The following is a 67,031-nucleotide window of genomic DNA, read 5'->3' as shown; positions in this document are numbered from 1 at the left end:
CTTTCCTTACTTAATAGGCCTCAGTAGGTTGGGTAATTTACCCCTGTTTTCATGTCCTTCGAGGACAACTTGAAAGTGGAATTTGGTGTGGCCTTTGACAGGCTTAAATTTTGAGAGCGAGTTGCTCTTTCTTGAAAATTTTGTTTTCTGCGCGCCTCAAGGAGGCTTTACTGTGTAATTTGGAGCAAGTGCTCCTGGGCATGAATGGGGTTTTCTGCCCCTCTGTTGAAACTTGTTTAGGGGTAAAATTGGGCTAATTGCTCAAGAATTGTGAGTTCGGGGCTCGAAGCCCAAATCCTGTAAATACTGTAATTGTACTTTGTTGCCTTGCTACTCTGTACCTGCCATGCTTATTATTTCTTGATTTTGAAAAGAAAATATAACATTGTTAAATTTTATCTTAACGTTAATTTCGTATTTTGAGGCCCGTTTACCCCCGCACCTTCTTTCACCTCTGCTGTCCCACAGATACCTCGGAACAGGATCGCTTAAAGTTACACACCAAATGGAAGAAGAAACCAGTGATTGATGGGAAATTAATTAAAGAAATTCTTGGTTGGCTAAATTCAAGACAGGAGGAAGGAAAAGATAAATATTGCCAACCCACAAAAGAATGAACGAAATTTAGTAAAGACAAAATAACTTCGAATCACTCCGGTGATTAGTAACATTCTTATTACTTTACTTCAACTATCGGTGATATTTGTCTTATTGTTGTATACTTACACATTTCATCTACTTTAATCACCTGTTGATAGCGCACACCTCGTGGCGCCGTGGCTTGGTTGGTGGAAGCGCCTGACTGGTGAACGGGAGATCAATGGTTCGAATCCTTCCTGTGCCTAGTAACATAATTATTACTTTACTTCATCTATCGTCGATATCTGTGCTGTTGTTGTTTAATTACACATCACCTTAAGTTACTTTGCCCGATTAAGCCACAGACCGATTGCGCCGTGGCTTAGTTAGTTAAAGAGCCTGTGCAGTAAACAGGAGATCGATGTTTCGAATCTGTCCGGTGCCTAGTAACATTCTTATTATTTAACTTCAACTATCGGTGATATCTGTGCTGTTGTTGTATACTTACACCTTACCACTTACGTTAATTCGCCCGATGAAACCACAGACTGCGTAGCGGCGGGGCATAGTTGGTTAAAGATCCTGTCTAGTGAACAGGAGATTGGAGGTTGGAATCCCTCCGGTGCCTAATAACATTTTTATTACTTTACTTCAACTATCGGTGATATCTGTGTTATTGTTGAATACTTACTGTTACCGTGGTTTGGTGGATCAGCAGAGGTGAACGAAGGTGCCAGGGGAGAATGGGTCTAACTATCAAATCAAAGTTAATATAAAACTTTAACAAGGTTATATTTTCCGAATTTTAACAAGTAATAACAACAAAAACTAATAGCTTTTCACAAGGGAAATTTTAAAGACATGGCAATCTAAAATGCAAAGTTAGAGGGATACAAGAAATTTAACTTTCTTGGACTACAAGCCCCTAGTTTACAATTCCAAACGCCCAAACTTTGCTCAAGGTCAGAAAGCCCCTAATACCAGGAGCACCAGCTCCATAACTAACCAGGTCAAACCTCGTACGGGTAATTTCTTCTTTTTAATCTGTTTATCCTCCAGGTTCGGTTTTTCCCTCGGACTCAGCGAGGGATCCCACCTCTACCGCCTCAAGGGCAGTGTCCTGGAGCTTCAGACTTTGGGTCGGGGGTACAACTGGGGAGAATGACCAGTACCTCGCCCAGGCGGCCTCATCTGCTATGCTGAACAGGGGCCTTGTGCAGGGATGGGAAGATTGGATGGGATAGGCAAGGAAGAGGGAAGGAAGCGGCCGTGGCCTCAAGTTACGTACCATCCAGGCATTTGGCTGGAGGAGAAGTGGTAAACGACTTCTCACGGAAAGCACTTCCAGGATGGCTGAGAAGGGAATCGAAGCACCTGTACTCAGTTGAGCTCCCGAGGCTGAGTGGACCCCGTTCCAGCCCTCGTACCACTTTTCATATTTCGTGGCAGAACCGGTAATCGAACCCGGACCTCCGGGCGTGGCAGCTAATCACGCTAACCACTACTCCACAGAGGCGGACACAGGTAATTTTACAACGCATAAAGGAGCTGACCCGCTCTCAATTTTCCAAGCCTATTATGGTTCATGGTTGTGGATTACTGTAGTCACGTCCTAGTTCGTGTACCATGGGCAACGGCTGAGTGGCCTAGTAAGTGGTCCTGAGAGTCGGGATGCCAGTTGCTATATAATGGGAGTGCGCATCTCGGACATATTCTGAGTCGTGGCCCTCCTTGTGCTCAGGCGGCTAGGACTATACAATTCACCGGTGGTCCATAACCCGTTAGAGGAGAGATCCTCACTTGGACTATGTGTAAGTAGGGCAGCATCCTGCTTTATGAATTTACCGAGCTCAGAACACTTTAAGCAAACCTCGGACCTATGGGAGTAATGGAGTACCACTCCCATATGACAGGCGAGGGACTCCTTGGAAACAACTTGGCGAACGAAATGGAATTCGATGGGGAGCTATCAATATTAATGGGGCTTATGGAAGAAAGAAGATAGAACTGGCTGAGTCAGCAAAGAGGATGCATCTGGATGTGCTAGGAGTAAGTGATATTCGGGTAAATGGAGATAATGAGGAAGAGATAGGAGATTATAAAGTGTACTTGACGGGTGTTAGAAAGGGAAGGGCAGAGTCTGGGGTAGGGCTCTTTATCAGGAATACCATTGCACGCAACATAGTTTCTGTTAGGCACGTAAATGAGCGAATGATGTGGGTAGATTTGTCAGTGGGAGGAATCACGACAAGAATTGTGTCCGTTTATTCACCATGTGAGGGTGCAGATGACGATGAAGTTCACAAGTTTTATGAAGCATTGAGTGACATCGTGGTCAGGGTCAACAGAAAGGATAGAATAGTGCTAGTGGGCGATTTCAATGCGAGAGTTGGGAATAGAGCTGAAGGATACGAAAGGGTGATTGGTAAATGTGGGGAAGACATGGAAGCTAATAGGAATGGGAAGCGTTTGCTGGACTTCTGTGCTAGTATGGGTTTAGCTGTTACGAATACATTCTTCAAGCATAAGGCTATTCACCGCTACACATGGGAGGCTAGGGGTACCAGAATAGACTATATCTTAACAGACTTTGAATTCAGGAAATCTGTTAGGAATGTACGAGTTTTTCGCGGATTTTTCGATGGTACAGACCAATATCCATGGGCGCCTCAAGGGGGGGCAAGGGGGGCGCTTGCCCCCCCCTGGAATTCTAATAAGGTTGATGTTCAATTGTTTAATATCATACCAGATTATACAGACAGTCATCTAAACATCTGTTATAACCGGAAATTCCTGTAAACAATTTAATGTTGCTGACATTATATTGGTTTTTATATTCAAGAAAAATATTCTAACAATTTCATACAATAGGCTACTAATGGAAATATTGCTTCAGTTTCCAATGTGGTTACGTCTACCCTACTTTTAGTTACCGTATGTTTCCATTACACTAATCATCATCATGAATGCCGACTAACTACTTTTGCCGCCCCCCCCCCCCGTACGGTACCTTAGGAATTTGTCCTCGGCAGTAACCATAAGGGAAAGCACGTTCTGGAGATATTTTTATACATTACCACACCTCTAGCGAAGTTCAACCCCCTAAACCAAGGTCGTGTTTGCTGACTGGTAAGACATTAGTCCAGTAAGGTCGTGCTTACAAAGCGGATTATTTATTGTGCTCTCGCCTAATTTTACGCCGTTTCATCTTACCGCAATCTTTGTTCGTGCTGCGAAATTCTGTATATTGTTATTTTTAAGGCGTGCAATAATACGGTGGCTACTTTCTTGTGAACAAAGTGACGATTGCTATAAGAGAATGGCAGCCTGTCATTGTTGTTGTACAGTATGTTCTTAACTTGTAGTGTTAAATCATCTACAATCGAATCATTGTATAATAGTTCAGTGATTCTGGGATGTTTGTGTTGTTATCAAAGCGGCTATTAGAGTGAGAAGTGATTTAGTAATTTTTATCTATTTAACTTAACGGTTATAAGTTATTGCTAATACAATCAAAGGATTTAGCGACTTTTATGCAAAGAAATGGATATAAGACGGTTTTTCAAAAAGGCTAAACTTAGTAACTTAAGTGAAGGGGCTGGAAGTTCTGAGGAAATAAGTGCATCAAGTGACAGTGTTGAACAGAACAAAGAGTGCAGTGTTCGCGAACTGGAATCTTCACAAGATATTATAGAACAATGGTGTGATAAAGCGGAACTTCAAGGGGGGATTATTAACGAAGTATTTCTGAAAGATGAAAGTGACAGAAAAGACATTGGCATGTTCTTAATGCAGCAAAATATATATGTGACACTCTTAAGTATGAATTATTGTTAAAACCATGGGTCCCACAAGTAACCAACGATTTTAAAGGTGATTTGCGAGCTAGAACCAGCCGCGCTTTCAGACACCAGTGGTTGAAGGATTATTCTACGTGGCTATGTTATTCTCGTGAACTGAAGGGTGCTCTATGCCGAACGTGTGTTCTGTTTAAGCCGAGCGTTAAAAGAGGTCTTCAAGGTTCATTCATCACGAAACCTTTCACAAAATATAAGGACTTCAATGCCAGCGCCAAAGACCATATAAAATCAAACTGGCATAGAGAATCATCAGAAAAGGCGAAAAACTTTGTGGACATCTACGAAGGAAGGCAACTCACGGTAGCTGAACAAAATAAAAAGAAGCTGGAACCAATTTTGTCAACTATCATTTTCTGTGGCACCCATGATATCTCACTTCGAGGGAAAACGTCAGACAGCGGAATTTTCCATGATTTATTGGAATTCCGCCTGGAGGCGGGAGATGCTCAACTGCAAGAACACCTCTCAAATTCTGCAAAAAATGCCAAGTACACTTCTCATCGAATTCAAAACGAAATGATAAGATTTTGTGAACAGGAATTACGAGAGATACTGGTTACGGAAGCAAATTCATGCAATGCTTTCTCTGTTATTGCTGATGAGACAGCTGACATATCTGGAACCGAGCAGCTGTCTATTGGAATTCTGTTTGTCAAGAATACATCTAGTTATGATTTGAAAGTATGTGAAGAATTCCTTGGGTTTCAGCCTTTGGAAGAAATGAATGCCAAGTCAATCGCAAATTCAATTTTGAAATTATAACAAGCTCTGGTCTGGATTTAACCAAACTATGTGGTCAAGGATACGACGGTTGTGCTACTATGGCAGGACGTGAAGGTGGAGTTGCAAAATTAATACAAGATAGGTATCAAAAGGCTATTTTCTGTCACTGTGCTAGTCATAAACTTAACCTGGTAATAAACGACCTCAATGAACTCTCTGTTGTGAATAATGCGGCAGGTACCATCAAGGAAATAATTCACTTTTTTTCGTGAAAGTCCACTCCGAAGAGACCATATCTGTAACTTGCCTCTTTTCTATGAAACAAGATGGTCCTCAAAGTACAAAAGCATTAGGCTCTTTTCAGAAAACTTTTCCAGTATCATGAAGGCTCTTGAAAATATTTCTAACTGCCGAAGTTTCAATTCCAAGACTCGACAACGTGCACATAATCTTCATTGTTCAGCATCGAACTCGGCCTTTATTGTTGCAATTCACGTAATGGCAAAATACAGTGGCATTTTAGAACCCGTAACAAACTCCCTTCAAGCGGAAGGACGTGTTGTTACTGGAGCTTTTTTAAAAGCAACGATCAGACGCAATTACCCACTTTCAAAAAATATTGATAGATGCTGAGGACACAGCTTCTAATAGTGGATTTGAAATAACGATCCCTTGCCTTGCTGCCAAGCAGCGCCACAGGGCGAACCACAATGAAACTATGGCTCAGGACTATTACAGAGTTTCAATCTACATTCCCTACATGGACTCACTGATACAGTCTCTAGAGTCGCGTTTTGGAGAACAAAACAAAACCATACTGATGCTGTATTCTCTCCATCCTTGTGTTATGAAGACATTAAGAAAGGAAGATTTTTTGCATTCCATGAAAGTTGTTTCTAATATCTACAAAATAGACAGGTTAATGGTGGACGCAGAGTTGTGGTATGACGTGTGGCAAACCAAGGACTGTAAACCAGATATGAATTTCCTGGAACTTTTAAAAGAAAGTAACGATTTTTACCCAAGCGTAGGTGTTGTTTTAGAAATTTGTGTTTCCCTGCCCGCGACAACGTGCACAGCGGAGAGAAGTTTCAGCACACTTCGTAGGGTGAAATCTTGGCTTAGATCAACAATGACAAACGATCGACTTAGTGGGCTTTGCATGCTGTCTTTGCACCGTGAAAGAGTGGCAGAGGACAAGCAGAGGTTTATTAAAAACGTTCTTACACGATTTTCCAGAGAAGCTCCTAGAAGAATGCAACTTCTCTTACCCGATTCTGTTGTTTAAGGACATATTACTTAAAAAAAGTAATTTAAACTATTAATCAGATTTAAGCGTGGTTTACGTCCATTTAAATAAAATGATGGATAATATTTGTCATGTGATAGATATGTTTTGATTGAATGAATGTGTATGCTGGAAATCGTATTACGAAACTAAGCCTTCATATTCCTAATGCTGCTAAATCAGTACAGATATTTTGATTCGTACTTTTTTCTTCTCATTTAAAGTAGACAGAACATTTACGTAGCTAGTGCTTTTTATCACTGCCGTGAAACTAAGTGTGTGAGGAAATAAAATGAACATTATAAAGTTTGTCATTCCGTGCAATTGTTTCATTATTCTAACAAGAGCACTGCAAGATATTCATGATTGGCTGTGAAGAAGAGGAAAAACGTGACGATCCACTGTAACGGTGAGTACAAAACTAGATTTTTTTAAAAACGTTTGGGAATATTATTTTTAAGTAACTGACAAATTATCCCATTATGTGTGCTATTCGCATTGTTCCCAGGTATCTGTGGAACAGCAGAGGTGAAAGAAGGTGCTGGGTGGAATAGGTCTCAACTACGAAATTAAAGTTAATTTAAAATTTAACAAAGGTTATATTTTCTTTTCAAGATCAAGAAATATCAAGTATAACAGGTACTCAGTAGCATATCAACAAATTAAGAATGTACAATTGCAATTTGTTAATGGATTTGGGCTTCGAGCCCCCAGACACGCAATCCTTGAGCAATGTGCCCAACTTTACCTATGTACAAAGTTCAACAAAGGGGCAGAAAACCCCAATCATGCCAAGGAGCACCAGCTCCCAATTACACAGTAAAGCCTGCTCGAGGCACACAGAAAATACATTTTTAAGAAAGAGCAGTCCGCCTCTGTGGTGTAGTGGTTAGCGTGATTAGCTGCCACCCCCGGAGGCCCGGGTTCGATTCCCGGCTCTGCCACGAAAATTTGAAAAGTGGTACGAGGGCTGGAACGGGGTCCACTCAGCCTCGGGAGGTCAACTGAGTAGAGGTGGGTTCGATTCCCACCTCAGCCATCCTGGAAGTGGTTTTCCGTGGTTTCCCACTTCTCCTCCAGGCGAATGCCGGGATGGTACCAAACTTAAGGCCACGGCCGCTTCCTTCCCTCTTCCTTGCCTATCCCTTCCAATCTTCCCATCCCTCCACAAGGCCCCTGTTCAGCATAGCAGGTGAGGCCGCCTGGGCGAGGTACTGGTCATACTCCCCAGTTGTATCCCCGACCAAGAGTCTGAAGCTCCAGGACACTGCCCTTGAGGCGGTAGAGGTGGGATCCCTCGCTAAGTCCGAGGGAAAAACCGAACCTGGAGGGTAAACAGATGATGATGATGATGAAGAAAGAGCAACGTGCTCTCAAAGTTCAAGCCTATTCAAAGGCCACACCAAACTCCACCTTCAAGCTGCCCTCCGGGCACACAAGAACAGGGGTAATGATACCCAACCTACTGAGACCTATTCAGTAAAAAAAAAAAAAAAAAGGTTAATTATATGGCCCAAAATTCCAACTTGACTGGAGGCGTAACTTGCACTCCTAATACACTTTTACCTATTTGGCACTAGGCCGTAAACACAAGGGCTAATCCCATACTAAAGAGGTGACTTGTATAAGAAGACTTTATTACATTTAAAAAAGAAGAAACGGTTGTGAAAACAAAGTCACCTCAAAACAATAGGAGTGGGAGCTCGAGAGGGTTAGCACTCTCTATCCCAATTTATAGTTAAAAAGCCAAAATTTTACCAAATGTCTATTACATTTTAAGGATAGGTTACCTGAGAAAAGTTTCGAACCTGCCCCGAGGGTTAAACTGCTGAGCTAGCAAGAAATAAAGTTATTAAACGGCCATTACCTTATGGATGAACTGCTCCCCGAAGAAAGAGGCGCTTCCCGCCCCCTGCTACATAATCACACTAGGAGAGATGTTACTGAAGTGGCGAGGAGACCAGAAAATCAGCAGTTTATATACCCTCGCGGAAAATTCGAGACGTTTCATGATTGATTACAACCCGCCCACAAAATTTTATTGGTCGGCTAAAGATTACAAGTCAAAACTGAAGAAGACATCTAGGATTGGTGGAAAATTAATTACAGAAATTCCTCATTGGTCAAGTTCAAAACTGGCGGAAAGAGAAGAGTTATACGTCCAACCCAAACAATGACTGAAATAAATTTAACAAAGAACAAACTTATGAATACCAAATTTCTTCAAAAAAGAGTTCCTTCACTTCGCACTAGGGTGCACAATTGTAGTTCTTAAGTAGTGCCATCTAGAAGAGAATGTTCACACTTCTTGCTATAGAGAAAACAAAAACAAATCGAAATCGACATAGTTCAGAACACTTCAAAATTTACAGTAAAGACATCTTCTGAGAAACCTTAGAATTAATGTGGTTGTTAAAGTTCAGGCTTTCTCCAGTAGAGGAGTATCAACTGGCGCAATGTTTGAATTAGCGGCGTGGAGGTGTACCGCCCGGTACACGCATAATTAGTCAGGTTGAGTTTTAGAGATATTTCTACAGTTGAATTTAACATAGTGACTTGGTATTATGTCAAAATATATCCATTTGTTTAGAAAATCCGCCAACTTAGTTAACATTACCATTTTAAGAATTGCTTGATTTCTAATTTTTGGAAATACGAACTGATCATTATATCATTTGTAACCATTTTAAGAACTCAACCTTTTGATAATGAATCACAGAAGAGGAAACACAAAATTTTGTAGTCAAAATCTCTGAACTAAAGGCTAAATATCCATTCATTTCGGCCATAAAGTAGCCGACGGTTTCAGAGCAGCAAAGTACTGCAACGAAAATGGGTGGGGGGTGGGGATACTTGCTCATCATCGTCATCTAGGTAAGTAATGAAACGAAATAATTTATCTTCTTTATAACAGGAAAGTTGATCTAGAAAAGTGTTAATGTGCGCCCCCCCCCCCCTGGAAAAGATCTTGCTGGCGCCCATGCCACTATCTGATCTGTTGTGAACTAAGTATCTCTAGGCCAAGGGTAGAGAAAGTGAAATCTGTCTGCAAACGAATAAGGGTAGAAAGTCTCCAGGACGAGGAAATTAGACAGAAGTACATGGATACGATTAGTGAGAAGTTTCGAACAGTAGACAGTAAGCAGGTTCAGGATATAGAAAGTGAATGGGTGGCATACAGGGATGCTGTAATAGAAAGAGCAAGGGAATGCCTAGGAACAACTGTGTGTAAAGATGGGAAAAGGCGAACATCTTGGTGGAATGATGAAGTGAGAGCAGCCTGTAAACGTAAAAATTAGGCTTATCAGAAATGGCTCCAAACAAGGGCCAAGGCAGACAGGGATTGGTACGTAGATGAAAGAATCAGAGCGAAACAAATAGTTGTTGAATCCAAAAAGAAGTCATGGGAAGATTTTGGTAATAACCTGGAAAGGCTAGGTCAAGCAGCAGGGAAACCTTTCTGGACAGTAATAAAGAATCTTAGGAAGGGAGGGAAAAAGGAAATGAACAGTGTTTTGAGTAATTCAGGTGAACTCATAATAGATCCCAGGGAATCACTGGAGAGGTGAAAGGAATATTTTGAACATCTTCTCAATGTAAAAGGAAATCATCATGGTGGTGTTGCAAACAGCCAAGCTCATGGGGAGGAGGAAAAGGATGTTGGTGAAATTATGCTTGAGGAAGTGGAAAGGATAGTAAATAAACTCCATTGTCATAAGGCAGCAGGAATAGATGAAATTAGACCTGAAATGGTGAAGTACAGTGGGAAGGCAGGGATGAAATGGCTTCATAGAGTAGTAAAATTAGCGTGGAGTGTTGGTAAGGTACCTTCAGATTGGACAAAAGCAGTAATTGCACCTATTTATAAGCAAGGGAACAGGAAGGATTGCAACAACTATCGAGGTATCTCATTGATTAGTATACCAGGCAAAGTATTCACTGGCATCCTGGAAGGGAGGGTGCGATCAGTCGTTGAGAGGAAGTTGGATGAAAACCAGTGTGGTTTCAGACCACAGAGAGGCTGTCAGGATCAGATTTTCAGTATGCGCCAGGTAATTGAAAAATGCGAAGAGAGGAAAAGGCAGTTGTGTTTATGTTTCGTAGATCTAGAGAAAGCATATGACAGGGTACCGAGGGAAAATATGTTCGCCGTACTGGGGGATATGGAATTAAAGGTAGATTATTAAAATCAATCAAAGGCATTTATGTTGACAATTGGGCTTCAGGTCCGCCTCTGTGGTGTAGTGGTTAGCGTGATTAGCTGCCACCCCCGGAGGTCCGGGTTCGATTCCCGGCTCTGCCACGAAATTTGAAAAGTGGTACGAGGGCTGGAACGGGGTACACTCAGCCTCGGGAGGTCAACTGAGTAGAGGTGGGTTCGATTCGCATCTCAGCCATCCTCGAAGTGGTTTTCCGTGGTTTCCCACTTCTCTTCCAGGCAAATGCCGGGATGGTACCTAACTTAAGGCCACGGCCGCTTCCTTCCCTCTTCCTTGTCTATCCCTTCCAATCTTCCCCATCCCCGCAAGGCCCCTGTTCAGCATAGCAGGTGAGGCCGCCTGGGCGAGGTACTGGTCATTCTCCCCAGTTGTATCCCCACCGAGAGTCTGAAGCTCCAGGATACTGCCCTCGAGGCGGTAGAGATGGGATCCCTCGCTGAGTCCGAGGGAAACCGAAACTGGAGGGTAAACAGATGATGACATTGGGCTTCAGTGAGAATTGATGGTAGAATGAGTTCTTGGTTCAGGGTACTTACAGGAGTTAGACAAGGCTGTAATCTTTCACCTTTGCTGTTCGTAGTTTACATGGATCATCTGCTGAAAGGTATAAAATGGCAGGGAGGGATTCAGTTAGGTGGAAATGTAGTAAGCAGTTTGGCCTATGCTGACGACTTGGTGTTAATGGCAGACTGTGCCGAAAGCCTGCAGTCTAATATCTTGGAACTTGAAAATAGGTGCAATGAGTATGGTATGAAAATTAGCCTCTCGAAGACTAAATTGATGTCAGTAGGTAAGAAATTCAACAGAATCGAATGTCAGATTGGTGATACAAAGCTAGAACAGGTCGATAATTTCAAGTATTTAGGTTGTGTGTTCTCACAGGATGGTAATATAGTGAGATTGAATCAAGGTGTAGTCAAGCTAATGCAGTGAGCTCACAGTTGCGATCAGCAGTATTCTGTAAGAAGGAAGTCAGCTCCCAGACGAAACTATCTTTACATCGGTCTGTTTTCAGACCAACTTTGCTTTACGGGAGCGAAAGCTGGGTGGACTCAGGATATCTTATTCATAAGTTAGAAGTAACAGACGCGAAAGTAGCGAGAATGATTGCAGGTACAAACAGGTGGGAACAATGGCAGGTGGGTACTCGGAATGAGGAGATAAAGGCTAGTTTAGGAATGAACTCTATGGATGTATTTGTACGCATAAAACGGCTTCGGTGGTGGGGTCATGTGAGGCGAATGGAGGAGGATAGGTTACCTAGGAGAATAATGGACTCTGTTATAGAGGGTAAGAGAAGTAGAGGGAGACCAAGACGACGATGGTTAGACTCGGTTTATAACGATTTAAAGATAAGAGGTATAGAACTAAATGAGGCCACAACACTAGTTACAAATCGAGGATTTTGGCGACGTTTAGTAAATTCTCAGAGGCTTGCAGACTGAACGCTGAAAGGCATAAGAGTCTGTAATGATAATGTATGTATGTATGTATGTATGTATGTATGTATGTATGTATGTATGTATGTACGTATGTATGTATGTATGTATGTTAAAAGGCCCTACCAGACTTTACAATTAATTGCCATCTAGGCACAACTTACACAAATGAAAGGGGGATATCTCGTACCCAACCTACTGGGCCTTAGCAGAAAATAACAAGTTTAGTTAATGGCCCGCAAGACCAAGTTTTATGGAGTCGTTTACTTGCACTCGTAAATATGCATCCTTAAAACCTAAAAGGCATTAGGCCGAAGAAACATGGGCTGTTCCCAAACTATGGAGCTGACTAGTATAAGAAATATTAAGGCATTACGAAAAGGAAGAAAATCAGTTACAAAACGTAGTCACCTCAAACCAATATGAAGTGTAGCTCGAAGGGTAAATCACTCTCTATCCCCAAATGCCAGTTACAGATTTACTTATGTTAATATATAAGCTGGTCGAAATTTACATATTTATAGAGATAGGTTACATGGTAAAGATTTCGGACCTTTCCCGCCGGTTATACAGCTGTGCTAGCGAGAAATAAAGATGTTAAGTGGCCATTACCTTGCCGAAGAGCTGCTGCCTGATGAATGAGGCACCTCAAGCCTCCTGCTACACGTCCGTACACTAGGTTAGATGTTGATCAAGTGGCCGCGAGAAAAGAAAATCAGCAGTTTATATACCCTCGGAGAACGTTCGAGACAATTCATGAATTAAAAAAAACCCACCAATTAACTTTTACTGGATCGCTTAAATTTACATACCAAATAGAAGAAGAAACCAGTGATTGATGGGAAATTAATTACAGAAATTCTTGATTGGCTAAATTCAAGACAGGAGGAAGGAAAAGATGAATACTGCTAACCCACAAAAGAATGAACGATTTTTAGTAAAGACAAAAAAACTTCGAATCCCCCCGGTGCCTAGTAACATTCTTATTACTTTACTTCAAGTATCGGTGATATTTGTCTTATTATTGTATACTTACACATTTCATCTACTTTAAATCATCTGTCGAAAGAGCACACCTCGTTTCGCCGTGCCTTAGTTGGTGGAAGCGCCTGTGTAGTGAACGGGAGATCGATGGTCGAATCCCTCCGGTGTCTAGTAACATTCTCGTTATTTTACTTCATGCATCGTCGATATCTGTTATGTTATTTTTTACTTACACATTACCTTAAGTTACTTCGCCCGATGCAAATACACACCGCGTGACGCCGTGGCTTAGTTGGTTAAAGCGCCTGTCTAGTAAACAGGAGATCGATGTTTCGAATCTGTCCGATGCCCAGTAGCTTCCTTATTACTTTACCTCAACAATCGTCGGTCTGTTTTTCTTTGTATACTTGCACTTTACCACCTACGTTACTTCGCCCAATGAAATCGCGCACCGCGAGGCGCCGTGGCTTAGTTGGATAAAGCACCTGTCTTGTAAACAGAAGATCGAGGGTTCCAAACCCTCCGGTGCCTAGTAGCACTCTTATTACTTTACTTCAACTATCGGTGATATCTATGTTATTGTTGTATAAATACACTTGTCCGCCTCTGTGGTGTAGTGGTTAGCGTGATTAGCTGCCACCCCCGGAGGTCCGGGTTCGATTCCCGGCTCTGCCACGAAAATTTGAAAATGGTATAAGGCCTGGAACGGGGTCCACTCAGCCACTCAGCCTCGGGGGGTCAACTGAGTAGAGGTGGGTTCGATTCCTTCTCAGCCTTCCTGGAAGTGGTTTCCCACTTCTTCTCCAGGCGAATGCCGGGATGGTACCTAACTTAAGGCCACGGCCGCTTCCTTCCCTCTTCCTTGCCTATCACTTCCAATCTTCCCATCCCTCTTCAAGGCCCCTGTTCAGCATAGCAGGTGAGGCCGCCTGGGCGAGGTACTGGTCATACTCCCAAGTTGTATCCCCCGACCAAGAGTCTGAAGCTCCAGGACACTGTACTTGAGGCGGTAGAGGTGGGATCCCTAGCTGTGTCCGAGGGAAAAACCGAACCTGCAGGGTAAAGAGATGATGATGATGATGATGATGATTTACACTTTACCACCTACATTAATTCTCCCGTCGCAAGCGCACTCCGCGTGACGCCGTGGATTAGTTGGTGAAAGCCCCTCTCTAGTAAACTTTACTTCATCTACCGTCGATATCTGTGCTGTTGTTGTTTACTTGCACATTATCTTATGTTACTTCGCCGGATGAAACAACACACCGCGTGTCGCCGTGGCTAGGTTGGCTAAAGCGCCTGTCTAGTAAACAGGAGTTCGATGTTTCGAATCTGTCCGGTGCGCAGTAGCATCCTTATTACTTTACTTCAACAACCGTCGGTCTGTTTTTTTAAATATATATACACGTACTATTTACCACCTACGTTACTTCGCCCAATGAAACAGAGCACAGCGTGGCGCCGTGGCTTAGTTGATTAAAGCGCCTGTCTTGTAAACAGGAGATCGAGAGTCGGATCCCTCCGGTGCCTAGCAGCATTCTTATTACTTTACTTCAACTATCGGTGATATCTGTGGTGTTGTAGTATACTTAAACTTTACCACCTACATTAATTCTCCCGTCGCAAGCGCACACCGCGTGACGCCGCGGCTTAGTTGGTGAAAGCCCCTGTCTAGTAAACGGGAGATCGGTGGTTGGAATCCCTCCGGGGCCTAGTAACAGTCCTGTTACTTTACTTCATCTACCGTCGGTATCTGTGCTGTTGTTTACATACACATTACCTTAAGTTACTTCACCCGATTAACTGACAAACCGCGTTGCGCCGTGCCTTAGTTGATTAAAGCGCCTGTCTAGTAAACAAGAGATCGAGGGTTCGAATCCCCCCCCCCCGGTGCCTAGTAACGTTCTTATTACTTTACTTCAACTATTATCGTACTGTGTGTTCTTTGTGTATACTTGCACTTTACCACGTACGTTAAGTCGCGTGTTCAAAGCGCACACAGCGTGGCGCCGTGGCTGTGTTGGTTAAAGCGCCTGTCTAGTAAACAGGAGATCGAGGGTTCGAATCCTTCCGGTGCCTAGTAACATTATTGTTACGATGTTTTGTGGACCGGCAGTGGTGAAGGAAGGTGCTGGGATGAATAGGTCTCAACTTACGAAATTAAAGTTAATTTAAAATTTACCAAAGTTTATATTTTCTTTTCAAGATCAAGAAATAACAAGTATAACAGGTACTCAGTAGCATATCAACAAATGAAGAATGTACAATTCTTCTTCTTCTTAATCTGTTTACCCTCCAGGGTCGGCTTTTCCCTCGGACTCAGCGAGGGATCCCACCTCTACCGCCGCAAGGGCAGTGTCCTGGAGTTTCAGACTTTGGGTCGGGGGAGACAACTGGGGAGAATGACCAGTACCTCGCCCAGGCGGCCTCACCTGCTATGCTGAACAGGGGCCTTGTGGAGGGATGGGGCGACTGGATGGGACAGGCAAGGAAGAGGGAAGGAAGCGGCCGTGGCCTTAAGTTAGGTACCATCCCGGCATTTGCCTGGAGGAGAAGGGGGAAACCACGGAAAACCACTTCCAGGATGGCTGAGGTGGGAATCGAACCCACCTCTACTCAGTTGACCTCCCGAGGCTGAGTGGACCCCGTTCCAGCCCTCGTACCACTTTTCAAATTTCGTGGCAGAGCCGGGAATCGAACCCGGACCTCCGGGGGTGGCAGCTAATCACGCTAACCACTACACCACAGAGGTGGACTAAGAATGTACAATTGCAATTTGTTAATGGATTTGGACTCCGAGCCCCCAGACACGCAATCCTTGAGCAATGAGTCCAACTTTACCTATGTACAAAGTTCAACAAAGGGGCAGAAAACCCCAATCATGCCAAGGAGCACTAGCTCCCAATTACCCAGCTAAGCCTGCTCGAGGCACACAGAAACCAAATTTAAGAAAGAGCAACCCGCTCTCAAAGTTCAAGCCTATTCAAAGGCCACACCAAACTCCACCTTCAAGCTGTTCCAGGCACATAAGAACAGGGGTAAAAATACCCAACACTGAGGCCTATTCAGTAAAGAAACAGGACAATTACATGGCCCCAAAATACCAACTTGAGTGGAGGCGTAACTTGCACTCCTAATATACTTTTTAAAACCTATTTGGCACTAGGCCGCTTATGCAAGGGCTAATCCCATACTACCGAAGTGACACGATAGGAAAACTTTATTACATTACGAAGAGAAGGGAAACTGTTATGAAAACGTAGTCACCTCAAAACAATATGAGTAAAAGAGTAGTTAGTGGGACGTAAAACAAATAACATGATTATTATTATTATTAAACAATATGAGTGGGAGCTCGAGAGGGTTAGGCACTCTCTATCCCAATTTGTAGTTAAAGAGACAGAATTTATACCAAGTGTCTTTTACATTTTAAAGGAATGTTACATGATAAAAGTTTCGAACCCGCCCCGAGGGTTAAACTGCTGAGCTAGCGAGAAAAGAAGTTATTAAAATGCCATTACCTTATGGATGAACTGCTGCCCGAAGGAAGAGGCGCTTCCCGCCCCCTGCTACATAATCACACACGGATAGATGTTACAGAAGTGGCCCGGAGACCAGAAAATCAGCAGTTTAAATACCCTCGTGGAACATTCGAGATCTTCCAAGAATGAGAACCTACACCCCTTCAATTTTATTGGGTAGCATAAAGCAACATCTCCATATCAAAGAAGACACACGTTATTGGTCAAAAATTAATTAGAGAAATTCGGGTTTGGCTAAATTCAAAACAAGCGGAAAGAGAAGGGTTACACTGCCAACCCACAAAATAACTGAAAGAAATTTAACAAAGAACAAACTTAAGACTACAAAATTTCTTCAAAAAAGTTCCTTCACTTCGCACTAGGGTGCACAATTGTAGTTCTTAAGTAGTGCCATCTAGAAGAGAATGTTCACACTTCTTACCACAGAGAAAACAAAAACGAATCGAAACTGACATAGTTCAGAACACTTCAAAATTTACAGTAGGGACATCTTCTGAGAAATCTTAGAATTAATGTGGTTGTTAAAGTTCAGGCTTCCCCCAGTAGAGGAGTTTCAACTGGCGCAATGTTTGAATTAGCGGCGTGGAAGTGTACCGCCCGGTACAGACCTCCCCCCCCCCCTAAAGTCCTTCCAAGGGGTGACACAGAAGAACACCAAATTGTGTTTTAAAACAAGGTCCAAGTTATAATGTTGATATAGAAATTAATTGCAGAAGGATTCACAAAAATACTTTCTTAAGGTGTTTTTATCCAGTTTCAAAATTCTGTGTAGTAGCTTTTGATTAAATGTCTTTATGCTGTAGTAGTTGAATTCAGAAAGGAAAACTTTTAATTCTCGAAAGGAAAAAACAAATTCTAAGTCCACCAGATGTTGCAGTTGAATCCAAAAATGTAGTAATTGTAGATATGGAATGTCCATGTAGCTGGTTAAGTACATTAGTTGCCTATTACTTGATGGAAAGACCAGCCGCAGCAGCTTGTGTCCAGATGAGGCCGCTCGGACCCCTCATGTACCCTGAGATACCGCTCTCCTGCACTATGAGAGTGGTGGTGAAGCACGTCGCACACGCGACGATTTTTTACAGTCCGCGGGCAGTTGCTGGAGGAGCGCCGCACATCAGCCTTGGCCGGGAGGAGGGCTCCGGCTCGCCGTACACTGGTTGTCCTCACTGGAGTAGATCGGGCCCGTTCTCTACTATAGAAGCGGTACGGCGCCGCACGGCTGCGGGGGCACTGAAACATTAAGATCTCGGCGGCAGAATTTTGTTGGACCATAATGATTTTAGGGTACAGTCTTTGTGGTGAGGCTGAGGGGCCAGCGGCGTGGAGATATTTATTTCATTTAAATAGCCACTGTGTGTTGTTGAGCAGGAGACGGGAGCGTAGTAATGGCCATGGTAAGGACAGGATGGCAGTTTAACTGGTCGGGGAAGGTTTTACAATAAATGCTTAACTACAAAGAACTTGATTCCAAGGGCAGAAGGCCTCACAATGAAACCCCCCCAAAAAATATATCCTTCCGAATACCTTCAAAATGTTAAAGCAAATATAAAATCAGCTACGTTAGCGCGGAAGCTACACAGGTTTCACCTGCGACAGGTGAACCCTAAATATCCTCTCGGTGGCTGGATTGCTTAATAATAAAGTAATGGGTGTAAGGAAATCAAGAATAATACATGGCCAATGAAATCTGGGGGCAAGCTTGCCCGCGGGAACAAAATTCTTGGCCATAACCTGGTCGCCTACCTTCAAATGGGTGGGTCTCCGTCCACGATCATATCTTTCCCTAACCTTTTTATGAGACACTTTAAGATTGGCCCTGGCCTTCTTCCAAAGATCTTTAATATTATCTGGATCTATTTTCTCAGGTAGAATGTCACTCAGAGACCAAAGGTTAGAGAGCGGCGTGTTTGGAACAAACTTGAATATCAAAGAAGCTGGAGTAAATTTATGGGATTCATGAACCGCCGAATTCAAAGCAAAAGCTAACCAATGCAGGGATGTATCCCACCTAGAATGATCGTCGTGATGATAGGCAATAAGGGCCGATCTCAGATTACGATTGACCCGTTCCGCTAGAGATGGTTGAGGATAATAAGCAGAAGTAGTCACATGAGATATGGACAGATCAAAACAGAATTTACGAAAGAGATTGGATGTGAAAGCTTTAGCATTATCAGACACAATATATTGACACGGAACGAAAGAAGCAAAAATGGAATTTAAACAAGTAATGGTGGACTGGGCGGTAGCCAGCTTAGTTGGAAATAACCAAGAAAATCTTGTAAAACCATCTACACATACAAGGATGAACTTGTTGGCATTCCCCTTTGACTGGGGGAAGGGTCCTACGTAATCGATGTAGAAACGTTCCATGGGGCGCGACGCTTGATGAGAAGACAAACGCCCTTGCTTAGTTGACATGGTAGGTTTACTAAGCCAACATGATTTACAAGATTTTACCAATTCACGGATTTCTAAGACCATACCCTTCCAGATGAACATTTCACGAATCTTTTCTCGGGTTTTGAAGATGCCTAAATGCCCCCTTAATGGGGTCTCATGATAGTACTTGAAGATCATTGGTACAAGAACAGTTGAAACTACAACTTTCATTTTTTGATCATTTCTCGATGGGCAACATAAAACACCATTCCTCAATATATAAGGGATGACATGTTCCCCAGAAGAAAGGGTTTCCATAATGGGAGCCAGCACTGGATCTTCACGTTGATATTTTTCAATATCCCTAAACAACATGGGAGCATCAGTCAGAATGGCATAAACCTCAGGTAGTATGGACTCGGGAGGTGAAGAACTATGAACCTGTTCAAGGGGCTCTACATCATTCGAAAACATACGGCTTAGTCCGTCTGCCACAACATTTTCAGTACCTCTGATATGCCTGACATCAGATTGGAAGGCAGAAATTCGGATGGCCCAACGGGCTATACGACCAGTACGACGCGGCCTACCTAAGACCCAGCTTAAGGCTTGATTATCAGTCTCCAGGTCGAATTTGACATGTTCCAGATAGAGACGGAACTTTTCTAAGGCAAATAAGACTGCCAAACCTTCGAGCTCATAGATGGAATACTTGGCTTCTTGAGCCGATAGAGTCCTAGATGCATAGGCGATGGGTCGCCTCCCTAGTTCAGTCTCTTGAAGAAGGACTGCAGCTACCGCCGACGACGACGCGTCGGTTTGGACGATGAATTTCTTTGAGAAATCTGGCATAGCAAGGACAGGGGCATTACAGAGAGCTAATTTCAGGTCTTCAAAAGCGGCTTGTTGAGAAGGCACCCACTCGAATTTTATGCCTTTCCTACGAAGGAGGTTCAAGGGCGCCGCTCTATTAGCGAAGTTAGGAATAAATTTCCTGAAGAAATTCACCATACCAATGAATCTGGCAATACCTTTGATGTCCTTGGGAGGCTTGAAATCACGGATGACCTGTGTTCTAGAGTGATCGACAGCAACACCATCGGGTGACACAATATGCCCTAGGAATGACATGGAAGGCTTAGTAAAGGCGACCTTGGACAACTTCACAGTTAACCCCGCCTTACGAAGGCGATTGAGAACTTCTTTCAGATGATCTAGATGTTCTTCGAAAGTCTCCGAAAATACGACGACATCATCAAGATGGTGGTACAAGTACTCAAATTTGATGTCGGAGAAGACCCTATCTAACAGTCTCGTAAGTACACATGCTCCCGTGGAGAGCACGAAAGGTACGCGGTTGTATTCATACAAATTCCAATCCGTGGCAAACGCTGTATGATGTTTAGATTCTTCAGCCAGAGGAATTTTATTATAGGCCTGATTCAGATCCAAGATGGTAAAGAACTTAGCCTTCCGAAACCATGAAAAACAAGAGTGAAGGTCTGGACGGGGCACAGAATGTAACACCACCTTCCGATTGAGAGCCCTATAATCAATCACAGGCCTGAAACCACCTTGGGGTTTCGGGACTAGAAAAATTGGCGAAGAATACGTCGACTTAGAGGGCCGAATAATACCAACCTCCAACATTTGATCGATGATTTCTTTCAATGCCTTCATTTCAGGTGGAGATAGCCTATAAGGTGGAAAACGGACAGGGATCGAATCCGTGACCTCAATTTTGTATTCAATAAGGTCAGTAAGACCAAGAGTATCCAAGAACACCTCTGGAAGCGACTGACACAGCTTACGAATACTATCAGCCTGCTCCTCAGGTAGATGTCTAAGATCGAACAACATCTCATCCTGGGTAGGCGAAATAGATGAACATGATACAGAACTACACTTTAACAAAGGGATTTTACCATTAGAAGCAAATTTGAATGTGCACGACCTACTCTGAAGATCGAGCACCAGACCAGTGTGGGACATGAAATCTGCTCCCAATATAATGGGGCAGGACAAGTGCTTTGCCACAAACAATTTAACTTTCCAAGTAAATTTAGAAATCCGAATTTTGGCATATAAAAAACCTAAAATTTCTAATGGAGAAGAATTAGCCGAAACATATTGAACTGAAGAAGAGCAATAGTCAGGAAGTTTACAAACAGTTTTCAATTTGGGGCACCATTCACCCGAAATAATAGAACACACACTGCCTGAATCTAATAAAGCTGTTACAGGTTCATTATTTAATTCAATTATGAGAAAAGGAACAGGTGCGGGGGTATCCGCCGCAATCCTAAGACATTCTTTGGGACCTTCAAAAGATAAATTTGAAGACACAGTTTTCCCTGAAATTTCGACATGATTACTTGGGGCTGAGCGCCGGGAAGAAGGGTTCGCCGACTCAGCCGAAGCCCCTAGTCACTTATTATTATTGGCCTTGGTGGAAGTTGCACCAGAAGTTGAGCAGGAGGGAGTGCTGTTAGCATTAGGGCAGTTCTTGGCAATATGTGAAAACGCGCCGCATTTAAAGCAACCTTGGGATGAACTTGCTCCAATATTTGTCCTACTAGATTTGATCAATGGACATTTATTGCGAAGATGGTCAGGCGACCCGCAAGCGTAACATTTACGGGGTGTGATGGGTCGGCGAGGTGGAGGCCGAAAACTACTAGAAGATGGAGGGGGTTCTTTCACAACACGCAAGGTATCGGCGTATCTGACTCCTTCGGCTGAGACAACCATAGCCTCTAACTCAGCGAAAGTTTGCGGACACGACGCAAAACACAAGTATGATCTGTAAGGTGGTGAAATACCTTCTACAATACCCTGAACAATTTGATCTTCAGGGAAATGTAGGGCAAACACTCTAGTGTAAAACTTGATGTCTTGGATGAAATCTGCCAAATTCTCATCCAACCGTTGTACTCGGTAGTAGTACTTTGGATGAGCGATGACCTAGCTCGAGCGGGGATAAACTTTGCCAACAGATGGGCATGGAAGTCTTCTATGTATGACTGTTCAGCGATTGCCCTAACTATCTTGTCGGAGAGAACACCAATGGAATAAGGGTAAATTATCTGAAAGATTTGACACGGAGACAGAGAAGAAACAAGGGCATGATCTTGGAATTCAACTAAAAACCTTAAGAAAGCACTGACATCGGTTGTGGAGTTAACAGAAAATTTGGAAAAACCTCTAAGTAACATAGCTATTGGATGGGGTAAACTGCTGAAACCAGGTGACATAGTAGAAAGGGGCCTAAGTGGCGGAGAAGCCGATTCCGTAGTTGCCCTATTTAACACAAAGGGTGGGATGGACGTGCGACGATTGGACTCAGTTTCTAATGGGGGAGTGGTTTTTTGAGTAACTGTTGATGTTCCATTTTCTTCCCCTTTGGAAGAAGTTTCCTCGCTAACAGTGTTTACCGCCAGGGGCGGGTCAGTTTTGGGAGGCGTTACCCCCGATAACAAGTGACCAACAGTACTGGACAATTTAGAAATGTTTTCAATGAGGGCACTAGCCTCCTTTCCCTGAATGTCACTCAACTTGAGAGACAATAGATCATTAAGCCTATTATAAAAATGAAATAGTCGAGCTTGCACACGTTTAAGTTGGTTAGGGGATGGGTTCCCTTCTTCAAACAAACTAACTACAGATGCTAGCTCAGTAGTATTGTCATTGATCGTGGAGAGAGCATCGTCAATTTCTTTTTCTCCCAACGTTGGGGTGGTAATAGGCAACTCAAGGGAAGCTTTGCGTTTATTAGCATCCAACGCAACCGTGCCACCAGATTGAACGTTTCGGAGAGATAGTTCATAAATTAATTCTTCTTTACGCAAATAGAAATGATGGAGAAACTCGCGAGGGCCGGACATGATGACAGAAATCTTTTTGAAAAAATAAAAAAAAATCCAGCAACTGAGAAAATTGTTAGAGTTCGAATTAAAAACAAGGTTTAGCCGTCAAAGGGGGCAAAATTGAGACCCATTCAACCATGCTCTGCTACCACTTGTTACGATGTTTTGTGGACCGGCAGAGGTGAAAGAAGGTGCTGGGATGAATAGGTCTCAATTTACCTAATTAAAGTTAATTTAAAATTTAACAAAGGTTATATTTTCTTTTCAAGATCAAGAAATAACAAGTATAACAGGTACTCAGTAGCATATCAACAAATTAAGAATGTACAATTGCAATTTGTTAATGGATTTGGGCTTCGAGCCCCCAGACACACAATCTTTGAGCAATGAGCCCAACTTTACCTAAGTACAAAGTTCAACAAAGGGGCAGAAAACCCCAATCATGCCAAGGAGCACTAGCTCCCAATTACCCAATTAAGCCTGCTCGAGGCACACAGTAAACAAATTAATGAAAGAGCAACCCGCTCTCAAAGTTCAAGCCTATTCAAAGGCCACACCAAACTCCACCTTCAAGCTGCCCTCCAGGCACACAAGAACAGGGGTAAAAATACCCAACACTGAGGTCTATTCAGTAAAGAAACAGGACAATTACATGGCCCCAAAATACCAACTTGAGTGGAGGCGTAATTTGCACTCCTAATACACTTTTTTAAAACCTATTTGGCACTAGGCGCTTATGCAAGGGCTAATCCAACCTACGGAGGTGACACGATAGGAAAACTTTATTACATTACGAAGAGAAGGGAAACTGTTATGAAAACGTAGTCACCTCAAAACAATATGAGTAAAAGAGTAGTTAGTGGGACGTAAAACAAATAACATTATTATTATTATTATTATTAAACAATATGAGTGGGAGCTCGAGAGGGTTAGGCACTCTCTATCCCAATTTGTAGTTAAAGAGACAGAATTTATACCAAGTATCTTTTACATTTTAAAGGAAAGTTACATGATAAAAGTTTCGAACCTGCCCCGAGGGTTAAACTGCTGAGCTAGCGAGAAAAGAAGTTATTAAAAGGCCATTACCTTATGGATGAACTGCTGCCCGAAGGAAGAGGCGCTTCCGCCCCCTGCTACATAATCACACACGGATAGATGTTACAGAAGTGACCCGGAGACTTGAAAATCAGCAGTTTAAATACCCTCGTGGAACATTCGAGACCTTTCAAGAATGAGAACCCACACCCCCCTCAATTTTATTGGGTAGCATAAAGCAAAATCTCCATATCGGAGAAGACATACGTTATTGGTCAAAAATTAATTAGAGAAATTCGGGATTGGCTAAATTCAAAACATGCGGAAAGAGAAGGGCTATACTGCCAACCCAAAAAATAACTGAAAGAAATTCAACAAAGAAAAAACTTCATCATCATCTGTTTACCCTCCAGATTCGGCTTTTCCCTCGGACTCAGCTAGGGATCCCACCTCTACCGCCTCAAGAGCAGTGTCCTGGAGCTTCAGACTCTTGGTAGGGGGATACAACTGGGGAGTATGACCAGTACCTCTCCCAGGCGGCCTCACCTGCTATGCTGAACAGGGGCCTTATAGGGGGATGGGAAGATTGGAAGGGATAGGCAAGGATGAGGGAAGGAAGCGGACGTGGCCTTAAGTTAGGGACCATACCGGCATTCGCCTGGAGGTGAAGTGGGAAACCACGGAAAACCACTTCGAGGATGGCTGAGGTGGGAATCGAACCCACCTCTACTCAGTTGACCTCCCGAGGCTGAGTGGACCCCGTTCCAGCCCTCGTACCACTTTTCAAATTTCGTGGCAGAGCCGGGAATCGAACCCGGACCTCCGGGGGTGGCAGCTAATCACGCTAACCACTACACCACGGAGGCGGACTAAGAAAAAGGAAAAAAAAAAGAAAAACAACTTATGACTACAAAATTTCTTCAAAAAAAGTTCCTTCACTTCGCACTAGGGTGCACAATTGTAGTTCTTAAGTAGTGCCATCTAGAAGAGAATGTTCACACTTCTTACCACAGATAAAACAAGAACGAATCGAAACTGACATCATTCAGAACACTTCAAAATTTACAGTAGGGACATCTTCTGAGAAATCTTACAATTAATGTGGTTGTTAAAGTTCAGGCTTCCCCCAGTAGAGGAGTTTCAACTGGCGCAATGTTTGAATTAGCGGCGTGGAGGTGTACCGCCCGGTACAATTAGGCCTACTTTACTTCATCTATCGTCGATGTCTGTGCTGTTGTTGTTTACCTACACATTACCTTATGTTAGTTCGCCGGATGAAACCACACACAGCGTGGCGCCGTGACTTAGTTGGTTAAAGCGCCTGTCTAGTAAACAGGAGATCGATGTTTCGAAACTGTCCGGTGCCCAGTAGCATCCTTATTACTTTACTTCAACAATCGTTGGACTGTTTTTTTTAATACTTAGTCTACACTTTACCACCTACGTTACTTCGACCATTAAAATTACGCACAGCGGGGCGCCGTGCCTTAGTTGGTAAAAGTGCCTGTCTAGTAAACAGGAGATCGAGTGTTCGAATCGCTCCGGGGCCTAGTAACATTCTTATTACTTTACTTCAACCATCGGTGATATCTGTCTTATTGTTGTATACTTACACTTTACTTACATTCGACCGTCGACATAGCTTACCGCGTGGCACCGTGGCTTGCTTGGTGAAAGCGCCTTTCTAGTAAACGAGAGATCGAGTGTTCGAATTCCTCCGGGGTCTAGTAACATTCTTGTAACTTTACTTCATCTATTGTCGATATCTGTGATGTTGTTGTTTACTTCCACATTACCTTAAGTTACTTCGCCCGATAATAATAATTTCGTGTGGCTATTTCTAGCCGAGTGCAGCCCTTGTAAGGCAGACCCTCCGATGAGGGTGGGCGGCATCTGCCATGTGTAGGTAACTCCGTGTTATTGTGGTGGAGGATAGTGTTATGTGTGGTGTGTCAGTTGCAGGGATGTTGGGGACAGCACAAACACCCAGACCCGGGCCACTGGAATTAACCAATGAAGGTTAAAATCCCGACCCGGCCGGGAATCGAACCCGGGACCCTCTGAACCGAAGGCCAGTACGCTGACCATTCAGTCAACGAGTCGTCTTCGCCCGATGAAACCACACAACGCGTCGCTCCGTGGATAAGATGGTTAACGCGCCTGTCTAGTAAACAGGAGATCGAGTGTTCGAATCCCTCCGGTGCCTAGTAACATTCTTATTACTTTACATCAACTATAGGTGATATCTGTCATATTGTTGGTTACTTACACTTTACCACCTACTTACATTCGCCCGTAGAAGCGGCTTACCGCGTGGCGCAGTGGCTTGGTTGGAGAAAGCGCCCGTCTAGCAAACGGGAAATCGAGTGTTCGAATCCCTTCGGTAGCTAGTAACATTCTTATTACAATCAACAATACAATACTGATCTGCGTTTAGGGCAGTCGTCCAGGTGGCAGATTCCCTATCTGTTGTTTTCCAAGCCTTTTGTTAAATGATTTCAAAGAAACTGGAAAATAATTGAACATCTCCCTTTGTAAATTATTCCAATCCCTAACTCCCCTTCCTCATCATCATCATCATCATCTGTTTACTCTCCAGGGTCGGCTTTTCCCTCGGACACTGCGAGGGATCCCACCTCTACCGCCTCAAGGGCAGTGTCCTGGAGCTACAGACTCTTGGTCGGGAGTACAACTGGGGAGAATGACCAGTACCTCGCCCAGGCAGCCTCCCCTGCTGTGCTGAACAGGGGCCTTGTGGAGGGATGGGATGATTAGAAGGGATAGACAAGGAAGAGGGAAGGAAGCGGCCGTGGCCTTCAGTTAGGTACCAACCCGGCATTCGCCTGGAGGAAAAGTGGGAAACCACGGAAAGCCACTTCCAGGATGGCTGAGGTGGGAATCGAACCAACCTCTACTCAGTTTACCTCCCGAGGCTGAGTGGACCCCGTTCCAGCGCTCGTACCACTTTTCAAATTTTCGTGGTAGAGCCGGGAATCGAACCCGGACCTCCGGGGGTGGCAGCAAATCACGCTAACCACTGCACCACAGAGGCGGACGTTAAGTTACTTCGCCGGATGAAACACCAAACCGCGTGGCGCCGTGGCTTGGTTAAAGCGCCTGTCTCGTAAACAGGAGATCGGTGTTTCGAATCTGTCCGGTGCCCAGCAGCATCCTTATTACTTTACTTCAACAATCGTTCGTCTGGTGTTTTTTTAAATACTTAGTCTACACTTTACCACCTACGTTACTTCGACCATTGAAATTGCGCACAGCGGGGCGCCGTGGCTTAGTTGGTTAAAGCGCCTGTCTTGTAAACAGGAGATCGAGGGTTCGAATCCCTCCGGTGCCTAGTAAAATTCTTATTACTTTACTTCAACTATTATCGATCTGTGTGTTCTTTGTGTATACTTACACTCTACCACGTACGTTAAGTCGCCCGTTCAAAACGCATACAGCGTGGCGCCGTGGATAGGTTGGTGAAAGCGCCTGTCTAGTAAACAGGAGATCGATGCTTCGAATCTGTCCGGTGCCCAGTAGCATCCTTATTAGTTTACTTCAACAATAGCTGGCATGGTTTTTTTAAAATACTTAGTCTACACTTTACCACCTACGTTACTTCGACCATTGAAATCGCGCACTGCGGGGCGCCGTGGCTAAGGTGGTGAAAGCGCCTGTCTAGTAAACAGGAGATCGAGGGTTCGAATCCCTCCGGTGCCTAGTAACATTCTTATTACTTTACTTCAACTATTATCGATCTGTGTGTTCTTTGTGTACACTTACACTGTACCACGTACGTTAAGTCGCCCGTTCAAAGCGCTCACAGCGTGGCGCCGTGGCTAGGTTGGTTAAAGTGCCTGTCTAGTAAACAGGTGATCGATGCTTCGAATCTGTCCGGTGCCCTGTAGCATCCTTATTACTTACTTCAACAATCGCTGGTGTGGGTTTTTTTAATACTTAGTCTGCACTTTACCAGCTACGTTACTTCCACCATTGAAATCGCGCAGAGCGGGGCGCCGTGGCATAGTTGGTTAAAGCGCCTGTCTAGTAAACAGGAGATTGAGGGTTCGAATCCCTCCGGTGCCTAGTAACATTCCTATAACTTTACTTCAACTATTATCGATCTGTGTGTTCTTTGTGTATACTTAAACTATACCACGTACGTTAAGTCGCCCGTTCAAAGCGCACGCAGCGTGGCGCCGTGGCTAGGATGGTTAAAGCGCCTATCTAGTAAACAGGAGATCGATGCTTCGAATCTGTCCGGTGCCCAGTAGCATCCTTATTACTTCAACAATCGTTGGTCTGGTTTTTTTTGTTAATACTTAGTCTACACTTTACCACCTACGTTACTTCGACCATTGAAATCGCGCACAGCGGGGCGCCGTGGCTTAGTTGGTGAAAGCTCCTGTCTAGTGAACAGGAGATTGAGGGTTCGAATCCTTCCGGTGCCTAGTAACATTCCTATTACTTTACTTCAACTATTATCGATCTGTGTGTTCTTTGTGTATACTTAAACTATACCACGTACGTTAAGTCGCCCGTTCAAAGCGCACACAGCGTGGCGCCGTGGCTAGGTTGGTTAAAGCGCCTATCTAGTAAACAGGAGATCGATGCTTCGAATCTGTCCGGTGCCCAGTAGCATCCTTATTACTTCAACAATCGTTGGTCTGGTTTTTTTTGTTAATACTTAGTCTACACTTTACCACCTACGTTACTTCGACCATTGAAATCGCGCGCAGCGGGGCGCCGTGGCTTAGTTGGTGAAAGCTCCTGTCTAGTGAACAGGAGATTGGTGGTTCAAATCCCTCCGGGGCCTAGTGACATTCCTTTTACTTTACTTCATCTACCGTCGATATCTGTGCTGTTGTTGTTTACATACACATTACGTTAAGTTACTTCGCCCGATGAACCGACAAAACGCGTGGCGCCGTTCCTTAGTTTGTTAAAGCGCCTGTCTAGTAGACAAGAGATCGAGGGTTCGACCACCCCCTCCGGTGCCTAGTAACATTCTTATTACTTTACTTCAACTATTATCGATCTGTGTGTTCTTTGTGTATACTTACACTGTACCACGTACGTTAAGTCGCCCGTTCAAAGCGCACACACCGTGGCGCCGTGGATAGGTTGGTTAAAGCGCCTGTCTAGTAAACAGGAGATCGATGCTTCGAATCTGTCCGGTGCCCAGTAGCATCCTTATTACTTTACTTCAACAATCGCTGGTATGGTTTTTTCAAATACTTAGTATACGCTTTACCACATACGTTACTTCGACCATTGAAACGCAGCACAGCGGGGCGCCGTGGCTTAGATGGTTAAAGCGCCTGTCTAGTAAACAGGAGATCGAGGGTTCGAATCCCTCCGGTGCCTAGTAAAATTGTTATTACTTTACTTCAACTATTATCGATCTGTGTGTTCTTTGTGTATACTTACACTGTACCACGTACGTTAAGTCGCCCGTTCAAAGCGCATACAGCGTGGCGCCGTGGATAGGTTGGTAAAAGCGCCTGTCTAGTAAACAGGAGATCGATGCATCGAATCTGTCCGGTGCCCAGAAGCATCCTTATTAGTTTACTTCAACAATCTCTGCCATGGTTTTTTTAAAATACTTAGTCTACACTTTACCACCTACGTTACTTCGACCATTGAAACCGCGCACTGCGGGGCACCGTGGCTAAGTTGGTGAAAGCGCCTGTTTAGTAAACAGGAGATCGAGGGTTCGAATCCCTCCGGTGCCTAGTAACATTCTTATTACTTTCCTTCAACTATTATCGATCTGTGTGTTCCTTGTGTATAGTTACACTGTACCACGTACGTTAAGTCGCCCGTTCAAAGCGCTCACAGCGTGGCGCCGTGGCTAGGTTGGTTCAAGCGCCTGTCTAGTAAACAGGTGATCGTTGCTTCGAATCTGTCCGGTGCCCTGTAGCATCCTTATTACTTTACTTCAACAATCGCTGGTATGGGTTTTTTTAATACTTAGTCTACACTTCCACCATTGAAATCGCGCACAGCGGGGCGCCGTGGCATAGTTGGTTAAAGCGCCTGTGTAGCAATCAGGAGATTGAGGGTTCGAATCCCTCCGGTGCCTAGTAACATTCTTATTACTTTCCTTCAACTATTATCGATCTGTGTGTTCCTTGTGTATAGTTACACTGTACCACGTACGTTAAGTCGCCCGTTCAAAGCGCTCACAGCGTGGCGCCGTGGCTAGGTTGGTTCAAGCGCCTGTCTAGTAAACAGGTGATCGTTGCTTCGAATCTGTCCGGTGCCCTGTAGCATCCTTATTACTTTACTTCAACAATCGCTGGTATGGGTTTTTTTAATACTTAGTCTACACTTCCACCATTGAAATCGCGCACAGCGGGGCGCCGTGGCATAGTTGGTTAAAGCGCCTGTGTAGTAAACAGGAGATTGAGGGTTCGAATCCCTCCGGTGCCTAGTAACATTCTTATTGCTTTGCTTCAACTATTATCGATCTGTGTGTTCTTTGTGTATAGTTACACTGTACCACGTACGTTAAGTCGCCCGTTGAAAGCGCTCACAGCGTGGCGCCGTGGCTAGGTTGGTTAAAGCGCCTGTCTAGTAAACAGGTGATCGATGCTTCGAATCTGTCCGGTACCCAGTAGCATCCTTATTAGCTTACATCAACAATCGCTGGTATGGTTTTTTTAAAATACTTAGTCTACACTTTACCACCTACGTTACTTTGACCATTGACATCGCGCACAGCGGGGCGCCGTGGCTAGGATGGTTAAAAGGCCTGGCTAGTAAACAGGAGATCGAGGGTTCGAATCCCTCCGGTGCCTAGTAAAATTGTTATTACTTTACTTCAACTATTATCGATCTGTGTGTTCTTTGTGTATACTTACACTGTACCACGTACGTTAAGTCGCCCGTTCAAAGCGCATACAGCGTGGCGCCGTGGATAGGTTGGTAAAAGCGCCTGTCTAGTAAACACGAGATCGATGCATCGAATCTGTCCGGTGCCCTGTAGCATCCTTATTAGCTTACATCAACAATCGCTGGTATGGTTTTTTTCAAATACTTAGTCTACGCTTTACCAACTACGTTACTTCGACCATTGAAACGCCGCACAGCGGGGCGCCGTGGCTTAGTGGGTTAAAGCGCCTGTCTAGCAAACAGGAATCGAGGGTTCGAATCCCTCCGGTGCCTAGTAAAATTGTTATTACTTTACTTCAACTATTATCGATCTGTGTGTTCTTTGTGTATACTTACACTGTACCACGTACGTTAAGTCGCCCGTTCAAAGCGCACACAGCGTGGCGCCGTGGCTATGTTGGTTAAAGCGCCTATCTAGTAAACAGGAGATCGATGCTTCGAATCTGTCCGGTGCCCAGTAGCATCCTTATTAGTTTACTTCAACAATCGTTCGTCTGGTGTTTTTTTTAAATACTTAGTCTACACTTTACCACCTACGTTACTTCGACCATTGAAATTGCGCACAGCGGGGCGCCGTGGCTTAGTTGGTTAAAGCGCCTGTCTTGTAAACAGGAGATCGAGGGTTCGAATCCCTCCGGTGCCTAGTAAAATTCTTATTACTTTACTTCAACTATTATCGATCTGTGTGTTCTTTGTGTATACTTACACTCTACCACGTACGTTAAGTCGCCTGTTCAAAGCGCATACAGCGTGGCGCCGTGGATAGGTTGGTAAAAGCGCCTGTCTAGTAAACAGGAGATCGATGCTTCGAATCTGTCCGGTGCCCAGTAGCATCCTTATTAGTTTACTTCAACAATTGCTGGCATGGTTTTTTTAAAATACTTAGTCTACACTTTACCACCTACGTTACTTCGACCATTGAAATCGCGCACTGAGGGGCGCCCTGGCTAAGTTGGTGAAAGCGCCTTTCTAGTAAACAGGAGATCGAGGGTTCCAATCCCTCCGGTGCCTAGTAACATTCTTATTACTTTACTTCAACTATTATCGATCTGTGTGTCCTTTGTGTATACTTACACTGTACCACGTACGTTAAGTCGCCCGTTCAAAGCGCTCACAGCGTGGCGCCGTGGCTAGGTTGGTTAAAGCGCCTGTCTAGTAAACAGGTGATCGATGCTTCGAATCTGTCCGGTGCCCTGTAGCGTCCTTATTACTTTACTTCAACAATCGCTGGTATGGGTTTTTTTAATACTTAGTCTACACTTTAACAGCTACGTTACTTCCACCATTGAAATCGCGCAGAGCGGGGCGCCGTGGCATAGCTGGTTAAAGCGCTTGTCTAGTAAACAGGAGATTGAGGGTACGAATCCTTCCGGTGCCTAGAAACATTCCTATTACTTTACTTCAACTATTATCGATCTGTGTGTTCTTTGTGTATACTTACACTGTACCACGTACGTTAAGTCGCCCGTTCAAAGCGCACACAGCGTGGCGCCGTGGCTAGGTTGGTTAAAGCGCCTATCTAGTAAACAGGAGATCGATGCTTCGAATCTGTCCGGTGCCCAGTAGCATCCTTATTACTTTACTTCAACAACCGCTGGTCTGGTTTTTTTTGCTAATACTTTGTCTACACTTTACCACCTACGTTACTTCGACTATTGAAATCGCGAACAGCGGGGCGCCGTGGCTTAGTTGGTGAAAGCTCGTGTCTAGTGAACAGGAGATTGGTGGTTCGAATCCCTCCGGGGCCTAGTGACATTCCTTTTACTTTACTTCATCTACCGTCGATAACTGTGCTGTTGTTGTTTACATACACATTATGTTAAGTTACTTCACCCGATGAACCGACAAAACGCGTTTCTCCGTGCCTTAGTTTGTTAAAGCGCCTGTCTAGTAGACAAGAGAACGAGGGTTCGAATACCCCTCTCCGGTGCCCAGTAACATTCTTATTACTTTACTTCAACTATTATCGATCTGTGTGTTCTTTGTGTATACTTACACTGTACCACGTACGTTAAGTCGCCCGTTCAAAGCGCAAACACCGTGGCGCCGTGGCTAGGTTGGTTAAAGCACCTGTCTAGTAAACAGGAGATCGATGCTTCGAATCTGTCCGGTGCCCAGTAGCATCCTTACTACTTTACTTCAACAATCGCTGGTATGGTTTTTTCAAATACTTAGTCTACGCTTTACCACCTACGTTGCTTCGACCATTGACAAGCCGCACAGCGGGGCGCCGTGGCTTAGTTGGTTAAAGCGCCTGTCTAGTAAACAGGAGATCGAGGGTTCGAATCCCTCCGGTGCCTAGTAAAATTCTTATTACTTTACTTCAACTATTATCGATCTGTGTGTTCTTTGTGTATACTTACACTGTACCACGTACGTTAAGTCGCCCGTTCAAAGCGCACACAGCGTGGCGCCGTGGCTAGGTTGGTTAAAGCGCCTGTCTAGTAAACAGGAGATCGATGCTTCGAATCTGTCCGGTGCCTAGTAGCATCCTTATTACATTATTTCAACAATCGTTCGTCTGTTTTTTTTTTAAATACTTAGTCTACACTTTACCACCTACGTTACTTCGACCATTGAAATCGCGCACTGCGGGGCGCCGTGGCTAAGTTGGTGAAAGCGCCTGTCTAGCAAACAGGAGATCGAGGGTTCGAATCCCTCCGGTGCCTAGTAACATTCTTATTACTTTACTTCAACTGTTATCGATCTGTGTGTTCTTTGTGTATACTTACACTGTACCACGTACGTTAAGTCGCCCGTTCAAAGCGCACACACCGTGGCGCCGTGGCTAGGTTGGTTAAAGCGCCTGTCTAGTAAACAGGAGATCGATGTTTCGAATCTGTCCGGTACCCAGTAGCATCCTTATTACTTTACTTCAACATTCGCTGGTATGGTTTTTTTAATACTTAGTCTGCACATTACCACCTACGTTACTTCGACCATTGAAACCGCGCACAGCGGGCCGCCGTGGCCTAGTTGGTTAAAGCGCCTGTCTAGTAAACAGGAGATCGAGGGTTCGAATCCCTCCGGTGCCTAGTAACATTCTTATTACTTTAATTCAACTATTATCGATCTGTGTGTCCTTTGTGTATACTTACACTGTACCACGTACGTTAAGTAGCCCGTTCAAAGCGCACACAGCGTGGCGCCGTGGCTAGGTTGGTTAAAGCGCCTGTGTAGTAAACAGGAGATCGATGTTTCGAATCCGTCCGGTAACCTGTAGCATCCTTATTAGTTTACTTCAAAAATCGCTGGTATGGTTTTTTTAAAATACTTAGTCTACACTTTACCACCTACGTTACTTCGACCATTGAAATCGCGCACAGCGGGGCTCCGTGGCTTATTTGGTTAAAGTGCCTGTCTAGTAAAGAGGAGATCGGGGGTTCGAATCCCTCCGGTGCCTAGTAACATTCTTATAACTTTACTTCAACTATTATCGATCTGTGTGTTCTTTGTGTATACTTACACTGTACCACGTACGTTAAGTCGCCCGTTCAAAGCGCATACAGTGTGGCGCCGTGGCTAGGTTGGTTAAAGCGCCTGTCTAGTAAACATGAGATCGATTCTTCGAATCTGTCCGGTGCCCAGTAGCATCCTTGTTAGTTTACTTCAACAATCGCTGGTATGGTTTTGTTAAATACTTAGACTACACTTTACCACCTGCGTTACTTTGACAATTGAAATCGCGCACAGCGGGGCGCCGTGGCTCTGTTGGTTAAAGCGCCGGTCTAGTAAACAGGAGATCGAAGTTTCGGGGTGCCTGGTAACATTCTTATTACTTTACTTCAACTATTATCGATCTGTGTGTTGTTCGTGTATACTTACACTGTACCACGTACGTTAAGTCGCCCGTTCAAAGCGCACACAGCGTGGCGCCGTTGCTAGGTTGGTTAAAGCGCCTGTCTAGTAAACAGGAGATCGATGTTTCGAATCCGTCCGGTGCCCTGTAGCATCCTTATTAGTTTACTTCAAAAATCGCTGTTATGGTTTTTTTAAAAATACTTAGTCTACACTTTACCACCTACGTTACTTCGACCATTGAAATCAAGCACAGCGGGGCACCGTGGCTTAGTTGGTTAAAGCGCCTGTCTAGTAAACAGGAGATCGAGGGTTCGAATCCCTCCGGCGCCTAGTAAAATTCTTATTACTTTACTTCAACTATTATCGATCTGTGTGTTCTTTGTGTATACTTACACTGTAGCACGTACGTTAAGTCGCCCGTTCAAACCGCACACAGCGTGGCGCCGTGGCTAGGTTGGTTAAAGCGCCTATCTAGTAAACAGGAGATCGATGCTTCGAATCTGTCCGGTGCCCAGTAGCATCCTTATTACTTTACTTCAACAATCGTTGGTCTGTTTTTTTTTAATACTTAGTTTACACTTTACCACCTACGTTACTTCGACCATTGAAATCGCGCACAGCGGGGCGCCGTGGCTTAGTTGGTTAAAGCGCCTGTCCAGTAAAACGGAGATCGAGGGTTCGAATCCCTCCGGTGCCTAGTAAAATTCTTATTACTTTACTTCAACTATTATCGATCTGTGTGTTGTTCGTGTATACTTACACTGTAGCACGTACGTTAAGTCGCCCGTTCAAAGCGCACACAGCGTGGCGCCGTGGCTAGGTTGGTTAAAGCACGTATCTAGTAAACAGGAGATCGATGCTTCCAATCTGTCCGGTGCCCAGTAGCATCTTTATTACTTTACTTCAACAATCGTTGGTCTGGGGTTTTTTTAATACTTAAACTACACTTTACCACCTACGTTACTTCGACGATTGAAATCGCGCACAGCGGGGCGCCGTGGCTAAGTTGGTTAAAGCGCCTGTCTAGTAGACAGGAGATCGAGGGTTCGACCACCCCCCTCCGGTGCCTAGTAACATTCTTATTACTTTACTTCAACTATTATCGATCTGTGTGTTCTTTGTGTATACATACACTGTACCACGTACGTTAAGTCGCCCGTTCAAAGCGCACACAGCGTGGCGCCGTGGCTAGGTTGGTTAAAGCGCCTGTGTAGTAAACAGGAGATCGATGCTTCGAATCTGTCCGGTGCCCTGTAGCATCCTTATTACTTTACTTCAACAATCGCTGGTATGGGTTTTTTTAATACTTAGTCTACACTTTACCAGCTACGTTACTTCCACCCTTGAAATCGCACAGAGCGGCGCGCCGTGGCATAGTTGGCTAAAGCGCCTGTCTAGTAAACAGGAGATTGAGGGTTCGAATCCTTCCGGTGCCTAGTAACATTCCTATTAATTTACTTCAACTATTATCGATCTGTGTGTTCTTTGTGTATACTTACACTGTACCACGTACGTTAAGTCGCCCGTTCAAAGCGCACACAGCGTGGCGCCGTGGCTAGGTTGGTTAAAGCGCCTATCTAGTAAACAGGAGATCGATGCTTCGAATCTGTCCGGTGCCCAGTAACATCCTTATTACTTTACTTCAACAATCGTTGGTCTGGTTTTTTTTTTAATACTTAGTCTACACTTTACCACCTACGTTACTTCGACGATTGAAATCGCGCACAGCGGGGCGCCGTGGCTAAGTTGGTTAAAGCGCCTGTCTAGTAAACACGAGATCGATGCTTCGAATCTGTCCGGTGCCCTGTAGCATCCTTATTACTTTACTTCAACAACCGTTGGTCTGGTTTTTTTTTGTTAATACTTAGTCTACACTTTACCACCTACGTTACTTCGACCATTGAAATCGCGCACAGCGGGGCGCCGTGGCTTAGTTGGTGAAAGCTCCTGTCTAGTGAACAGGAGATTGGTGGTTCGAATCCCTTCGGGGCCTAGTGACATTCCTTTTACTTTACTTCATCTACCGTCGATATCTGCGCTGTTGTTGTTTACATACACATTACCTTAAGTTACTTCGCCCGATGAACCGACAAAACGCGTGGCGCCGTGTCTTAGTTGGTTAAAGCGCCTGTCTAGTAGACAAGAGAACGAGGGTTCGACCACCCCCCTCCGGTGCCTAGTAACATTCTTATTACTTTACTTCAACTATTATCGATCTGTGTGTTCTTTGTGTATACTTACACTGTACCACGTACGTTAAGTCGCCCGTTCAAAGCGCACACACCGTGGCGCCGTGGCTAGGTTGGTTAAAGCGCCTGTCTAGTAAACAGGAGATCGATGCTTCGAATCTGTCCGGTGCCCAGTAGCATCCTTATTACTTTACTTCAACAATCGCTGGTATGGTTTTTTTAAAATACTTAGTCTACGCTTTACCACCTACGTTACTTCGACAATTGAAACGCCGCACAGCGGGGCGCCGTGGCTTAGTTGGTTAAAGCGCCTGTCTAGTAAACAGGAGATCGAGGGTTCGAATCCCTCCGGTGCCTAGTAAAATTGTTATTACTTTACTTCAACTATTATCGATCTGTGTGTTCTTTGTGTATACTTACACTGTACCACGTACGTTAAGTCGCCCGTTCAAAGCGCACACAGCGGGGCGCCGTTGCTAGGTTGGTTAAACCGCCTGTGTAGTAAACAGGAGATCGATGCTTCGAATCTGTCCGGTGCCCAGTAGCATCCTCATTACATTATTTCAACAATCGTTCGTCTGGTTTTTTTAAAAATACTTAGTCTACACTTTACCACCTACGTTACTTAGACCATTGAAATCGCGCTCGGCGGGGCGCCGTGGCTTAGTTGGTTAAAGCGCCTGTCTAGTAAACAGGAGATCGAGGGTTCGAATCCCTCCGGTGCCTAGTAAAATTCTTATTACTTTACTTCAACTATTATCGATCTGTGTGTTCTTTGTGTATACTTACACTGTACCACGTACGTTAAGTCGCCCGTTCAAAGCGCTCACAGCGTGGCGCCGTGGCTTAGTTGGTTAGAGCGCCTGTCTAGTAAACAGGAGATCGAGGGTTCGAATCCCTCCGGTGCCTAGTAAAATTGTTATTACTTTACTTCAACTATTATCGGTCTGTGTGTTCTTTGTGTATACTTACACTGTACCACGTACGTTAAGTCGCCCGTTCAAAGCGCACACAGCGTGGCGCCGTGGCTAGGTTGGTTAAAGCGCCTGTCTAGTAAACAGGAGATCGATGCTTCGAATCTGTCCGGTGCCTAGTAGCATCCTTATTACATTATTTCAACAATCGTTCGTCTGTTTTTTTTAAAATACTTAGTCTACACTTTACCACCTACGTTACTTCGACCATTGAAATCGCGCACGGCGGGGCGCCGTGGCATAGTTGGTTAAAGCGCCTGTCTAGCAAACAGGAGATCGAGGGTTCGAATCCCTCCGGTGCCTAGTAAAATTCTTATTACTTTACTTCAACTATTATCGATCTGTGTGTTCTTTGTGTATACTTACACTTTACCACGTACGTTAAGTCGCCCGGTCAAAGCGCATACTGTGTGGCGCCGTGGATAGGTTGGTAAAAGCGCCTGTCTTGTAAACATGAGATCGATGCATCGAATCTGTCCGGTGCCCAGTGGCATCCTTATTAGTTTACTTCAACAATCTCTGCCATGGTTTTTTTAAAATACTTAGTCTACACTTTACCACCTACGTTACTTCGACCACTGAAATCGCGCACTGCGGGGCGCCGTGGCTAAGTTGGTGAAAGCGCCTGTCTAGCAAACAGGAGATCGAGGGTTCGAATCCCTCCGGTGCCTAGTAACATTCTTATTACTTTACTTCAACTATTATCGATCTGTGTGTTCTTTGTGTATACTTACACTGTACCACGTACGTTAAGTCGCCCGTTCAAAGCGCACACACCGTGGCGCCGTGGCTAGGTTGGTTAAAGCGCCTGTCTAGTAAACAGGAGATCGATGCTTCGAATCTGTCCGGTACCCTGTAGCATCCTTATTACTTTACTTCAACATTCGCTTGTATGGTTTTTTTAATACTTAGTCTGCACTTTACCACCTACGTTACTTCGACCATTGAAACCGCGCACAGCGGGGCGCCGTGGCCTAGTTGGGTAAAGCGCCTGTCTAGTAAACAGGAGATCGATGTTTCGAATCCGTCCGGTGCCCTGTAGCATCCTTATTACTTTACTTCAACAATCGCTGTTATGGTTTTTTCAAATACTTAGTCTACGCTTTACCACCTACGTTACTTCGACCATTGAAACGCCGCACAGCGGGGCGCCGTGGCTTAGTTGGTTAAAGCGCCAGTCTAGTAAACAGGAGATCGAGGGTTCGAATCCCTCCGGTGCCTAGCAAAATTGTCATTACTTTACTTCAACCATTATCGATCTGTGTGTTCTTTGTGTATACTTACACTGTACCACGTACGTTAAGTCGCCCGTTCAAAGCGCACACAGCGGGGCGCCGTGGCTAGTTTGGTTAAAGCGCCTGTATAGTAAACATGAGATCGATGCTTCGAATCTGTCCGGTGCCCAGTAGCATCATTATTTCAACAATCGTTCGTCTGGTTTTATAAAAAATACTTAGTCTACACTTTACCACCTACGTTACTTCGACCATTGAAATCGCGCTCAGCGGGGCGCCGTGGCTTAGTTGGTTAAAGCGCCTGTCTAGTAAACAGGAGATCGAGGGTTCGAATCCCTCCGGTGCCTAGTAAAATTCTTATTACTTTACTTCAACTATTATCGATCTGTGTGTTCTTTGTGTATACTTACACTGTACCACGTACGTTAAGTCGCCCGTTCAAAGCGCTCACAGCGTGGCGCCGTAGCTAGGTTGGTTAAAGCGCCTGTCTAGTAAACAGGTGATCGATGCTTCGAATCTGTCCGGTACCCAGTAGCATCCTTATTACTTTACTTCAACATTCGCTGGTATGGTTTTTTTAATACTTAGTCTGCACTTTAGCACCTACGTTACTTCGACCATTGAAATCGCGCACAGCGGGGCGCCGTGGCTTAGTTGGTTAAAGCGCCTGTCTAGTAAACAGGAGATCGAGGGTTCGAATCCCTCCGGTGCCTAGTAAAATTCTTATTACTTTACTTCAACTATTATCGATCTGTGTGTTCTTTGTGTATACATACACTGTACCACGTACGTTAAGTCGCCCGTTCAAAGCGCATACAGCGTGGCGCCATGGCTAGGTTGGTAAAAGCGCCTGTCTAGTAAACAGGAGATCAATGCTTCGAATCTGTCTGGTGCCCAGTAGCATCCTTATTAGTTTACTTCAACAATCGCTGGCATGTTTTTTTTAAAATACTTAGTCTACACTTTACCGCCTACGTTACTTCGACCATTGAACTCGCGCACAGCGGGGCGCCGTGGCTGAGTTCGTTAAAGCGCCTGTCTAGTAAACAGGAGATCAAGGGTTCGAATCCCTCCGGTGCCTAGTAACATTCTTATTACTTTACTTCAACTATTATCGATCTGTGTGTCCTTTGTGTATACTTACACTGTACCACGTACGTTAAGTCGCCCGTTCAAAGCGCACACAGCGTGGCGCCGAGGCTAGGTTGGTTAAAGCGCCTATCTAGTAAACAGGATATCGATGCTTCGAATCTGTCCGGTGCCAAGTAGCATCCTTATTACTTTACTTCAACAATCGCTGGTATGGTTTTTTTCAAATACTTAGTCTACGTTTTACCACCTACGTTACTTTGACCATTGAAACGCCGCATTGCGGTGCGCCGTGGATTAGTTGTTTAAAGCGCCTGTCTAGTAAACAGGAGATCGAGGGTTCGAATCCCTCCGGTGCCTAGTAAAATTCTTATTACTTTACTTCAACTATTATCGATCTGTGTGTTCTTTGTGTATACTTACACTGTACCACGTACGTTAAGTCGCCCGTTCAAAGCGCACACAGCGTGGCGCCGTGGCTAGGTTGGTTAAAGCGCCTGTCTAGTAAACAGGAGATCGATGCTTCGAATCTGTCCGGTGCCCAGTAGCATCCTTATTACTTTACTTCAACAATCGCTGGTATGGTTTTTTTCAAATACTTAGTCTACACTTTACCAGCTACGTTACTTCGACCATTGAAATCGCGCACAGCGGGTGCCGTGGCTTAGTTGGTGAAAGCTCCTGTCTAGTGAACGGGAGATCGGTGGTTGGAATCCCTCCGGGGAATAGTAACATTCCTGTTACTTTACTTCATCTACCGTCGATATCTGTGCTGTTGTTGTTTACATACACATTACCTTAAGTTACTTCGCCCGATGAACCGACAAAACGCGTGGCGCCGTGCCTTAGTTGGTTAAAGCGCCTGTCTAGTCGACAAGAGAACGAGGGATCGACCACCCCCCTCCGGTGCCTAGTAACATTCTTATTACTTTACTTCAACTATTATCGATCTGTGTGTTCCTTGTGTATACGTACACTGTACCACGTACGTTAAGTCGCCCGTTCAAAGCGCACCCACCGTGGCGCCGTGGCTAGGTTGGTTAAAGCGCCTGTCTAGTAAACAGGAGATCGATGCTTCGAATCTGTCCGGTACCCAGTAGCATCCTTATTACTTTACTTCAACATTCGCTGGTATGGTTTTTTTAATACTTAGTCTGCACTTTACCACCTACGTTACTTCGACCATTGAAATCGCGCACAGCGGGGCGCCGTGGCTTAGTTGGTTAAAGCGCCTGTCTAGTAAACAGGAGATCGAGGGTTCGAATCCCTCCTGTGCCTAGTAGAATTCTTATTACTTTACTTCAACTATTATCGATCTGTGTGTTCTTTGTGTATACATACACTGTACCACGTACGTTAAGTCGCCCGTTCAAAGCGCATACAGCGTGGCGCCATGGCTAGGTTGGTAAAAGCGCCTGTCTAGTAAACAGGAGATTCATGCTTCGAATCTGTCTGGTGCCCAGTAGCATCCTTATTAGTTTACTTCAACAATCGCTGGCATGTTTTTTTTAAAATACTTAGTCTACACTTTACCGCCTACGTTACTTCGACCATTGAACTCGCGCACAGCGGGGCGCCGTGGCTGAGTTGGTTAAAGCGCCTGTCTAGTAAACAGGAGATCAAGGGTTCGAATCCCTCCGGTGCCTAGTAACATTCTTATTACTTTACTTCAACTATTATCGATCTGTGTGTCCTTTGTGTATACTTACACTGTACCACGTACGTTAAGTAGCCCGTTCAAAGCGCACACAGCGTGGCGCCGTGGCTAGGTTGGTTAAAGCGCCTGTGTAGTAAACAGGAGATCGATGTTTCGAATCTGTCAGGTGCCAAGTAGCATCCTTATTATTTTACTTCAACAATCGTTGGTCTGGTTTTTTGTTAATACTTAGTCTACACTTTACCACCTACGTCACTTCGACCATTGAAATCGCGCACAGCGGGGCGCCGTGGCTTAGTTGGTGAAAGCTCGTGTCTAGTGAACAGGAGATCGGTGGTTCGAATCCCTCCGGGGCCTAGTAACATTCCTGTTACTTTACTTCATCTACCGTCGATATCTGTGCTGTTGTTGTTTACATACACATTACCTTAAGTTACTTCGCCCGATGAACCGACAAAACGCGTGGCGCCGTGCCTTAGTTGTTTAAAGCGCCTGTCTGGTAGACAAGAGATCGAGGGTTCGACCACCCCCTCCGGTGCCTAGTAACATTCTTATTACTTTACTTCAACTATTATCGATCTGTGTGTTGTTCGTGTATACTTACACTGTACCACGTACGTTAAGTCGCCCGTTCAAACCGCACACAGCGTGGCGCCGTGGCTAGGTTGGTTAAAGCGCCTGTCTAGTAAACAGGAGATCGATGTTTCGAATCTGTCCGGTGCCCAGTAGCATCCTTATTACTTTACTTCAACAATCGCTGGTATGGTTTTTTTCAAATACTTAGTCTACGCTTTACCACCTACGTTACATCGACCATTGAAACGCCGCATAGCGGGGCACCGTGGCTTAGTTGGTTAAAGTGCCTGTATAGTAAACAGGAGATCGAGGGTTCGAGTCCCTCCGGTGCCTAGTAAAATTCTTATTACTTTACTTCAACTATTATCGATCTGTGTGTTCTTTGTGTATACTTACACTGTAGCACGTACGTTAAGTCGCCCGTTCAAAGCGCACACAGCGTGGCGCCGTGGCTAGGTTGGTTAAAGCGCCTATCTAGTAAACAGGAGATCGATGCTTCGAATCTGTCCGGTGCCCAGTAGCATCCTTATTACTTTACTTCAACAATCGTTGGTCTGGTTTTTTTCAAATACTTAGTCTACGCTTTACCACCTACGTTACATCAACCATTGAAACGCCGCATAGCGGGGCACCGTGGCTTAGTTGGTTAAAGCGCCTGTCTAGTAAACAGGAGATCGAGGGTTCGAGTCCGTCCGGTGCCTAGTAAAATTCTTATTACTTTACTTCAACTATTATCGATCTGTGTGTTCTTTGTGTATACTTACACTGTACCACGTACGTTAAGTCGCCCGTTCAAAGCGCTCACAGCGTGGCGCCGTGGCTTAGTTGGTTAAAGCGCCTGTCTAGTAAGCAGGAGATCGAGGGTTCGAATCCCTCCGGTGCCTAGTAAAATTGTTATTACCTTACTTCAACTATTATCGGTCTGTGTGTTCTTTGTGTATACTTACACTGTACCACGTACGTTAAGTCGCCCGTTCAAAGCGCTCACAGCGTGGCGCCGTGGCTTAGTTGGTTAAAGCGCCTGTCTAGTAAGCAGGAGATCGAGGGTTCGAATCCCTCCGGTGCCTAGTAAAATTGTTATTACCTTACTTCAACTATTATCGGTCTGTGTGTTCTTTGTGTATACTTACACTGTACCACGTACGTTAAGTCGCCCGTTCAAAGCGCACACAGCGTGGCGCCGTGGCTAGGTTGGTTAAAGCGCCTGTCTAGTAAACAGGAGATCGATGCTTCGAATCTGTCCGGTGCCTAGTAGCATCCTTATTACATTATTTCAACAATAGTTCGTCTGTTTTTTTTTTAAATACTTAGTCTACACTTTACCACCTACGTTACTTCGACCATTGAAATCGCGCACGGCGGGGCGCCGTGGCTTAGTTGGTTAAAGCGCCTGTCTAGCAAACAGGAGATCGAGGGTTCGAATCCCTCTGGTGCCTAGTAAAATTCTTATTACTTTACGTCAACTATTATCGATCTGTGTGTTCTTTGTGTATACTTACACTTTACCACGTACGTTAAGTCGCCCGGTCAAAGCGCATACTGTGTGGCGCCGTGGATAGGTTGGTAAAAGCGCCTGTCTTGTAAACATGAGATCGATGCATCGAATCTGTCCGGTGCCCAGTAGCATCCTTATTAGTTTACTTCAACAATCTCTGCCATGGTTTTTTTAAAATACTTAGTCTACACTTTACCACGTACGTTACTTCGACCACTGAAATCGCACACTGCGGGGCGCCGTGGCTAAGTTGGTGAAAGCGCCTGTCTAGCAAACAGGAGATCGAGGGTTCGAATCCCTCCAATGCCTAGTAACATTCTTATTACTTTACTTCAACTATTATCGATCTGTGTGTTCTTTGTGTATACTTACACTGTACCACGTACGTTAAGTCGCCCGTTCAAAGCGCACACACCGTGGCGCCGTGGCTAGGTTGGTAAAGCGCCTGTCTAGTAAACAGGAGATCGATGCTTCGAATCTGTCCGGTACCCTGTAGCATCCTTATTACTTTACTTCAACATTCGCTTGTATGGTTTTTTTAATACTTAGTCTGCACTTTACCACCTACGTTACTTCGACCATTGAAACCGCGCACAGCGGGGCGCCTTGGCCTAGTTGGTTAAAGCGCCTGTCTAGTAAACAGGAGATCGAGGGTTCGAATCCCTCCGGTGCCTAGTAACATTCTTATTACTTTACTTCAGCTATTATCGATCTGTGTGTCCTTTGTGTATACTTACACTGTACCACGTACGTTAAGTAGCCCGTTCAAAGCGCACACAGCGTGGCGCCGTGGCTAGGTTGGTTAAAGCGCCTGTCTAGTAAACAGGAGATCGATGTTTCGAATCCATCCGGTGCCCTGTAGCATCCTTATTAGTTTACTTCAAAAATCGCTGGTATGGTTTTTTTAAAATACTTAGTCTACACTTTACCACCTACGTTACTTCGACCATTGAAATCGCGCACAGCGGGGCGCCGTGGCTTTTTTGGTTAAAGCGCCTGTCTAGTAAAGAGGAGATCGGGGGTTCGAATCCCTCCGGTGCCTAGTAACATTCTTATAACTTTACTTCAACTATTATCGATCTGTGTGTTCTTTGTGTATACTTACACTGTACCACGTACGTTAAGTCGCCCGTTCAAAGCGCATACAGTGTGGCGCCGTGGCTAGGTTGGTTAAAGCGCCTGTCTAGTAAACATGAGATCGATTCTTCGAATCGGTCCGGTGCCCAGTAGCATCCTTATTCGTTTACTTCAACAATCGCTGGTATGGTTTTGTTAAATACTTAGTCTACACTTTACCACCTGCGTTACTTTGACAATTGAAATCGCGCACAGCGGGGCGCCGTGGCTAAGTTGGTTAAAGCGCCTGTCTAGTAAACAGGAGATCGAGGTTTCGGGGTGCCTGGTAACATTCTTATTACTTTACTTCTACTATTATCGATCTGTGTGTTGTTCGTGTATACTTACACTGTACCACGTACGTTAAGTCGCCCGTTCAAAGCGCACACAGCGTGGCTCCGTGGCTAGGTTGGTTAAAGCGCCTGTCTAGTAAACAGGAGATCGATCTTTCGAATCTGTCCGGTGCCAAGTAGCATCCTTATTACTTTACTTCAACAATCGCTGGTATGGTTTGTTTCAAATACTTAGTCTACGCTTTACCACCTACGTTACATCGACCATTGAAACGCCGCACAGCGGGGAACCATGGCTTAGTTGGTTAAAGCGCCTGTCTGGTAAACAGGAGATCGTGGGTTCGAATCCCTCCGGTGCCTAGTAAAATTCTTATTACTTTACTTCAACTATTATCGATCTGTGTGTTCTTTGTGTATACTTACACTGTACCACGTACGTTAAGTCGCCCGTTCAAAGCGCACACAGCGTGGCGCCGTGGCTATGTTGGTTAAAGCGCCTATCTAGTAAACAGGAGATCGATGCTTCGAATCTGTCCGGTGCCCAGTAGCATCCTTATTAGTTTACTTCAACAATCGCTGGTATGGTTTTTTGTTAATACTTAGTCTACACTTTACCACCTACGTCAATTCGACCATTGAAATCGCGCACAGCGGGGCGCCGTGGCTTAGTTGGTGAAAGCTCCTGTCTAGTGAACAGGAGATCGGTGGTTCGAATCCCTCCGGGGCCTAGTAACATTCCTCTTACTTTACTTCATCTACCGTCGATATCTGTGCTGTTGTTGTTTACATACACATTACCTTAAGTTACTTCGCCCGATGAACCTACAAAACGCGTGGCGCCGTGCCTTAGTTGGTTAAAGCGCCTGTCTGGTAGACAAGAGATCGAGGGTTCGACCACTCCCTTCGGTGCCTAGTAACATTCTTATTACTTTACTTCAACTATTATCGATCTGTGTGTTGTTCGTGTATACTTACACTGTACCACGTACGTTAAGTCGCCCGTTCAAACCGCACACAGCGTGGCGCCGTGGCTAGGTTGGTTAAAGCGCCTGTCTAGTAAACAGGAGATCGATGTTTCGAATCTGTCCGGTGCCCAGTAGCATCCTTATTACTTTACTTCAACAATCGCTGGTATGGTTTTTTTCAAATACTTAGTCTACGCTTTACCACCTACGTTACATCGACCATTGAAACGCCGCATAGCGGGGCACCGTGGCTTAGTTGGTTAAAGCGCCTGTCTAGTAAACAGGAGATCGAGGTTTCGAGTCCCTCCTGTGCCTAGTAAAATTCTTATTACTTTACTTCAACTATTATCGATCTGTGTGTTCTTTGTGTATACTTACACTGTAGCACGTACGTTAAGTCGCCCGTTCAAAGCGCATATAGCGTGGCGCCGTGGCTAGGTTGGTTAAAGCGCCTGTCTAGTAAACAGGAGATCGATGCTTCGAATCTGTCCGGTGTCCAGTAGCGTCCTTATTAGTTTACTTCAACAATCGCTGGTATGTTTTTTTTAAATACTTAGTCTACACTTTACCACCTACGTTACTTTGACCATTGAAATCGCGCACAGCGGGGCGCCGTGTTTAGGTTGGTTAAAGCGCTTGTCTAGTAAACAGGAGATCGAGTGTTCGAATCCCTCCGGTGCCTAGTAAAATTCTTATTACTCTACTTCAACTATTATCGATCTGTGTGTTGTTCGTGTATACTTACACTGTAGCACGTACGTTAAGTCGCCCGTTCAAAGCGCACACAGCGTGGCGCCGTGGCTAGGTTGGTTAAAGCGCCTATCTAGCAAACAGGAGATCGATGCTTCCAATCTGTCCGGTGCCCAGTAGCATCCTTATTACTTTACTTCAACAATCGTTGGTCTGGTTTTTTTTAATACTTAGTCTACACTTTACCACCTACGTCAATTCGACCATTGAAATGGCGCTCAGCGGGGCGCCGTGGCTTAGTTGGTGAAAGCTCCTGTCTAGTGAACAGGAGATCGGTAGTTCGAATCCCTACGGGGCCTAGTGACATTCCTTTTCCTTTACTTCATCTACCGTTGATATCTGTGCTGTTGTTGTTGACATACACATTACCTTAAGTTACTTCGCCCGATGAACCAACAAAACGCGTGGCGCCGTGCCTTAGTTAGTTAAAGCGCCTGTCTAGTAGACAGGAGATCGAGGGTTCGACCACCCCCCTCCGGTGCCTAGTAACATTCTTATTACTTTACTTCAACTATTATCGATCTGTGTGTTCTTTGTGTATACTTACACTGTACCACGTACGTTAAGTCGCCCGTTAAAAACGCACAAAGCGTAGCGCCGTGGCTAGGTTGGTTAAAGCGCCTGTCTAGTAAACAGGAGATCGAGGGTTCGAATCCCTCCGGTGCCTAGTGAAATTCTTATTACTTTACTACAACTATTTTCGATCTGTGTGTTCTTTGTTTATACTTACACTCTACCACGTACGTTAAGTCGCCCGTTCAAAGCGCACACAGCGTGGCGCCGTGGTTAGGTTGGTTAAAGCGCCTGTGTAGTAAACAGGTTATCGATGCTTCGAATCTGTCCGGTGGCCTGTAGCATCCTTATTACTTTACTTCAACAATCGCTGGTATGGTTTTTTTTAATACTTAGTCTACACTTAACCACCTACGTTACTTCGACCATTGAAATGGCGCTCAGCGGGGCGCCGTGGCTTAGTTGGTTAAAGCGCCTGTCTAGTAAACAGGAGATCGAGGGTTGGAATCCCTCCGGGGCCTAGTAACATTCCTGTTACTTTACTTCATCTACCGTTGATATCTGTGCTGTTGTTGTTGACATACACATTACCTTAAGTTACTTCGCCCGATGGACCGACAAAACGCGTGGCGCCGTGCCTTAGTTAGTTAAAGCGCCTGTCTAGTAGACAGGAGATCGAGGGTTCGACCACCCCCCTCCGGTGCCTAGTAACATTCTTATTACTTTACTTCAACTATTATCGATCTGTGTGTTCTTTGTGTATACTTACACTGTACCACGTACGTTAAGTCGCCCGTTAAAAACGCACAAAGCGTAGCGCCGTGGCTAGGTTGGTTAAAGCGCCTGTCTAGTAAACAGGAGATCGAGGGTTCGAATCCCTCCGGTGCCTAGTGAAATTCTTATTACTTTACTACAACTATTTTCGATCTGTGTGTTCTTTGTGTATACTTACACTGTACCACGTACGTTAAGTCGTCCGTTCAAAGCGCACACAGAGTGGCGCCGGGGCTAGGTTGTTTAAAGCGCCTGTCTAGTAAACAGGAGATCGTTGGTTCGAATCTGTCCGGTGCCCTGTAGCATCCTTATTAGTTTACTTCAACAATCGCTGGTATGGTTTATTTTAAATACTTAGTCTACACTTTACCACCTACGTTACTTCGACCATTGAAATCGCGCACAGCGGGGCGCCGTGGCTAAGTTGGTTAAAGCGCCTGTCTAGTAAACAGGAGATCGAGGGTTCGAATCCCTCTGGTGCCTAGTAAAATTCTTATTACTTTACTTCAACTATTATCGATCTGTGTGTTCTTCGTGTATACTTATACTGTACCACGTACGTTAAGTCGCCCGTTCAAAGCGCACACAGCGTGGCGCCGTGGCTAGGTTGGTTAAAGCGCGTGTCTAGTAAACAGGAGATCGATGTTTCGAATCTGTCTGGTGCCCAGTAGCATCCTTATTACTTTACTTCAACAACCGCTGGTATGGATTTTTTTTAAAATACTTAGTCTACACTGTACCACGTACGTTAAGTCGCCCGTTCAAAGCGCACACAGCGTGGCGCCGTGGCTAGGTTGGTGAAAGCGCCTGTCTAGTAAACAGAGATCGATTATTCGAATCTGTCTAGTACCTAGTTACATTCTTATTACTTTACTTGAACTATTATCGATTTTTGTGTTCTTTGTGTATACTTACACTTTACAACGTACGTTAAGTCACCCGTTCAATGCGCACACAGCGTGGCGCCGTGGCTAAGTTGGTTATTGCGCCTGTCTAGTGAACAGGAGATCGAGTGTTCAAATCCCTCCGGTGCCAAATAACATTATAATTACTGTACTTCATCTATCGTCGATGTCTGTGTTGTTGTTGTTTACTTGCACATTACCTTATGTTACTTCGCCGGATGAAACAACACACCGCGTGGCGCAGTGGCTTAGTTGCTTAAAGCGCCTGTCTAGTAAACAGGAGATCGTGTTTTCTAATCGTTCCGGTACCTAGTAACGTTCTTATTACTTTACTTCAACTATAGGTGATATCTGTCATATTGTTGGTTACTTGCACTTTACCACCTACTTAAATTCGCCCGTCCAATCGGATTTCCGCGTGGCGCCGTGGCCTGGTTGGGGAAAGCGCCCGTCTAGCAAACGGGGGAAAGAGTGTTCTAATCCCTCCGGTTGCTAGTAACATTCTTATTACAATCAATATTTCAATACTGATCTGCGTTTTGGCGGTCGCCCAGGTGGCCTTTTCTTAAATGATTTCAAAGAAACTGGAAAATTATTGAACATCTCCCTTGGTAAATTATTCCAATCCCTAACTCCACTTCCTCATCATCATCATCATCTGTTTACCCTCCAGGGTCGGCTTTTCCCTCGGACACAGCTAGGGATCCCACCTCTACCGCCTCACGGAGAGTGTCCTGGAGCTAAAGACCCTTGGTCGGGGGTACAACTGGGGAGAATGTGCAGTACCTAGCCCAGGCGGCCTCACCTGCTATGCTGAACATGGGCCTTGTGGAGGGATGGGAAGATTGGAAGGGATAGGCAAGGAAGAGGGAAGGAAGCGGCCGTGGCCTTAAGTTAGGTACCATCCCGGCATTCGCCTGAAGGAGAAGTGGGAAACCACGGAAAGCCACTTCCAGGATGGCTGAGGTGGGAATCAAACCCACCTCTACTCAGTTTACCTCCCGAGGCTGAGTGGACCCCGTTCCAGCCCTCGTACCACTTTTCAAATTTCGTGGCAGAGCCGGGAATCGAACCCGGACCTCCGGGGGTAATAATAATTTCGTGTGGCTATTTCTAGCCGGGTACAGCCCTTGTAAGGCAGACCCTCCGGTGAGGGTGGGCGGCATCTGCCATGTGTAGGTAACTGCGTGTTATTGTGGTGGAGGATAGTGTTATGTGTGGTGTGTGAGTTGCAGGAATGTTGGGGACAGCACAAACACCCAGCCCCCGAGCCATTGGAATTAACCAATGAAGGTTAAAATCTCCGACCCGGCCGGGAATCGAACCCGTGACCCTCTGAACCGAAGGCCAGTAAGCTGACCATTCAGCCAACGAGTCGGACACCTTCGGGGGGGTGGCAGCTAATCACGCTAACCACTACACCACAGAGGCGGACCGTAAGTTACTTCGCCGGATGAAACACCACACCGCGCGCCGTGGCTTAGTTGGTTAAAGCGCCTGTCTAGTAAACAGGAGATCGTTGTTTCGAATCTGTCCGGTGCCCAGTAGCTTCCTTATTACTTTACCTCAACAATCGTCGGACTGTTTTACTTTGTATACTTGCACTTTACCACCTACGTCACTTCGCCCAATGAAACCGCGCATAGCGAGGCGCCGTGGCTTAGTTGGATAAAGCGCCTGTCTTGTAAACAGGAGATCGAGCGTTCGAATCCCTCCGGTGCCTAGTAGCATTCTTAGTACTTTACTTCAACTATCGGTGATATCTGTGTTATTGTTGTATATTTACACTTTGTCCCTCACTAAATCCGAGGGAAAAACCGAACCTGGAGGGTAAACAGATGATGATGATGATGATGATGATTTGCACTTTACCACATACATTGATTCTCCCGTCGCAAGCGCACAGCGCGTGACGCCGTGGCTTAGTTGGTGAAAGCTCCTGTCTAGTAAACGGGAGATCGGTGGTTCGAATCCCTCCGGGGCCTAGTAACAGTCTTGTTACTTTACTTCATCTACCGTCGATATCTGTGCTGTTGTTGTTTACATACACTTTACCTTAAGTTACTTCGCCCGATGAACCGACAAAACGCGTGGCGCCGTGCCTTAGTTGGTTAAAGCGCCTGTCTAGTAGACAGGAGATCGAGGGTTCGGCCACCCCCTCCGGTGCCTAGTAACATTCTTATTACTTTACTTCAACTATCGGTGATATCTGTGTTTATACTTACACTTTACCACCTACGTTAATTCTCCGTTGAAACGGCACACCGCGTGGGCCCGTGGATTACATGGTTAAAGCTTCTGTCTAGTAAACGGGTCTTCGAGGGTTCGAATCCCTCCGGGGCCTAGTAAAATTCTTATTACTTTTCTTCATCTATCGTCGATATCCGTGCTGGTGTTGTTTACTTACACATTACCTTAAGTTACTTCGCCCGATGCAGACACGCACCGCGTGGCGCCGTGGCTTAGATGGTTAAAGCGCCTGTCTGGTACACAAGAGAGCGAAGATTCGATTCCCTCCGGTGCCTAGTAACGTTCCTATTACTTTACATCAACTACCGGTGATATCTGTCTTGTTGCTGTTGTATACTTACACTTAACCTCCTACGTTAATTCGCCTGCTGAAAGCGCGCACAGCGTGGCGCCGTTTCTCGGTTGGTTAAAGCGCCTATCTAGCAAGCAGGAGATCGAGAGTTCGAATCCCTCCGGTGCCTAGCAAAGTTCTTATTACTTTCCTTCAGCTATCGTCGATGTCTATTCTGCTGTTGTTTACTTACACATTACCTTAAATTACATCGCCCGATGAAGCACACACCGCGTGGCTCCGTGGTTTAGTTGGTTAAAGCACCTGTCTAGGAAACAGGAGATGGAGGGTACGAATCCCTGCTGTGCCTAGGAACATTCTAATTACTTTACTTCAACTATCGTTGATATCTGTGTTATTGTTGTATACTTACAATTTACCACCTACGTTAATTCGCCAGTAGAAAGCGCACACAGCGTGGCGCTGTGGCTTAGATTGGTTAAAGCGCCTGTGTAGTAAACAAGAGGTCGTGGGTTCGAATCCCTCCGTGCCTAGTAACCTTCTTATTACTTCAACTATCGGTGATATCTGTGTTATTGTTGTGTACATACACTTTACAGCCTACTTTAATTCTCCCGTTACAAGCCCGCACCGCGTGGCGCCGTGGCTTAGTTGGTGAAAGCGTCTGTTTAGTAAAGGGGAGATCGATGGTACGAATCCCTCCAGTGCGTCGTAACATTCTTGTTACTGTACTGCATCTATCGTCAATGTGTGTGCTGTTGTTGTTTATTTACACATTACCTTAAGTTACTTCCCGCGATGAAAACGCGCACAGCGTGGCGCTGTGCATTACTTGGTTAAAGCGCCTGTCTAGTAAACAGGAGATCGAGAGTTCAAATCCCTCCGCTGACTTGTAACATTCTTATTACTTTACTTAAACTATCGGTTATGTCTGTGTTATTGTTGTATACTTACACTTTACCACTTACGTTAATTCGCCTGTTGAAAGCCCACACGCGTGGCGCCGTGGCATAGTTGGTTAAAGCGCTGTCTCTTAAACAGAAGATCGAGGGTTCGATTCCCCCCCCCCCCCCCCTGGGCCTAGTGACATTCTTATTACTTTACTTCAACTATCGGTAATATCTGTGTTATTGTTGTATACTTACACTTTACCACCTACTTTAATTCTCCCGTTGCAAGCACCCACGCGTGGCGCGGTGGCTTAGTTGGTGAAAGGGCTGGTCCAATAAACAGGAGATGGAGGTTTTGAATCCCTCCCGTGCCTATTAACATTCTTGTTACTTTACTTCATTTATCGTCGATATCTGTGCTGCTGTTGGCGTTTATTTACACATTACCTTAAGTTACTTCGCGCTATGAAATTACACACAGCTTGGCGCCGTGGCTTGGTTGGTTAAAGGGCTGGTCCAATAAACAGGAGATGGAGGTTTTGAATCCCTCCGGTGCCTATGCCATGCTAATTTCAGTATATAGATTGGGAAATGGCTTTCAGATTTTTCAAATTCAGTGAGGATGTATTTCAGGGAGCGTGACTAGCTCAGTGGCTTAGCTGCTTGATTCCCACCCGGAAGGCCGAGGTTTGAATCCCGGTCGATCCTGAGTTGAGACTTTCGTTTTGGAAATCACGTGACGTCAGGAAGGGCATCAGGTTTTATGCCCCAAGGCCTAGGGCGTGTATTAAAAGCGACGATTGGAATTAAAAGTCGTTCGAACCCCACTGGCGGATGCCCGGAATATGGTTTTCCGTGTTTTCCCATTTTCACACCAGGCAAATGCTGGGGCTGTACCTTAATTAAGGCCACGGACGCTTCCTTCCCACTCCTAGCCCTTTCTTCTCCCATCGTTGCCATAAGACCTATCTGTGTCTGTGCGACGTAAAGCAAATTGCAAAAAAAAAAAAAAAAAAAAAAAAAAAAAAATTTAAAAAAATGTGCGGGAGCAAAAATATACAGACAGCAAACAGTACCCGGTTTTGTGGAATATAGCGGACGGCGGGAGGAGGGGTATATACATCAAAACTTAAAAAAAGAGCCACAAATGGTGCGTTTTTATGCTCTCTCAGCGAAATTCGACAGAGGGGTAAAGATTGAAATTTTATCGACTTAAGTGTGGTAATAATAGGTTGTTTTTTTTGTTTTTGTTTTGAAATTTTGATTCAATATTATACAATAAAACTTTCACCAAAGGTACAATATCACACATTCATTAAATTAAAAAAGAAATACGGCTTCCGCCTCTGTGGTGTAGTGGTTAGTGTGATTAGCTGCCACCCCCGGAGGCCCGGGTTCGGTTCCCGGCTCTGCCACGAAATTTGTAAAGTGGTACGAGGGCTGGAACTGGGTCCACTCAGCCTCGGGAGGTCAACTGAGAAGAGGCGGGTTCGATTGCCACCTCAGCCATCCTGGAAGTGGTTTTCCGTGGTTTCTCCTTCTCCTCCAGGCAAATGCCGTGATGGTACCTAATTCAAGGCCACGGCCGCTTCCTTTCCTCTTCCTTGTCTATCCCTTCCAATATTCCCATCCCCCCGAAAGGCCCCTGTTCAGCATAGCAGGTGATGCCGCCTGGGGAGGTACGGGTCATCCTCCCCAGTTGTACCCATAGACCCAGAGTCTGAAGCTCCAGGACACTGCCCTTGAGGCGGTAGAGGTGGGATCCCTCGCTAAGTCCGAGGGAAAAACCGAACCTGGAGGGTAAACAGGTGATGATGATGATGATTTGACTATACATAAAAACCAACCGACACTAAAGAGACTACTAGACTAACGAATGCGTGCGGCAAGGGGATGAATCATACCTCAGTGTCCATGACCTTAGCAAAAAAAATATAGCCTTTGTACCCTTCTTCATAGCACAGGCAGTCTCCACTACTTATTGTGGCGCTATACAAATCGGTTAGCCGGAACGAAGGACATTTTGTGCGTATTTCCTCTAATAATTATGTTAATGATTAAAGAAAATGAAGGAAAGTATTAGCTAATGAGAGAACAGGGCCTGAACAATCATTCATACAATTCCTGGTTTCAGCCGGCTAAAATGGAATAAAAATGTAATATTTTCTCCAAAATGTGGGTGCCTCCCCCTCTGCCCCCCTAATCGCCGCTACTGGCGCGTATCATTTTCATGCCCTTCGCGGCCCTTCCTCTTGGCGATACCCTCATTCGTGGATCTCTTCCGTTTTTCCTCTGATTAGTGTAAGAGAGGATGGATGCCCAGGTGCACTTCATCTTAAAACGATAATCACCACCACCACCACCACCACCAAGCTCTATATGTAGCAACTTTGACAGCGATGTAGGCTTCCTGAATACTAGGCTGCTTGACTTGTTTGATCAATATTCCTACCTTGAGAGATTTCGTAATGTCGGAAACCACCAGTGAAGTTAAATCAGATAGAAGCGAGAAGAAGAAAAATAGACCTAGGCCACCCTTTAAATTGTGTTTTGTTTTGAGGCAAGAACTAGGAAGATCATACATTACACCGGGTAAACCAAAGGAAAAAGGTGAGTGAACAATCAATAGTGACCCAAAGGTGCAATGTAATTTACGCAGTAAGTTCGGAGGATAAGTTCATTTTACTCATTAGTTAAGTGAAACAGAGAGACCAAATGCGATGTTCACTGCAAGGAACTATAATTCTTTCTGTCAGTTTATAAATTATTTTCTGCTTGGTATCGCCAATGCGATCGGCTGAACATTGCCTACAAGCACGACCAAAAGTGAGGAGCACATTTTCACAGAGATTTCTTGGCCAGTTAATGCATAGAGATTTGTCTACATTTTCTATTTAAAAAAAAAAAGGTTGAGTCCGCCTCTGTGGTGTAGTGGTTAGTGTGATTAGCTGCCACCTCCAGAGGCCCGGGTTCGATTCCCGGCTCTGCCACGAAATTTGAAAAGTGGTACGAGGGCTGGAACGGGGTCCACTCAGCCTCGGGAGGTCAACTGAGTAGAGGGGGGTTCGGTTCCCACCTCACCCATCCTGGATGTGGTTTTCCGTGGTTTCCCGCTTCTCCTCCAGGCAAATGCCGGGATGGTACCTAACTTAAGGCCACGGCCGCTTCCTTGTCTATCCCTTCCAAACTTCCCATCCCCCCACAAGGCCCCTGTTCAGCATAGAAGGTGAGGCCGCCTAGGCGAGGTACTGGTCATCCTCCCCAGACCCAGAGTCTGAAGCTCCAGGACACTGCCCTTGGGGCTGTAGAGGTGGGATCCCTAGCTGAGTCCGAGGAAAAAACCGACCCTGGAGGGAAAACAGATTACGAACGAATAGGTTGAACCTATAGGCTCCGTGCGCTGATGGGAGAAACACACCGCTGCGCTGCGAGTGGCGAACATTGTAAGTTAATGCGTTTCACATATCTCTAGATATCCTACCATTTCACGATAGAGGCAACGTAGTAATTTATGTAATAGAAGTGGTGAAAACGATTTTTGTGTTCATATACACATTCAACAATGCTATCTTCAGAAAATATCCTTGGTTTATTTCTAACACGATATCATGTTAGCGTAGATTAATGCTGCTGGGGAGGCGATTAATTTTAATTTAATTAATTTTAAACATAACCATGTTTTCTAAGGTCTTGGCAACAATCATTATTTCATGAAGGCGAATAATTGTTTTCACGAAATGTAACCATATTTCAGCTGTTGTTTATGCATTTTGCTCAGAGCATGTCACCTCGCGTACTGATCGACCATGTGAATGATCTCGACCTCGCATCTCAAACGTAGGGAAGGAACTACGACAGGGGGAAGAGAATAGAGGAACATTTTCTGATAAAAAGACTCAGGCTTGATGTGGGACCTATTGAAATTCCTGATATTGAAACCGCATGTAAACTATCAAAACTTATGCATGAGAAGAAAAGTTCAGAATCACTTTAAGTTGCCAATAAGTGATTATTTATATTGTGTGTCTGTATTTATAATATGATCAAGTCAACCTCTGTAATATACCGGCTGGCGCTACTAGCTGCCTTCCTCGGGGGCCCGGGTTTGAATCCTAGCACAGCCAGAAACTGGCATGTAGTTAAAACTGCGCATGCAGCTCATTTCCATTAGGGGTGTGCTTGAAAAGAAATGCACCACCTCGGGACGAGGACACGAATTAACAGAGGTATTTCTATGAGCTATTAATATTGCGAAATGGAGGCCTATTTGTGTAATTATATTTGTCTACTGCCTTTCCAAATCCATTTTGTTAGATTGTAACGGAATACTATAACATTTCACACTTTGGTCTGTAGTACAGTAGGGTATATATATATATATATTTATTTTGTTTTTTGCTAGTAGCTTTACGTTACACCGACAAGGTTAGGTCGTATGGGGACGATGGGATAAGAAAGGGATAGAAGTTGGAAGGAAGATAATGATAATATTACCATTATTATTATTAATATTATTATTCGTATTGTTGTTATTGTTATTATTATACTGGCTATAATTAAGACTATGGCATTACAATGTGGATCTATTATGATGTTTGTGCTCTGAAAAAGGTGGTCTACTGCAGCTTGCTTTGCAAGTATTACATTGCTATAATAATGTATTTCTAATTGTTAAACTATTTGTAAAATGGTTAAAATACATGTTGAAAGGAGCTATTTTGTATTCATGAAAATGTATGAATCCCGAATTACTTTTTGCCATTTGCTGCTATGGTCCACCGTCTTTGCATCTTTGCAACACAGTATCTATTAATGCAGCCAACAACAAGCATTTAGATCTGCCCAAACAGATCATCTGAACAATCATCTGAAGACAGCATTGTAAAATGATTCTTCATCTTCTTCTAGGTAGCATTGTAAAATTATTCTTCTTCTTCTACTTATTCTCCTACTTAATTTATTTATTAGGTTCCGCTTTCGCGTTATACCCAGCCGCTAGTCGTTTTATCGAATAAAGCTAAAATTATGAAGGCTAATATAATAATTGTAAAGGAGGTGCGGTGGAATATAAGAAATTAGCTGACTAAAAAAAAAAAATGTCGTATGGCGTTTAGTGCCGGGATATCCCAGGAAGGGTTCGGCTCGCCAGGTGCAGGTCTTTCTATTTGACTCCCGTAGGCGACCTGCGCGTCGTGATGAGGATGAAATGATGATGAAGACAACACATACACCCAGCCCCCGTGCCATTGGAATTAACCAATTCAGGTTAAAATCCCCAACCCGGCCGGGAATCGAACTCGGGACCCTCTGAACCGAAGGCCAGTACGCTGACCGTTCAGGCAACGAGTCGGACAGCTGACTAAACATACGGTACATACGTATCATATACTGTGTCAAAAACAAAACAAAACTTGGGATAGAGAATGTACAGGGACACAAGGTTCTACTCTTCACGCCAGTGTGATCCATCATGGCGGCTATCTACATTACAAACATGACCGGATCAATACATAGAGAATGTGGTCTTAGATTCTAATAATGGCTTTAGACAAAAGCATAGAAAGGGATTCAGCAATAGAGGGCCACTGGAAAATGATTGAATATGTGTACGCAAACATCACACATATTCCAGCTTCTTATGATCAGCTGTTTATGAAGGTGCCCCTAAGTAGTTCTCGTGATTTACACCCGCAGCAACACACTGCTATACGCACGGAGCCTATACTGTAAGCTTTTGGAACAAGTTTAAATTACGATTCGTTATAAATTGCACTTAAACCAGAGGCGTATACTGAGGGCTACCAAGGCTAGGCCTATCGGTGAAGTCCAAACCTAAAATGAGAACAATGGGTATTTAAAGCGCATTATAATGTAAGCATCTGATACGTCGTTCCATTTACAAAACTTAGAATAAGGAAAAAATAAACGTCGCACGTATTTCTGAGAGCAAGGCATCGGAGACATATCTTACAGCCCCGGCCCTCTCCCCTTCACCCATCGCAACAAGTGCGGCTTGCTGATGTATGCCCGATAAGTGCAGGGACCGCGGGGATATGTGTGCTAGGCTTCGGTCCATCAGATCGTCACTACTTACTAAATAGCCACAAATACAGTCTCTACTGTATTTGATAGCCACGCGTTCCTCGTCTGTTAATCTTTCTCACCTCATAGATAACAGAGTGCTAATATTTCACTCCCGTTGTTTCTACATCGTTGTAGGAAGACAATATAGTTTTCTTTTTATAGGTAGATCTCATCATCATCATCTGTTTACCCTCCAGGTTCGGCTTTTCCCTCGGACTCAGCGGGGGATCCCACCTCTACCGCCTCAAGGGCAGTGTCCTGGAGCTTCAGACTCTTGGTCGGGGGATACAACTGGGGAGAATGACCAGTACCTCGCCCAGGCGGCCTCACCTGCTATGCTGAACAGGGGCCTTGTGGAGGGATGGGAAGGTTGGAAGGGATAGACAAGGAAGAGGGAAGGAAGCGGCCGTGGCCTTAAGTTAGGTACCATCCCGGCATTCGCCTGGAGGAGAAGTGGGAAATCACGGAAAACCACTTCGAGGATGGCTGAGGTGGGAATCAAACCCACTTTTCAAATTTTCGTGGCAGAGCCGGGAATCGAACCCGGACCTCCGGGGGTGGCAGCTAATCACGCTAACCACTACACCATAGAGGCGGACATAGGTAGATCTGCTAAAATGAAATGCAATCCTTCAGGTTTAGTGTTCTCTTTTGTGGGTTGGAATCGAACCCGTGACCATGGGTCGGACACCACCAGTGAACGATGCGTACGACCTCTGGTAATGCTGTAAAATTCAACATTTGTATTTAATAATAATTATAATGAAAATGAAATGGCGTATGGCTTTTAGTGCCGGGAGTGTCCGAGGACATGTTCGGCTCGCCAGGTACAGGTCTTTCGATTTGACTCCCGTAGGCGACCTGCGCGTCGTGATGAGGATGAAATGACGATGAAGAATACACATACACCCAGCCCCCGTGCCAATGCTGTTAAAATTCCCGACCCTGCCGGGAATCGAACCCGGGACCCTCTGAACCGAAGGCCAGTACGTTGACCATTCAGCCAACGAGTCGGACATAATTATAATAACAATGGTGCATAGCATTTGTATAGGACTGATTATGACCTGGGATGAAATGAATGGCGAAGACGTCTTAAACACCCAGTCCCCAAGCCAGGAGAATTAATAGCACGAGGGGCTTGATTCTGAGAACTGAACTGGGGTCATCGAACCAAAGGCAAGCATTCTATCCATTCAGCCATAAAGCCGGACTTTAATTTGCTAAACGTTAGGCTACCATCTCTTATGATCAGGTGTTGAGTATTGACAGTAGCAGTTGCCAGATCAGTAGCTTGTGGAGCAGCCTAGACAACACAGTAGGCTACTCCGTTAGCTATTGGCTGCAGCTCAAAACTCTTGACATTCACTAAACCAACCATCAAAAAGGGGTAATCTAAGTCTAGTGGTAGCCCACGTCTTGGACTCAGCACTGACTTAAACACTGCTTGCCACTTTCCAATTTATATAAATAAACAGCTTTATTGGACAAATGTTTATTAAAGAGTAAGATAAGGAATGTCTTTAACGACACAGGACGAAGTATACAAAACTTGACGCTGATTCTTCCATTCAGTCCACCGGTTTTGTGTTAGGAAGTGTACTTTAATCTTCATTCTAGAAACGATTTAATGATTTACGAGAGGACCCGCCCTGCTCCGCAGCATTCGTTATAAATAGGTCAGATAACTCTTCTTGATATTCCTGTCGTAGTCTGCTCTTTCCAGTCGTTTCACGAACATTTAATACCGGTACATAATAACTGATTCACTCGTAATGTAGGCCTACTTTATAACACTTCTTTCCATACTGTGCTTCGACCATTTGGCCGTATCTGGATCTTAACATTTTCAAACGATCTTGCCCGAGATAGTGCAATTTATCTTTGAAATCATTTAAGAAAAGGCTAGGAAAGCAACAGATAGGGAATCTGCCACCTGGGCGACTGCCCTAAATCCAGATCAGTATTGATTGATTGATTGATTGATTGAATATACAATTGGCCGTGGCTGAACGCTGGTTCGGGCAAATACACTATGGACAGCACTGGACACTTCCGCATTCTCCCGTACTAAACTGCGAGACCAAGGTCAGTGACCTTGTGCGAGACACGTTGATAGTGGCGCACCTGGCGGCCCGACCTTAAACATCAGGCGGTAAGATTGAAACCACACAAGTTGCATGTTAAAATTGATAGAAATAATTAAGCTAAATAATTATTTCTGCGTTGTTCTACTACGAAAGTTGAATGTTAATACTGATAGAAATAATGAAACTCAATAATGATTTCGTTTTGTCTGAATTTCTGGCTGAATGGTCAGCGTTGAGGCCTTCTGTTCAGAAGGTCACGGATTCGATTCCCGGCGGGATCAGGAATTTTATTCGTGTCTAATTAATTCTTCTAGTTCGGGGACTGGGTGGTGTTTGTTCCAACACTTTTTCTTCATATCCAGACAACACTCTACACTTCCAACCATCACAGAAACATGCAATGGTGATTACTAGACCTCAGATTTGTAGGTGCTAAAATGTTATTTAGCTGCCTAAAATAAGCTCTCAAATGGATTCTAAAATGTTTGTAGGCAGCTTTAATTTTACGTATAGGCAACAATTAAAATACTATGTTTATTTTGCTAAATTGATAATAACTCGTTAGGGGGAAATATAAAACAAGTTTCACTCACCTCTTTGCTACAAACGTCACAGAATATAAAATGTGAAATGAAGAAACTCATGTGACGACTTTTTAATTTAAGTCGACTTGGAACCTGAAACTTTCGGCATAATTCACACACTGATCAAACGGGACTACCGAAATCTTCTCACAGAATAAAATAGAGTTTTTATTCCAGCAGGTCAGTGGACACTGTCTCCAGCCTCGTAACAGACTACGGAAGTGTTCGCTGCGGGAGGTTCTTAAGGCTTTCCGGGGTGTGTGGTTTACAGCTTTCCGATTTTAAGATTTTGTTTAAGATACTGAAAACGAGTCAGCAAATGTTGTGTTATTTCTCTCTGAATATATTAAAAGCATTTTAACCGATTTAGGGATAAAAATAGGAATTATAGGAATATAGGAAAATATAGGTTCTAACGTCATTTCAGGCATTTTAGTCACTATAGAACCATCATTTCTAACCTTATAAATGCACGAACGTGTGAATACAACTTCATTTTAAGTTCTGTCTTCAAGAACAAAATAGGCTCTTCCCTAAAATCCAAGGTCTAGTGATTACATCCCTCCTTATAGGGTTGGCGTGAGGAAGAGCTGCCAACAATGAGGTTCAAACCCACTATCTCCCAAATAATGGATACTGGCCACACTTAAGCGACTGCAGCTATCGAGCTCGGTAAACAGGGTCAATGGAATAACACGTAGTAAACAATAAAAATAAAAATATTTATACACAAATACAGCTGGCAACACAGATTTAAAAGTTATAGACATAAACATATATTTAAATACACAAATACAGCTGGCAATGCAGATTTAAAAGTTATATACATAAACATATATTTAAATACACAAATACAGCTGGCAACACAGATTTAAAAGTTATATACATAAACATATATTTAAATACACAAATACAGCTGGCAACACAGATTTCAAAGTATGTTTCCAAATGAACGATAAAAGTTATATTTACTCTGAAGACTGAAGGTATACTGGAATTCCTAGACTTTATTTAGCTCTACTATGATATTCAGGTCCCTTTAAAATGCTTGTTTTGCATTACATTATCAAGCTTTTAAAATAATTTATATTAGATAACTGTTTAAACAGTTGATCCCTATAGAGATGTACTTAAAGATGAAATAATTAACATATAACAATATGTCCATTTCACAGTACATATCATCTCATCAAAATTCTACTCAAGTCACGACACTCGTGAGAGACAGATTCAGAGTGATGAAGAACTTCGGGAAATAGAGAATGCCTACAGAACTGAACCAAAGAAGAGGTACAGTGAACCTCTGCTGGAGAGTCACAGGTATCGATATAATATTTTAAGTTTTACAATACTTAAAAAATAAAATATAGAAAGAGGAACTCAAAGATGGACCAGTGTGAGAGCACCACAAAGGAATGATAAGGACAAACATGAAAACTGAAAAGGACGTGGACAAGCTCCACATTTTCATAAACTGTGGCCTGAAGTTAGGAAGCACAAACAAGCTTGTCGAGGGCTGAGAAGAAATGGACATAGAACAACCGGGGTTTAAAAGGAGTAAGCCGATCTCTGTGAAGACAACAGTGTATGAAGATGTAAAGATTGTCCTTGTCCTTTTCTGTCTTTGTGTTTGTCCTTGTTTCTCGCTTTTGTTGTTCCTTCCTCCTGCTCTGATCAGTCATTGTGTATGTTTTCCTACCTTTTTATGTTTAATTAGTAACTTGTTGGTACATTTTCTATTAAATTTTATTGTAGCTTGAGATAATAGATTGCCTGAAAAGTTCTGAGCCTTCATGACAGGTGTCATCATCACATCATACTCTAAAGGCCTTATCGCTTAAGCTTCTGTCCTGAGCTAGTCTCAACTCTGTAACACTTGCAGTACATGGTTTTCAAAGTTCTTGAAATAAGACTCTCCCGGTCATCCTACCCGGCAAGTCTACCTTCAAAGATGTTACAAAGAAAGTTGTTGAACCACAGAATGTGGCTGAGGTTCTTTACTTTCCTTTTCTTAATAATGCTAACGAGACTCCTCATTTTCATCTCTCTTTCTCAGTACCGTACTTCATTATTGCTTTTCACACCCCCAGTTAATCAAAAAGCCTCCTCCATATCCATGCCGCTTTTTCCTTTCCTTCTCTTGCTTTTCTAATATCCAGCCTTCACTACCGTACAGATGCACTATTCAAAGAGAAATCTATAAAAAGGCCTTCCGCGTTTCTATGCTTATGTGCTTCTTTCTCAGCAATTGTTTGTTTCCTATCTTGGAAACCTTTAAGGTTATATACTTCTACAGTTTAATAGTAGAAATTGTCGGGCTGAGTGGCTCAGACGGCGCTGGCTTTCTGACCCCAACTTGGTAGGTTCGATTCCGCCTCAGTCCGGTGGTACTTGAAGGTGCTTAAATACGTCAGCTGCGTGTCGTTAGATTTACTGGCACGTAAAATAATTCCTGCAGGACTAAATTTCGGCACCTCGGCGTCTCCGAAAACCGTGAAAGTAGTTAGTGGGACGTTAAGTCAATAACACTATTAATACTAGAATTTTTTTTTTTTTTTTTTTGCTAGGGGCTTTACGTCGCACCGACACAGATAGGTCTTATGGCGACACTAGAAATTTTAGGTCGTCCTTCAATGACTTCTTGCTTGCTATACTGTAATCACCGCTCTAGTCCACCCCGTTCCCCTGAATGTACCTCCCTATAACTAAAGAGTTGTTCATATACAATATCCATTTTCCAGTGCTGTGGAGAGAGAGATTTTCTTAAGAAAAGTTATGGATGTTCATTTTTTAAAGCTGAGTTTCAACTAAATATGTTTAAAACAAAACAAAACGAAACAATTGCACTTTCCATTTATGATTGATAAATCTCTTTTGTTCTTTTTAGGTATGGTTGGTACACAGAACCACTCATCAAGATAGATAAGACAGATAGGCGACTGCATTTTGCAATTGTCTCCTCTGATATGGTCAAAATACAAGCACTTATAAACAAAGAAAATAAGTTGCAATAATTATGCCTTGTTCTGTTTTTCTTGCATATGATGTAACCTAGATAATTATTACGAGGGCTATTTTTCTTGCAAGGTCCGATCGGTCGCAAAATTAAAACCACAGTGAGAATCCGATGAAGCGTTGCACAGATGTGTTGCGCAGTGTCTCTAGTATCCCCATCAATCACGTCACCTTGCACTTAGTGATGGGCAAACGATACCCGTGTTCGAGCGGGATCTAGCCGACCCGATATGCGCCGAGGTTCGAACCTGTTCGAAGCAAGCTCTAGCAGTCACGTGACCGAAGGCGAAGTCTGACTCGGGCTACAGCGTGAACGTGCAGATAAGCAAATAGCATATGAAGTGAAGCACCATTCACGTAGGTGTGTGTATGATATTGATAAAGAAGGTGCGTGCTGTCATATATTACTATATTCAGTCATTGACGTATGTCTTATGGGGAATAAAGATTGCCTATAAAATTAGAAGGCTTAGATTATGATAATATGCTATGAAAAGGACAAAGCCTGTATCCGTAATATTTCCCGCGTATTAACGGAAGTATTTCCTCCCAAGGCAGTACTTGTGTATCTTGTAATAACCGTACTTTTGACGCAAAATTATGAATACGATAATATTATTCTTACAATGCCATGCTTTGGGCTGCTAAAACAGCTGTGTAACGGGGGAGGTGAGGTTCTCCTTCTGTTTTCAATGTTGGGGGGTTTGAATTCTCTCCTTGGGAGATAATTACTCTTTTTGCTCATATAGAAGGATTTGAGTAAGAAAGGATTGACATCTCATCAATCGTGTACACAAATATATTTATAAATATTATTATGCAGCAATGTTATTGTCTAATTGCGTGTAATATATATATTTGAAAATCAAAAGTGACTCGAGATTTCAAGCTGTATCCTTTACCAAACTGCAGGTCAATCGGTCCAGTAGTTTCTAGCCCATCCGGAACAAACAAGACAAGACACCATCTCATCGTGTTAAAAATCCCGACCCTGCCGGGAATCGAATTCGGAACCCCTGTGACCAAAGGCCATTAGCCGTGGATCCGAGCGAGAAATGTGTCAACAACTGAAGACAAATCATCATACATTTTTAGTCTTATATCCATTCAAATATGTAACTATTTCGACACTTGTAATGGTTTCCTTTTTCTGAAACGAATTATCGCAAAGACACAAATTTTGACTGCGCTGGGTTGCGGCGTTCACAAAGGCTCGAGCAAAGCTCGAACTTGTTCGAACTCTGACGTCATCTGTTCGAGCAGCTCGAGCCGGGCTTAAGCACATCACTCACTTCTCAGTTCTGAGCATGCAATGAGCACGTAAACATGCCTAGAACAATAAAGCCCCCTGCTAACTGTGAAGAGCATGCTGTCACTCGATTTCTTCATGCTGAGGGTGTAATGCAGTTGAAATTCATCGACAAATAAATAATGTGCGCGGTGAAACTTTCATGAGTGACAGCAAAGTGCGGCAATGGTGCAGAAACTTTGAAGCAGTACGTACAGATGTTTATGATGCAGGCAGTCAGGGAAGGAAGCGAGTGTCAACCAATGATCTTGTTCAGCGAATGAATCAGGCAATTCGAGAAAATCGTCGGTTCACAATTTCTGTGTTGAGCGATGCATTTCCCAAAATTTTGAAGGGCAGATCTGTATACCACCGTGAGTGAGAGACTTCAGTACTTTGTTAAGAAGGAAGCCATACTTTTCGGTGTCGACTCAGTTAAATCTAACTTAAAAGCCTTCCAGTCGGTCGAACACACAGGCTAAATATAAATATTATACTTCAACATACCTGTAAAAAAACACATTGTTTCATAGTGTTTATTTTTATCCCTTGTTTAATAATGTGTTTTTTACAGGTATGTTGTAGTATAATATACTATTTATATTTAACCTGTGTGTTGAACAGACTGAAGAACTTTTAAGTTATATTAGACTTCAGTACTGCAAACTCTGTGCAAGATGGTTTCCCAAGTTGCTGTCCTACCATCACAAAACACAGAGAATGGGTGCCACCTAAATGTTTCTCCAGCGCTACCATGCTGAATGAGAAGATTTTTGAACAAAATTGTCACAGGGCACAAGACATGGGTACATTTCAAAAATGAAGAAACAAAAGAGCTATCCAAACAGTGGATGCATTCTCATTTCCCGAGTAAACCAAAGAAGTGCAAGCAAACCTCTCCATCAGAAAGTGTATGGTTACTGTGTTCAGACACCGAAAAGGAGTTTTGTTGGTAGAATTCATGGAACATGCCACGACCATCACTGCAGCCTCTTACAGCATGACTCTTCAACGTTTACGAAGGGCAATTCAGAACAAGCGAAGAGGAATGTTGTCATCAGGCACTGTCCTTCCTCATGACAATGCTCGGCCGCACACTGAAGCTGCAACAAAGACGCTCCTGCAGCGTTTTCGATGGGAAGTATTTGACCACCCACCACACAGCCTTGAATTGGGCCCCCCCTGATTTTCATCTCATTGCTAACATGAAACACTCGCTAGGAAGACAGCATTTTGGCACAGACAACAAGCTGCAGACCAGCGTAGAGAAGTGGCTGAAAGCACAGGTGGCTATGACTGGTGTATTAGAAAGTTGGTACCACACTACGACAAGTGTCTATATTGTAGTAGTGACTTTGTAGAGAAGTAGCTGGACGGTGTAGCTAAATGTT

General features: G+C 44.2%; 46 non-coding genes across 46 annotated transcripts; all 46 read left to right on the top strand.

The window, feature by feature from the left end:
• Positions 1–15,098: 15,098 nt before the first annotated feature.
• On the top strand, positions 15,099–15,172 carry TRNAT-AGU (transfer RNA threonine (anticodon AGU)). The gene has a single exon. It is a non-coding gene; the product is annotated as a tRNA-Thr (tRNA).
• A 12,024-nt stretch (positions 15,173–27,196) lies between these two features.
• Positions 27,197–27,270, top strand: TRNAT-UGU (transfer RNA threonine (anticodon UGU)). Its single transcript has one exon. It is a non-coding gene; the product is annotated as a tRNA-Thr (tRNA).
• A 294-nt stretch (positions 27,271–27,564) lies between these two features.
• TRNAT-AGU (transfer RNA threonine (anticodon AGU)) lies at positions 27,565–27,638 on the top strand. The gene has a single exon. It is a non-coding gene; the product is annotated as a tRNA-Thr (tRNA).
• A 292-nt stretch (positions 27,639–27,930) lies between these two features.
• TRNAT-AGU (transfer RNA threonine (anticodon AGU)) lies at positions 27,931–28,004 on the top strand. The gene has a single exon. It is a non-coding gene; the product is annotated as a tRNA-Thr (tRNA).
• A 291-nt stretch (positions 28,005–28,295) lies between these two features.
• TRNAT-AGU (transfer RNA threonine (anticodon AGU)) lies at positions 28,296–28,369 on the top strand. The gene has a single exon. It is a non-coding gene; the product is annotated as a tRNA-Thr (tRNA).
• Positions 28,370–28,660: 291 nt separating this feature from the next.
• TRNAT-AGU (transfer RNA threonine (anticodon AGU)) lies at positions 28,661–28,734 on the top strand. Its single transcript has one exon. It is a non-coding gene; the product is annotated as a tRNA-Thr (tRNA).
• Positions 28,735–29,211: 477 nt separating this feature from the next.
• Positions 29,212–29,285, top strand: TRNAT-AGU (transfer RNA threonine (anticodon AGU)). Its single transcript has one exon. It is a non-coding gene; the product is annotated as a tRNA-Thr (tRNA).
• Positions 29,286–29,579: 294 nt separating this feature from the next.
• On the top strand, positions 29,580–29,653 carry TRNAT-AGU (transfer RNA threonine (anticodon AGU)). The gene has a single exon. It is a non-coding gene; the product is annotated as a tRNA-Thr (tRNA).
• Positions 29,654–29,929: 276 nt separating this feature from the next.
• On the top strand, positions 29,930–30,003 carry TRNAA-AGC (transfer RNA alanine (anticodon AGC)). Its single transcript has one exon. It is a non-coding gene; the product is annotated as a tRNA-Ala (tRNA).
• Positions 30,004–30,279: 276 nt separating this feature from the next.
• On the top strand, positions 30,280–30,353 carry TRNAT-AGU (transfer RNA threonine (anticodon AGU)). Its single transcript has one exon. It is a non-coding gene; the product is annotated as a tRNA-Thr (tRNA).
• Positions 30,354–31,015: 662 nt separating this feature from the next.
• On the top strand, positions 31,016–31,088 carry TRNAA-AGC (transfer RNA alanine (anticodon AGC)). The gene has a single exon. It is a non-coding gene; the product is annotated as a tRNA-Ala (tRNA).
• Positions 31,089–31,384: 296 nt separating this feature from the next.
• Positions 31,385–31,458, top strand: TRNAT-UGU (transfer RNA threonine (anticodon CGU)). Its single transcript has one exon. It is a non-coding gene; the product is annotated as a tRNA-Thr (tRNA).
• Positions 31,459–33,041: 1,583 nt separating this feature from the next.
• Positions 33,042–33,115, top strand: TRNAT-AGU (transfer RNA threonine (anticodon AGU)). Its single transcript has one exon. It is a non-coding gene; the product is annotated as a tRNA-Thr (tRNA).
• Positions 33,116–33,410: 295 nt separating this feature from the next.
• Positions 33,411–33,484, top strand: TRNAA-AGC (transfer RNA threonine (anticodon CGU)). The gene has a single exon. It is a non-coding gene; the product is annotated as a tRNA-Ala (tRNA).
• A 291-nt stretch (positions 33,485–33,775) lies between these two features.
• Positions 33,776–33,850, top strand: TRNAT-AGU (transfer RNA threonine (anticodon AGU)). Its single transcript has one exon. It is a non-coding gene; the product is annotated as a tRNA-Thr (tRNA).
• A 1,022-nt stretch (positions 33,851–34,872) lies between these two features.
• On the top strand, positions 34,873–34,946 carry TRNAT-AGU (transfer RNA threonine (anticodon AGU)). The gene has a single exon. It is a non-coding gene; the product is annotated as a tRNA-Thr (tRNA).
• Positions 34,947–35,239: 293 nt separating this feature from the next.
• TRNAT-AGU (transfer RNA threonine (anticodon AGU)) lies at positions 35,240–35,313 on the top strand. The gene has a single exon. It is a non-coding gene; the product is annotated as a tRNA-Thr (tRNA).
• A 294-nt stretch (positions 35,314–35,607) lies between these two features.
• On the top strand, positions 35,608–35,685 carry TRNAT-AGU (transfer RNA threonine (anticodon AGU)). Its single transcript has one exon. It is a non-coding gene; the product is annotated as a tRNA-Thr (tRNA).
• A 1,403-nt stretch (positions 35,686–37,088) lies between these two features.
• TRNAT-AGU (transfer RNA threonine (anticodon AGU)) lies at positions 37,089–37,162 on the top strand. Its single transcript has one exon. It is a non-coding gene; the product is annotated as a tRNA-Thr (tRNA).
• Positions 37,163–37,457: 295 nt separating this feature from the next.
• On the top strand, positions 37,458–37,531 carry TRNAT-AGU (transfer RNA threonine (anticodon CGU)). Its single transcript has one exon. It is a non-coding gene; the product is annotated as a tRNA-Thr (tRNA).
• Positions 37,532–37,640: 109 nt separating this feature from the next.
• TRNAT-AGU (transfer RNA threonine (anticodon CGU)) lies at positions 37,641–37,714 on the top strand. The gene has a single exon. It is a non-coding gene; the product is annotated as a tRNA-Thr (tRNA).
• Positions 37,715–38,008: 294 nt separating this feature from the next.
• Positions 38,009–38,082, top strand: TRNAA-AGC (transfer RNA threonine (anticodon AGU)). Its single transcript has one exon. It is a non-coding gene; the product is annotated as a tRNA-Ala (tRNA).
• Positions 38,083–38,376: 294 nt separating this feature from the next.
• TRNAA-AGC (transfer RNA alanine (anticodon AGC)) lies at positions 38,377–38,450 on the top strand. The gene has a single exon. It is a non-coding gene; the product is annotated as a tRNA-Ala (tRNA).
• Positions 38,451–38,742: 292 nt separating this feature from the next.
• TRNAT-AGU (transfer RNA threonine (anticodon CGU)) lies at positions 38,743–38,816 on the top strand. Its single transcript has one exon. It is a non-coding gene; the product is annotated as a tRNA-Thr (tRNA).
• Positions 38,817–38,926: 110 nt separating this feature from the next.
• Positions 38,927–39,000, top strand: TRNAT-AGU (transfer RNA threonine (anticodon AGU)). Its single transcript has one exon. It is a non-coding gene; the product is annotated as a tRNA-Thr (tRNA).
• A 287-nt stretch (positions 39,001–39,287) lies between these two features.
• Positions 39,288–39,361, top strand: TRNAT-AGU (transfer RNA threonine (anticodon AGU)). The gene has a single exon. It is a non-coding gene; the product is annotated as a tRNA-Thr (tRNA).
• A 292-nt stretch (positions 39,362–39,653) lies between these two features.
• Positions 39,654–39,727, top strand: TRNAT-AGU (transfer RNA threonine (anticodon AGU)). Its single transcript has one exon. It is a non-coding gene; the product is annotated as a tRNA-Thr (tRNA).
• A 294-nt stretch (positions 39,728–40,021) lies between these two features.
• Positions 40,022–40,095, top strand: TRNAT-AGU (transfer RNA isoleucine (anticodon AAU)). Its single transcript has one exon. It is a non-coding gene; the product is annotated as a tRNA-Thr (tRNA).
• Positions 40,096–41,307: 1,212 nt separating this feature from the next.
• TRNAT-AGU (transfer RNA threonine (anticodon AGU)) lies at positions 41,308–41,381 on the top strand. Its single transcript has one exon. It is a non-coding gene; the product is annotated as a tRNA-Thr (tRNA).
• A 294-nt stretch (positions 41,382–41,675) lies between these two features.
• Positions 41,676–41,749, top strand: TRNAT-AGU (transfer RNA threonine (anticodon AGU)). Its single transcript has one exon. It is a non-coding gene; the product is annotated as a tRNA-Thr (tRNA).
• An 846-nt stretch (positions 41,750–42,595) lies between these two features.
• Positions 42,596–42,669, top strand: TRNAT-AGU (transfer RNA threonine (anticodon CGU)). Its single transcript has one exon. It is a non-coding gene; the product is annotated as a tRNA-Thr (tRNA).
• Positions 42,670–42,963: 294 nt separating this feature from the next.
• TRNAT-AGU (transfer RNA threonine (anticodon AGU)) lies at positions 42,964–43,037 on the top strand. Its single transcript has one exon. It is a non-coding gene; the product is annotated as a tRNA-Thr (tRNA).
• A 109-nt stretch (positions 43,038–43,146) lies between these two features.
• TRNAT-AGU (transfer RNA threonine (anticodon AGU)) lies at positions 43,147–43,220 on the top strand. The gene has a single exon. It is a non-coding gene; the product is annotated as a tRNA-Thr (tRNA).
• A 109-nt stretch (positions 43,221–43,329) lies between these two features.
• Positions 43,330–43,403, top strand: TRNAT-AGU (transfer RNA threonine (anticodon AGU)). Its single transcript has one exon. It is a non-coding gene; the product is annotated as a tRNA-Thr (tRNA).
• Positions 43,404–43,698: 295 nt separating this feature from the next.
• On the top strand, positions 43,699–43,772 carry TRNAA-AGC (transfer RNA threonine (anticodon AGU)). The gene has a single exon. It is a non-coding gene; the product is annotated as a tRNA-Ala (tRNA).
• A 294-nt stretch (positions 43,773–44,066) lies between these two features.
• TRNAA-AGC (transfer RNA threonine (anticodon AGU)) lies at positions 44,067–44,140 on the top strand. Its single transcript has one exon. It is a non-coding gene; the product is annotated as a tRNA-Ala (tRNA).
• Positions 44,141–44,431: 291 nt separating this feature from the next.
• On the top strand, positions 44,432–44,505 carry TRNAT-AGU (transfer RNA threonine (anticodon AGU)). The gene has a single exon. It is a non-coding gene; the product is annotated as a tRNA-Thr (tRNA).
• A 109-nt stretch (positions 44,506–44,614) lies between these two features.
• TRNAT-AGU (transfer RNA threonine (anticodon AGU)) lies at positions 44,615–44,688 on the top strand. The gene has a single exon. It is a non-coding gene; the product is annotated as a tRNA-Thr (tRNA).
• An 838-nt stretch (positions 44,689–45,526) lies between these two features.
• On the top strand, positions 45,527–45,600 carry TRNAT-GGU (transfer RNA threonine (anticodon AGU)). The gene has a single exon. It is a non-coding gene; the product is annotated as a tRNA-Thr (tRNA).
• Positions 45,601–45,894: 294 nt separating this feature from the next.
• TRNAT-AGU (transfer RNA threonine (anticodon AGU)) lies at positions 45,895–45,968 on the top strand. Its single transcript has one exon. It is a non-coding gene; the product is annotated as a tRNA-Thr (tRNA).
• Positions 45,969–46,446: 478 nt separating this feature from the next.
• Positions 46,447–46,520, top strand: TRNAT-AGU (transfer RNA threonine (anticodon AGU)). Its single transcript has one exon. It is a non-coding gene; the product is annotated as a tRNA-Thr (tRNA).
• Positions 46,521–47,548: 1,028 nt separating this feature from the next.
• Positions 47,549–47,622, top strand: TRNAT-AGU (transfer RNA threonine (anticodon AGU)). Its single transcript has one exon. It is a non-coding gene; the product is annotated as a tRNA-Thr (tRNA).
• Positions 47,623–47,915: 293 nt separating this feature from the next.
• On the top strand, positions 47,916–47,989 carry TRNAT-AGU (transfer RNA threonine (anticodon CGU)). The gene has a single exon. It is a non-coding gene; the product is annotated as a tRNA-Thr (tRNA).
• A 294-nt stretch (positions 47,990–48,283) lies between these two features.
• Positions 48,284–48,357, top strand: TRNAT-AGU (transfer RNA threonine (anticodon AGU)). Its single transcript has one exon. It is a non-coding gene; the product is annotated as a tRNA-Thr (tRNA).
• A 294-nt stretch (positions 48,358–48,651) lies between these two features.
• On the top strand, positions 48,652–48,725 carry TRNAT-AGU (transfer RNA threonine (anticodon AGU)). The gene has a single exon. It is a non-coding gene; the product is annotated as a tRNA-Thr (tRNA).
• Positions 48,726–50,796: 2,071 nt separating this feature from the next.
• Positions 50,797–50,870, top strand: TRNAT-UGU (transfer RNA threonine (anticodon CGU)). Its single transcript has one exon. It is a non-coding gene; the product is annotated as a tRNA-Thr (tRNA).
• Positions 50,871–67,031: the final 16,161 nt, after the last annotated feature.

Source organism: Anabrus simplex, chromosome 1, assembly GCF_040414725.1.
Source record: "Anabrus simplex isolate iqAnaSimp1 chromosome 1, ASM4041472v1, whole genome shotgun sequence".
Classification (NCBI taxonomy): Eukaryota; Metazoa; Arthropoda; class Insecta; order Orthoptera; family Tettigoniidae; genus Anabrus; species Anabrus simplex.
Note: the sequence above shows the minus strand (reverse complement) of the source record. Positions and strands in the feature narration are given on the sequence as shown.